Source organism: Uloborus diversus, unplaced genomic scaffold (genome assembly GCF_026930045.1).
Source record: "Uloborus diversus isolate 005 unplaced genomic scaffold, Udiv.v.3.1 scaffold_1238, whole genome shotgun sequence".
In the NCBI taxonomy this organism is placed as follows: Eukaryota; Metazoa; Arthropoda; class Arachnida; order Araneae; family Uloboridae; genus Uloborus; species Uloborus diversus.
Genome location: NW_026557919.1, coordinates 1 through 56,132, shown reverse-complemented (window position 1 = coordinate 56,132; position 56,132 = coordinate 1). Strand labels below are relative to the sequence as shown.

General features: G+C 34.4%; 1 long non-coding RNA gene across 1 annotated transcript; it reads left to right on the top strand.

Annotated features, from left to right (window-relative positions):
* Positions 1-39,578: 39,578 nt before the first annotated feature.
* LOC129232530 (uncharacterized) lies at positions 39,579-46,679 on the top strand. Its single transcript, XR_008581361.1, has 2 exons — positions 39,579-40,201; positions 46,532-46,679. It is a non-coding gene; the product is annotated as an uncharacterized LOC129232530 (long non-coding RNA).
* Positions 46,680-56,132: the final 9,453 nt, after the last annotated feature.

The window sequence follows — 56,132 nt, the reverse complement described above, 5'->3', positions numbered from 1 at the left end:
TTCTATCAAAAATAAAAATTGAAATCTTATAAATAATACCATTTTATGTTAAAATGTTCTCTTCTTTTTTATTCGGCAAAATATTTCATGCTAATGCAACTGATAAAGAGTACTACTTAATTTTATTCAGAAGCAAACAATTGCAGCGCACACAAGGATCTGATCTCTTCCCATAGCTCTTGCTTTTTTTACCGATTGATTATGGTTTTATGTATTTTGTACGATGAATAATTTCAAACAAAGGTAACAATAATTTCAATTCTGATAAGTGGAAAAATAAAATCCTCATGTTAAAAGATTTTTTGAAATATTGTGCAGGTTTCCTATAACCAATTACGAATTGCCTATGAGATGCAGAATGGTGATTATAAATGAATACATCATAATAACCATGTTTTTAAGTTTTTAAATTGCAAATTAAAATGAGATTCTATGAACTTGAATCCATTTTTTATGAGAAAAGTAAAAGATAGTTATGTTGCTTTCATGTTATCTATTTAGGTATATATTTCATTAAATAATGCTAATTATTTGTTCAAAAGTTTTTTTAAAAATTTTTTTTCATTCTCCGGGTATCGAAAAAATCAAGTCAATATGTTTGATGGCGTATTTGGGTATGATATGAGAATGAGGTTTTTGACCTTGGATCCTCCCTTTGCAAAATTCCTGTGTGCGCCACTGGAAGCAGAGCATTTGTTTTTACCCTTGAAAAAATAAACACAAGCTGAAACATAAATATTATTTATTAATTGACAAATTGACTAGTAAAACAGCACTTCAAATTTTTGTATTTCCTTTAAAATTAACTTAAAGAATTCAAAATTTTTTCAGTTGTACGTTTCTTGCAGAGCTGCTAACTGCTACGAAAAAATCATAGTTTCTATGACTTACAGCTTTAAACTACGACGCTACGAAAGTGGGTCCAAAAATTATGATTTTCTGTTTTTTAAATTTATAATACCAAGGACGCGGAAAAAAAAAAAAAATCATGAATTGCATCAAAACTAAATTGGTAAGTTCAGGAAATCAAACTTCTACACATGTGCTGCCAGTTTAGTTTTCATGCAGTTTATGGGTTCTTCGGCAAAAAAGCGGAAAAACTGCCAAAAAAAAACGTAAAGAATATAAAAGCATTTGGCCATTCCTTATTTCATCTTTAAAGACGGGTTATGCAAGATGTATTATTTGCAATAGCGATTTTCCAGTTGAACATGGTGGTCGTGATGATTGCCACAAGCATGTTACTTCAAAAAGATATGCCGACCGGGTGAAAGGTACATCTAATAATAAAAGTTTTATCATCTTAAAATATTCTGTATAAAATCTTTTATTCTGTGTTAATATTTTCTGTATCATACTTGAAATTTTTTAAGTATCATTATTTTCTTCTTTACATGCTTGACAATTCACCACTATTTAATCATAAAGCGGCGACCCCCCCCCCCCCCCCCGCAAAATGTTGCTGCAATTTTGGATTTTTAAAAGTTGGCCGCTCTGATTTCTTGCGTAAACATAAACCCTTGATAGACACATAAAAGGGATTTTACTATATCTGCTTAAACTTTTCACTTAAGTGCGTGTGTAAAAAAGCAAAGGAAAAAAGTTAGGAATCCACTATTATATTAGCTCCATATTAACAAGTACACACTAAAATATCAAAAAACCAATTAAATAAGCATTGTATCCAACTCTTTCACAGATGCTAATAGAAACATCACTTTTCTTTATGTTTGAAAACATTTTGCACAATTCTTTATGTTTACCATACACTTTATAAATGTAGGAAAATGTCTAAAAAATTATTCATTTTCAATGTATTGCTTCTTACGCTCGTACATAAGTAATGCACCCATTCTTTGAGTTATTAAAATGCACTAATTATTTGATAGATGTAAAAGGAAGTAATGTGGGATCCACACTAAAGCAAGTTAACTTTAAAGCAAGTTTTGTGAATAATGCCCAAAAATTACAATTTTTGAACAGATCCTGCAATGTCAGTAAAGGGTTTTATGTGTAATTTTTAATGTTTATGTTTTGAAATATAGTCACGTAATTTGTAACTAATGTTTAGGTTGTTACCTTGAATTCAAATGCTTTTTGTTTTTCAATTGAAGTTGAGACAACTCAAATATCTACAGTTTGACTGGAGTTTTCATTTAATTTTTTAGCTCTAATTATTAGGGCTCGACCGATGGCATTTTTTGGCCGATGGGCCGATGCCGATTGTTGGTCGATTGTTCAAAGATGGCCGATGGCCGATTGTTTTCCTTCAAATGGCCGATTGCCGATGGCCGATGCTTTTGGCCGATGGCAAAAAAAAAAAAAAAAGAAAAAAAAATCTAACAGAAATAAATTGATAAGATTGTCAAGGATTTAAAGGATCATTGATTCATTTCACTTGACTTCCTTTCTAGGAATAAGGAATTGTAATCCCCCCCCCCCAAAAAAAAATCAGATTTCGACCTAAATTTGTATTTTACTATCATCCAATTTAAACTTTACAAGTTTTTCCAGCGCATATGTACCTAGGAACATATAGATGACCAAAATATCCATTTTGAACGCCTCCTTAGTTAATTATCGCAAATTCTCTTGTGATGTCTTCATGAGCGTAAACTTACGTTACACAAAAACGTTATGAAATAGAAAGTTGAAAACTCATACATAAGTAGCATGATCTAAAAGTTCGAGGACAAGTTGTATAAAAATATCGTGAATAGTTCACATTACCGAAGTACATCTACAGTGGCTCCCAAAAGTGTTCGTACACTTTGAAATTTTGTAGTAAAACCAAAATAACGCAAAACTGAATTCGAATATGAAGACCATTTTTTTTACACTATTCCTATGCTATTCTGAATAAAACCCAGTAGTTTTTCTCAAAATATTGCCAAATTTTGTTTTTTAAATTTGTCAAAAAACGATGAGACAGAGAAAAAATATGCCACAAAAGTCATCGTACACTGAAATATTTTCGAATAAATTCATGATTAAAATTATTATATGTGGTTTTTTTTATTGTTTTTACATTGTAATGACACTGTAAAGTCATTTGCCTTTAATTTTTTGTTTATTTATTCCCTAAGCTTCTGCTTATTATTTTTAAATGGCAGGTATGCGCAGAAAACAACAAACACGATTCGAAATTTGATTTTTTTTCCTTCACAGTAGCCATAAATTGGTTTGAAATGTCTCTAAATTAGTTAATTTATACCATTCTATAGTGAAGTGCTTGATAAAATGCTTTAAAGACAAGAATCGGATCGAAAACAAGGTAACAAAAGGTCAACTGGCAAAGTTAACAAAGCGTGATCGGAGGTTTACAGTTAAAAAAATTATGAAAAATACACATTTGAGCGCTGAAAAAGTTTCTGCAGAATTGAATGAAACATTTTACGTTTAATTTTCAACTAAAATTGTTCGCCAAGTTCTCTGATTAGCTGGATTAAAGGGAACCCCTTCCCGCAGAAAATTTCTTGTTCGCGCGAAAAACAGTAAACTTACGCTTTCCGTCGTAAAATAAATCATAAATAAGCTCAAAACGTTTTGAAACAACGTCTTACTTATAGATGAAAATAAATTCAATATTTTGGGTTAAAATAGTGCATAATTGTCAACAGAAGAAAAAATGAGGAATTTAATCTTAAGAGCTTAACTGGATCAGTTAATCAGGACGGTGAAGGTGTTTTTTGTGTGAGGGTGCATAATAGCATCAGGACTTGGAAATTTGGAATTTTTTGATGAAATAATGAATCATGCTGTTCACTTAAATATTTCAAAAAACAATTTTAAACTATTAACCCAAAATTTGGTAATCAGAAACAACTTTGTTTTTTATCAAGTTAACGATAAGAAGCACACGTTCGAGTTTGGTGCCTCAAAATTTGTCCTTAAGCTTAGAAATTTCTCCTCAATCGCCAGATTTAAACTTAATGGAACATATTTGGAGATATTTGGTGGCTAGATTACGAAAATACACCATTGAAACGAAAAGCGAACTAGAAACAGTAAGACTCGTAGTGCGACTGAACACTTACTGAGAAATTGCACAAAAAAAGACAGAAAAAACAATGAAATCTCTTCTCAGACGTTTAAGAGCTGTTATTGTTACTGCATGATATTCTACTAATAAAAAGTTAGATTATCTACTAATTTTTTGATATTTTTTCCGAAGTGTACGAAGACTTCTGTAAAATAAAATTTCCGGCACTTTTTGGTTTTTGATTTTTAAAAAATTAAGTTTTTATGTTTTATTAAAAATTTTCGTGCAGTTTTGTTAAAAATAGATCAGATCTTATAATTAAATACCTATTCTGAATTATTAATTCTAACCAATGCCATAGGGGCCTATTTCATTGAAAGTCGTGGGTGTACGAACACTTTTGGGAGCCACTGTATCTACAAAATAGTCACCTTGAACGATTATACACTTCTGCCAACGTTCGTATAGCTTTTAGAAGGACTCCTGGACGTTTGTCGCAACCTCCTGTAAGGCCTCTTGCGCTGCTGCTTCAACTTCATCGTGGGGAAGAAGGCGACTTTCTTGTTGAGGATGCACGGTTCCATTGGTCAATACTCTGATATGACAAGCAAATAACATAACATTTCGTCGGACTTAGCTCCGTGTGATGTTTACCTGTTCCCGGCAAAAAAAAAAAACCTTTACATGGACACCGCTTTCTTCCGTCAGGAGAAGATAAAGCTGCATCACAGAAGGTAGCGAAAAATGGCTTCCAGGAGTGTTTCCAAAAGTTATATGAAAACTGGCGGAAGTACATAGTCCCTCAAAATGACCTTTTGAAGGTGGATGTGCTTCGGTAATGTGAACTATTCTGGGTAAGGTTTTATACAACTTGTTCCCCGAACTTTTGGATCGTACTACGTACAATCTGTATACGGTGTAGTAATGCTTCTACTTTTTTGTGTGCTGTATGATGGAAAACAAAGAACAACAGCCAAAAAAAAAAGGAAGAAAAACAAAGATATTGTTTAATAACCAATTGATTTTTTTTTTAATTGGACACATAACAAAGACTTCAGTAATATTGTAATATTGTATGATTTAGGTAAACTAAACATAGTTAAAAAACATCAAATTATGTTGCTTTATCATTCAAAAAAAAAAAAAAAAAAAAGAATAAAACTATGAAACCGTCTACAAATTACGCAATTAAGGTGGAAAGATTGCACGTCGACATTTTTTAATCATCAAATTAAACAAAAAAGGTAACAGATAAATTACAATATTAAATCATAATAGGAATATTTTTATGCTTATTTAAAATTTATGAATAGAAAAGTTTTCATAAATGTATAACAATGACATAAGTTTTGCGGAAAAAAGAAATAGCCATGAAAAGAGCGAGGTTCTTAAAACGCAGCTACAATAAACAAACTCAATATTTACACCAAGTTAATAACTGAATACATATACTACTTGATCTGATGTTTGCACACGTAATATTGAGCAATTTTATTGTTTAATCTTTTATGCAGCACTACAAACAAATTCAAATTAAATTTTTCAATTTAACAATAATTTTCTGAAATTTAAAAAATGGCATAGTAGAAAATCCTTGAAGCTTTTCTATAACATATTATTAAACATATGATGAAAACGAAAATAACTTATTCCTTGATTTTATATAAAGACATAAAAATAGTTACTTACAACAGAAAAAAAAAATCGATCGCTATTAATGATGCAAAAAAGATGACGCATTACAAAATATAGAGGAAATAAGTATAAGATATACGCAAGATGACATTTCTTGACCAAAATGAATAACCGCTAATTATTTAAGAAATGCTTGAAACGACGAGGATGGGTTAGGGGTGTCACCCTGTTTTTGGAGTAACTCACAACGTTAAACTTCGGCCGCAACTTCGACTTAATTTTTTTAGTACAGAACCGCTACCATCAACGTCTCGGAAGAGTTTCTGAATCTACTTCAGCACTTCTGAAGAAAAAATTAAAAAGTCCCTGTTTTCCGAGTTATGCCACCATTCAAAACGTCTTTAATCAATTTCTTACATGAATGCTCTAAATTCTTCCTAAACGATAGATAAAGCTTGAAAAAAATCTCTAATTTTATGAATGGTGTTAGTTTTAAACAACTCAGAAGTACAACTAGAGTTTAATTTCAGAAATTGAGGGAGTGGGAGGAGGGGCACGCAAGTGTTCTCGGAAATACAAAAAATAGTCGGAAAAAATAGAGTTCAAAATAATCATAAATATTGAGCAGAAAAACCCTTTTAAAACTTGCACCCGAGTTTGTTTTGACGTGCAGTGGCGGATTTAAAATATAGCGAATGTTGCAATTGCGCGAGAGGCACCATAACCATAGTGGCACCGTAGGAGTTAGAAAAATGCTTATGATAAATGTTTTACAACTTCTGTGATAGAGAAATAGGGCCCCAAAATATATTTCGATGGGCCCCAAACATGTAGCTCCGCCGAAGCGATACAGAAAAGACAGCATTACTGTGGTTCATATTACAAATATCGAAAAATTAAAAATAACCGTCGGTTCAACGGGAATCTAACAAAATGAAACAAAACCGGTTTCTGCATCTCATATTTGTTTTCATGGTCTCCAGTTCTGCAATATATCACTAAATTATCGTCAGTCTGAGACGCTATATTAATTTTGCTTTGAAATAAGTAATTAATAGCCACAAAAAAAATCGGTTAATAAGCTTTTTAGAACACCCGATCGAAAACAAAAAGCGAAGTGCACAACTGGAACGTGCGCACATCCCACATGCGAAAGTTTAGCCTTCTACAGCTTACCATTTTTAAGTTTTGACTTATGAGAGATACATACATACATCCAGCAGCAAGAAACAACGCAATAATTAACTTGTTTGGTACCTGAATGCAGTATTAAAAACTCTTTCAGGGGTGACTATAGAAATTCATACTGAAATTTAAGTAAACAATTTTGTTCGAAAACAATAATTCCCTTTACTTTGTATTAAAATGTAAAACAACAAAAGTCCTTTTTTTTTTTCAAAAACATCGGCCAATTCCATCGGCATTTCGATGTTTTTAAGGCCGATGGGCCGATGTTTCCTGCAAGTTAGCATCCGCCGCCGATGCGGATGCCGATGGCTAAATCGTTGAACCATCGGCGCCGATGCATCGGCCAGGCCGATGCATCGGTCGAGTCCTACTAATTATGATTTCACGTGAACACATTCAAAAATCACTAGAAAAAACTGATACAGAAAAAAACAAAAGTTTATTTTGCAAAATTTAAGTTTGTTTTCACTTATTTTCATTTGAATGTCTAAAAACTAAATTTTTTGTGACATTGTTTTCAGAAAATTTTTGTAAATTTTTTTTGTTTACTTTTTTTTTTTTTTTTTGCTTTTACTTTAAAAACAAATATTTTAATTTGTTTATTTTGTGTTTTTGTTGTTTATTTTATTTATTAACGTGCCTGGAGATAAAGTTTTTATGTTGTTAAATGCACTTTTTAGGTGCAGAAACATGCGAGTTGTTAAACTTGGATATCGATGTGCTTGGGTGTGGATGGCTGCGTTAATGTGCTGGATCAATGATCGGCTCTTTTGCGAAATTTGGTCAAAATTGAACTTTCCTTACTTGCATGGTGCATGGCATATCTTAATAGCTATTGCTGCTTACTCTGCCTGTGTTTTGTTTGCTTATTTTGATGCTTGTGAATCGGTACCAGAGCAGCTTCCTGTGATGAAATTCTGGCCATCAGACAGGTATGTGTGCTGAGTATTTACATGATTAAGTGTTTAGAATATTTGTTTATCTTAGAGATGTTTAATGTTAATGATTTCAAATATGTTGAGTTATAATATTCTATCATTAAATGATTATAATCAACGTTTAAAGCATTTTTATTGCAGATAATATTAAGCATAGAGAAGCAAAATAATTAAAATATGTTCCAAAATGTGTCTTTTTTTTCAAATCGCAATTTTTTTTAAGTTATTTTTTTTCCTGTTAGATTTTTATTATTAGATATATATATATATAGTTCTTTGGTGACTATATTATTTTTAAAATATAATTTTTGAATTGAATCGCAGCAAGCTGCTGTTGATAAAAGCTGTAATTGAGCTTCTTCAGCAGTGCAAAAAGTTCTGATTGTTTTTGTTCGTTCCTAGTTTTTGATGTCTGGTCTAATGTAAACTATATTTTTTGTACTGATAAAAGAAGCAACTTTGAAACAGCTACCTAAAAGGGTTTAGTTAGTCAAATGTTCATTACATTTTGTGTTTCATAAACTGTTAAAAAAAAGTTACTTAAGTTGAAGTTGAAGCATAAAACCATTAAACTTTATATTGCTGTTTAAAAGGTTAAAAAAAAATCCTTTTATAAGCTGCTTGAAAATTCTATTGAATTTTCAAAATTTCTTTCCCGAAAAAAACTGTCTTTTCCCTGGTACCCACTTAAACTGTGATGTTATATCCAAATAAACCAATTTCTGCAAAATTTCATGCAGTTAGGCTGATAACAGGAAATATCTTTTAAGTAATAAACCTTCTGTGTTGTGCTTCTGTAAATTATAGATTCCTCATATACATGACAGGAAACCTGGTTTTCTTATCAAAAATTTTGCAGAGATTCACCAGAAGCTGATAGATAAAATACATTATTAAATTGCACTGTAACTATGAACTACATGGGACGTTTTTAAAGTAAGGTCCGTTTTGAAATTAAAAAAGAACGAGTACAAATAGAGCGAAGAAATTTATTGTGCAAATATCTACCACCATTACGCTATATTTCGACATTACTCCCGTGATTTTCCCAGCATTTGTCACAGCTTTGTACAGTATTTTGTATACCTATTCATAGAAAATTGCCACCTGTGTAGTCAACCATGGGATGACATATTCTCTGAGATTATTGCTGTTGTGCAACAGACCATCTAGGAAAGATTTTAGATACCAAAACAAATGAAAATTGCTGCAAGCGAGGGGGGGGGGGGCAGACTAGAGAATGTTCAGAAACGTCCCAGCCAAAGCCCTGTAAGAGTCCTCATGGTTGACTACACAGGCGGCAACTTTGTACGAATAGGTATACAAAAACCTGTACCACAATATGACAAATGCTTGGAAAATCCCGTGTGCAATGTTGAAAAATAGTGTAAAAGGTGGTGGATTTTTGTGCAATAAATTTCTTTGCTCTCACTGTACTTGTTCTTTTTTTTATTTCAAAACAGACCTTACTTTAAAAACACGCCTCGTGCTTTTTAACCTGTTTGAATGTTAACAGATCTGCTTTAAGTATATTAAAAATGCATATTTTGACCTTACAAAGGGGAAACATTAATTGACACACTACCTGAAATGCAAAAGATATAACTATTTGAGGCTTAAGTTTATTTCAACAAGTGTATTTGCACTGTGCAGAATGTACTCAAGTTTTAGACTTTCCATTTTGTCATCGGGGGTGGATTTTTATGGAATGAAAGTAAAATAATTGTAACTTTCTGATTATGTTGCAAAAAGTTCATTGATTTCTACTACTGGTCTTTTTTTAATAGTCATAACCATAATTGTATTCTAAACTTGTACATTAATCTTTGTACATGTGTGCAACATATCATATTTTGCACATACTCTTTAAATGGATTTTCCTTCAAAATAGATGAAGTATAATTAAATTTCCAATTTTTGTTTACACTTCATTTTTAATATCACATTTTATAGCAATACTTTTTTTAAAATAGATTCTTTCTTTGTTTTTTTTTTTTTTTTTTTTTTGAGCAATCACAATTGCTTATTCTTCTCATTTGACCATTTTTGAGGTCCGTGCCTTTTTCAGCTTGGACCAGAAGCCTCTGCAGCACCACCGCTTACCATCATCTGCAGGCGGCGCGGCACGGCTGCTCCGGTCCTGAGCTATCCGCTTCTCCTGGTCGAGGCGTCCATGTCCTACACACAAGCACGCACACACGCCTACGTCCATACACACAGGTCTACGCACACACACAAGCCTACACACTTACACACACAATTATGCACACGTAACCGCGCAGGAGAAGAGACAGGCTTGGGGGGGGGGACAGGAGCTGTTTCTAGAAACTAACTCCAATGAGTAGGGTCCTGTCTCAGTTCGCGATTGCGAAAAACATAATTTGAATTCAAAATTTCAGAATTCAAATTAATTTTCTTTTTTTTTTATTTTGAAGTTAGATTTTTGGTTTAAATGGATGTTTTTTCGATTAACTGTTTGTCAATTGGTAAAGATGATATTTGCAAACAGCTATCCCAGTATAACAAAGCAAGTCTCTACCAGGGCAGCAACAAAAGAGAGAGAGAGAGAGAGAAGTTCACAACAGCACAAAAGTGGGCAAATGACGTACAATCTTCTGTTCACTTAGGGCAAGGTTTTGTGTTACTCCAGACCTTTTTTATTTTCTCATTTTTTATTTATTTTAAGCGTTGGAAGATGCTTACTTTGTTAGTTGTTTGCAAATCATGAAAACACCTGTTTGCAAATTGTATTTTTTTTTTTTTTTTTTTTCACCATTTGAGGCAGTGAGAAGCAAAGGGATGTAAGTAAAGATTTTCCAGTTTTGAGTAAAATGCGTTTAAAAATAAATTCCTAGGTAGGTTTCCATTGAAATTTTTTTCTAAATCATGTTGTAGAGCAGCACCTGTCAGGACTACCAGTACTATCTCTTGCTCCAAGACAGATAAGAGGTTCCCCTACTATTTAAATTGGTTATCTCCAAATTTTTTAATTTTGACACTTACATCCCTTTGAATCTCACTGCCTCACTTGTACTTTTAATTGCATTGTCATTTTACTTCTCATATTTTAGTACATGATTTTCACCTCATTGCCCACCATTAAAATGAAATCACATAACAATTGTATTTTTCTCTAATGATTTTTCTTCTTTCAGATTTGAACTAGGAGTTCCCTATATTGTTCTTCGAAATGCTCGCAAAGATTTTGAAAAGATCTGACTTTCCACTTTTTTACTTACGTTTTAATGGCAGTCTTTCATACCTTCTCAGCTTTTATTCACTTTTAATTGACATACATTTTTTTAAACGTAAATTGGAATTTCAGTAGTATTTATGAACTCAAGACTGTAGAGCTTATTGTTATTTACACTTAAAAACCAGGAAACCTGATAAGTTATGGAAGCATGTATCTGATCTATATAAAATACCATCTGGTATGGTATTTTGACAAAGTAGCTGACAGGTTCAGCTTTGTTGCTCATTTACATAACGAGTATTTACTAAAAAGAGGAACTGTGCCACAATGCTTTTATTGTTTTGTTTATATATATGTAACTATGTTATACTGTCATTTTTTTTTTCACCAACTGTGACTGTAATTAACATTGCTTCGCAATTGCTTTAACTACTGTTTTTGCTGACATGTATATTTGTATTGTAACGTATTTGTATAGAAACTATCTTTGGGTACCATAATAAAGCACTTATTTTTAATCTCTACATATAATTCTATTTTTTATACTTCCATTGCCTTTCATGATGTTTCAAGGTGGATTACTTCAATGCATGACTCAAACTACAATTGATTTTACGGTATTTTAATACTTCTCGACTGGTGATTTGAATTTATTTTATTACTTTTATTTTTCATTCAGGGTTCGTATGGGTCATGGAAATCCTGGAAAGTCATGGAAAAAAGATAAGCAAATTTCAGACCTGGAAAAGTCATGGAAAATTGAATTCATTCAAAGTCATGGAAATTCATTTGAAGTCATGTAAAAATGTCCTGGGCAAAGAGAAAGTAACAGTTGTTAAAGAAGCATTAAAAATCTTGAGTGATTTAGCAGTATTGCACATAAAAGCTATTAAAACTGAAAAATTGTATGATCTCAAAAACAAAACCAAATTTTGAAATCTCATTGCATCCACTTCTGTAACAGCCGCTCGTCTTTTTTCCCAATATGATTTTACTGATTGGACATCACTCATTTTGAATTTATCATTATTTCCAACACTTCTTTTATTTTATATTGTGTAGTAGTGAACTTGTATGTTCTTCATTTTGCCACGCCTACTCAAAAAACGCAGAGGGAGTCCGAGTTTTTTTTTTATCACTCTTAAAAACTTTATTATTAAATATATCAGAGTTTATATTAATTTGTTGAAGATTTTTGAAAACAAAGATCTTGAGTCAGGTGATAGAATGGAGAAATAGGGGAATTCTAATTACTCTAAAACAGTATGTGCCCAACATATGGCCCACTGCTATGTTCAGTGTCATGGATCAAGCACTATGTTCTGGAATGACAGAACCTATTTATATGCATTTGAAAATGCAAATAAGTAAACAAGTACATTTGAATCAGAAGATTTATTCACTATTGAATGTTTTTAAAAAAAATAAATATCTGGTTTAGAAACAGGAATTTAGTGGAGAATGTCGCTTTACTTTATAGAAGCAAAACACTCCTTGTCAAGTTATGTGGACGATTATATGAACTGTTGACACTAAATGGCATTTTTGAAGCGAATTTATTGAAACTTAGTTAATGACTCATTCAACCTTTGTCCCATTCATTATCATTCTGCCTGTTTACAGAAAAATTATTTAGACATTTTCGCATCATTATATTCCAATCACTGTATTTTCACTTTATTTAAATTTATATGATGAAGACAAGTAAAAATAGTTTAGTTTTGTTAGGTGTATACTAATATTTTTTCAACCACAAGTAAGTACTTTGATGAGGTAGTGGCATTCAAACAGAAGTTTTGCTAATGCTCATTTCCAAAAACTGGCAAGTTTGATATTAAATTGTACTATTTTCTTCATGTAACAAGGTCATGAAAATTTTTATGAAGTGATGAAAAAGTCCAGAAAAAGTCATGGAATTTTTTCATCCAAATAGAGTATGAACCCTGTTCATTACTCTTAAGTTATTTAGTAACCATTTGACATAAGTTAGAATCGACTGGATTCATGTTATCTCAAATGTTCTTATAACACAAGGATGGCTGACATTATGTTTAAAAGCAAGTTGAGTTTATACTTTGTTTTTGTATGAATTTCTAAAAAAAATATGCAACTACTTTCAAGGAGAATTTGTTATTCTTTGCATAATAAAACTTGGATCAAGATTAAGGGAAAAAAAACAATGATAAAGGGCATCCTTTAACGGTAGAGGGTATAGTTGACAAAGTAATTCTTCCAACTGACTGAATGTGACTCGTACTAAAGCTTTTTTTTAAAAAAAAACTTTCTTTTATATCTAATATACAGGGTGTTCCGTTCAGGGCTGCCCACGACGGTGGCAGAGCCGAAAAGGCGCCAAGCTCTACCGATCAAAAATGCTCAAAATGAAGGGGAAAAAAAACTCCAACCAAAAAAGTAAAATTGAATTCTTCATTACATCTAATGGCGGCGGTGAAATTATACTGCTCTTTGAAACAATTCATCTGTCTCGCTGAGAATATAAATGGAAAAACTATTGACTTGTTGTGTCTAAACATATTAATAAGTGCAATCTTTTACACTGAAAACAAAAGACTTTAATTAATGCATACATTAGCAATTTCCTTCTTAATGTAGAGCCGTGAATGCCATTTCGGTATGTCTGTATAGTACACAAGGTTGAGCAATGAGCATACGAGGTGCAAGAAATTTGCTCTTCCCCATTTTTATTCTTGTGGTGAACTATTTTGTATTATATAATTTGTGCAATTATAATCTTTGTCATTTTTGATTTACACTAATTCCTCTGCTTCGTGTCATCATACATAATAGAATACGGTAAGTACAATTGCATATTATTTAGATATGCGTAATATTTATAATTATATAGTAGACAATAATTTAGGTTAACTTTTTAGTTCCGAAAAGTAATGACTTGACCATAATTACTCGATTCTTCTCCTCCCTCCTTTTATTGAAAAACTATTTGTGTATTAAATTCAAAACAAAAACTTTGGAGAGACTATGTATTTGTTTTAAATATTAAACTCAGTGCTTTTGTGACGGTTCCGTATTTTAGATTTTTTGATTTTACCGTAAAAAATTTCACTTTCAGATATTAAGGCAGAATATCTTCTACTTTAATTTAGAAATCATTTCAGTACTCTATTGTCATGTTTTGACAGGCATAAAACTTAGAATAACTGTTTATTAATTAGTGATTAGAGAGATATTTACAGCGGCGTTAACTTTGATCTTTAAAACATTTCCTTTTTCCAAAAACGCATTAGCATATCAAAGGAAGGGTTCGTCAAACGGAGCCCATCCCAAAAAAAAACCCGCCCGTTTTTTTCCTGCAGGCATACTTGAAAAAACCTACTATCTTGGTGAAGTGGGTTTTTCTCAATTTTCTACATTTTGAAACACTTACTTCAGAAACAAAATAAATATTTATCATTACAAAGTTCAGAAATAGACATCTTGCTTTTTGGACATCAAATCTGTTGGTATCTTTTGTTATATCATATATTAGAAATTTAAGCTGCATAATAACCCTTTACCATTTTTTAAAAGTACTTATTAGACTGAAATAAGCAATAGTTATTCCAATCAAATTCTAAGATTTGCCTTTTTAAAAAAAATTTGGGGTAAAATGCTTTGATTAACTGAAACTGGCCATCTCTTTTTTTTAGCAGCTTCTTAATGCAAGGTTTCTAGGAGAAGTCATGCTTCAGAAGTCAATTTCGATCACTCCTCCCTTACATCCGCATTTACTCGAAATAACTTCGAGACATGAAGTAAAAACATACACTGTGTTCATAAATTAAAAATGTACAAATTGTGTTTCTTTTGATAAACTAAACGCCAAACGCATTTTCCCCCCTATTACATCAACAAAACCTCACCCCAGGTGTTAACTACATTTTGCTGGAACGTTACTGCATTAAGGTGCTCAAAAACATTTGTACGACAGCGCCGATGAGGCTTGGCACGAACCTGGCTAAAACTGCATAGGTTTTGATTGATTGTCAGCTGGGTGTCGCGGTGATTGGGCATAGGCTTCGTATTTCTTTGGTATCAGGTTTGAATCTGCAGTTGAAGGGTTCAGCCGGTGTGATTTTCAAGACAGTAAACCATCAGGGTCCTTGTCACATGATTGCTGCACAGGATGCCTTGAGCACCTGCTTGGCACACACGCTCTGAGACAAAAATAATGAGATTTTTTTTTCAAAAAGTATTGGTTTTCAAGAACGCATACATAAAAAACCACTGGAAACTTGACATATTTGTATGAAAACAATTTAATAATAAATTTAGTTAACTTTCCTTTTTATTCAGAAAACATTTTTCCTACCGTTTCGATATATAATCAAAATCCACGAAATTTGGCTCCCCCTTCCCACCTTTAACTCCCCCCCTCTCCCCTAGGGTCGGGGACTTTCAGTATGTTTCTTATTAATTACTTCTAACAAGTTTCTTACTGAAGAAGTGCTGGCTTTCTGCACTTCCTCAGTTCACTTTCATTAAAGAATGTCATTTATATAGAGCTAATTCATACTGCAGAAGTACGTATACATAATATACGTACTTCTGCAAATGTTCTTCCAATTTCTTGTTAAGAGGCTATCCATATATAAATGATGTTACACTTTTTAAAAATATTTTTGACCCCCTCTCCATTTGTCACAAAGTACTTTTCATATAAACTAATTTTCATAAACATACTCATATTAAAAAATGCGTGCTGTCACACTTCTTACTCTTTCCTTCCCCCTTGTCACAATTTCACCCCCCCCCCCTTAAACATCATTTGTGTTGGAGTAATCCCCAAAAACTTTTTATTGTCCATCAGGATTGTCGAATTCATTAAGGACAGAAGAAGTGTGCAATCCTTTTGAGTCAGTTTGAAATTTGTGAATGGCAAGTGTTCCACTTTTTGCCATGAAAGTGCATGTTTGAAAATTTTGTAACTTTTGATTGGTTGTATAAAATATAACAAAATAGCATATCAAATTGAAGGAAATTTAAAGCACTACAACTTTGTCCTTGACAATTTTCGTGAATACTGATCCTGAGAGGCATTAAGATTAAATGTTTGACAAAAAGAGAGAATTTTTCAGAAAATCATCGATTTTTCAAAACATATACCCATAAAATTATTGGAAATTTGACAAATATGTGTAGAAACAGTTTCATAGAAAGTTTATTTAAATTGAATTTTTATTTTAAACGAATTTTTTCTTCCGTTTCCGACGTTTTCTCGAAAAACACGAAAAATTTTTCTCTCTTAGCTCACCCCCTAGGATCGGGGACTTTTAGCATGTTTACTTACTAACTACCCCTAACAATATTCTGAAGTCAAAAATTATCGCATATTTCATGCACGCTACACCCCTCTTTTGAGCACTCATTAACTGGACTATATATTGTGTTAAAAAATTTAAAGTGAATAAGAACTGCAAATTTTAAAAAGTTAAAAAAAATCAAAAATATCTGAATTAAATTTTAAAAATCCGACTCTTAATTTTTTTTTAAATTAAAAAAAAAATCACGGATCCTGTTAAAATGTAATTTTAACATTTTTTCGACAAATAATGAAAGCATTTGAAATTGAGTAACCTTATTGTGTACGTAAGAAAATATGTTTATTATTTTTTAATAGTTAAAATGCTGTATTCATTCATTAAAACCGAAGTTCTTGATTAGAGAATAGCTCAACATGACTGGATGTTGAGGTTTGTTAATTGTTAAAAGGGTTTCAATTTGTTTTACATAAATATACCTATTATTTACTTAAGTAAAACTACTTTACTTCTATACTTTCCCTATCACTTGTATACCGCTTGAAAATTTAGTTCAAAATTATTCCCATATAATAAACTTTTTAGTTTTATCATGATTAGATTAAGAGTGGTTTTAATAATTTCTTATTATTCTTATGCTTACTGGTTACTGGAAGTAAGTTATTCGTTTTATATTTCCCTGTAAATAATTTAATATGCCATTTTCACTTAAAAAAGGAGCATGTTTTTAGAAAACAACTTAAAACGTTCATATGCAGTGTTTTTTAAGTAGGGCAAAGAAAGGAAACCATTATCATTGGTAACGTAAATCAGGGAAATTCGGTGAACTAAATTGGGGAAAAGTCACGGAATTTTCTTTCAGTTCCTGTCGCCAATCTCTGTTCAAAATGTTAAAAGTTTTTTACTGAGGCCGCAAACGCTTGTATTTCAAACAAATAAAAATACAGGAGAGAAATTTAAAATTTCACAACGGAAAACCAAAGCATTCAAATTGGTTTAAGAAAAACTGGTGGAGGGTTTTCCGCAACATTTTTATCCATAGTTTTTTTTAAACAATAAACAAAGATAGGGATGTAAGCAAGAAAGGGGAATGGAGGGCGATCTCTGAACCTTGGCCCTACGTTGAAGAGTTCCCGAACCCCTTTCCTTCCCCTATTGTCATCAAAGATGACCTACAGTTACGTATTTAGAACTTTCGAAAAGACTGCAGGCTAGTTCGCCTGTCTAAGGAGTACCCCTTCCCCGTTATTAAAAATCGTCGAAAATTTCATTTTTAGGACTTTGATTTGGATCAACTATGAGATCCCACAAACCATCTCCTCCCTGTAATATCGCGAATGACCGACTAAAATTTCGTTTTTATTGTTTCAATTTCGGAAAATTCTTCGAGGGAGAGCCCCCTACAATTGCGTTTTTGAAATTTCAATTGCAGAGAATTACCGAAGGAGAGCCTCCGAACCTCTCCTCTCACTGACCTAATCAAAGACCCCCCAAAACCTGCGTGTTAAAATCTAAGTTGGAACATAATGCGGGGGAGCGTACAACCCCCTTCTGTCCCTCCGACACTATTAAATTTAGTTTTAATTTTCATTTTAAGGGCTTCAATTAAAGGATTTGTTGCAAAAAAAAAAAAAAAACATTATGTTGTGGCCATCACTAAACTTTCTTCTATATCTTTTTTATAGTTTTGATTCCTCCCCATGCTTGACGAGAAAGCAATATTCCCAACAAAAACAAAATTAAACACGCCAAAATTTGGCGACCGTCCCAATTTCCGAATTATCGCAACAGCAAAGCAAAGAGAGAAAATTGAAAGTTATTTTAAAAGCCTTGCTTAAATTAATTACAAGCATTCCACCTTGAACTTTTTGCAAGAGCCTCTATTTCCCAGAAAGCCACCAAAGGAAACAAAGATTAATTTGAACCTCCTACAGCCATGCTCGAAAAAAGAAGACCCACAAACACTCAGACAAAAAGGCCTTGAGACGATTGAAAAGTTCTCCCAGGGTAACTTTGTGACTGTCTATACGGACGGCTCATCTGACATATCCCTCAACAAAGGAGGTGCTGGCATTCTCTTCCTCCTTCCAAGTGAAGATAAATTTACACATAAAATCAACACAGGCATAATTGCTTCTAACTTCACCAGCGAACTTCTTGCGATTAAGGAGGCACTCACTTTTTACATGACCAATCAAGAGATCTCAGTCCCAACTGATGGATTGGCAATCTTCTCTGACTCAAAAGCGGCCTTAGAAGCAATCAAAAACGGAGCAACCAACATCACCTCTGCCATAAATGCCCTACTCGAAAACTTGCACGGCGCAATGGAAAATCCTGCATGCTGCAATGGATACCGGCACACGTGAATATTGAAGGGAATGAGTGTGCGGATTCCCTAGCAAAAGAAGGCAGAAACATTGGCAAACCTTGCACCACCATCACGCTAGCAGACTCAAATGCTGTCGCAAAACATAGACTTCTGCCACATACCTTTAAGAAGCCCCTCATCACCGACTTTGATTGCCCCAGAATCCTAACATCTACAATTGCAAGATTAAGAACAAACCACTATAAAGGGATGAAAATTCTTCCCGACAAAACGAGAACTTATATTCCCTGCAAGAACTGCACCGATGCCCAACTGACTCCGGATCACATTCTTGAGTGCCCGACCCTTATCCCACATGTTCTGCAGCTGGGTATGGTGCCACTGGCTTCAGAACTTCGAGAGGTTCTCTACAGCACAGATGCGTTGCAGCTAGCGGACGCAGTCTTGAAGACACACGGAGCCATTTAATTGTCCATGGACACGACAAAAAAAAAAAAAAAATTAATTACAAACACTTATTTGTTAGCAAAGCCAAGACAGCAATAGTTAAAAGGTTATCGTGATTTTCTGGTCATTTTCCAACAATTAAAATCACGTGTAATACGCAGACGACAGTCTATTCGCAACTCCACCAAACTATTAGGACTCGACCGATGCATCGGCCTGGCCGATGCATCGGCGCCGATGGTTCAACAATTTAGCCATCGGCATCGGCATCGGCGGCCGATGCTAACTTGCAGGAAACATCGGCCCATCGGCCTTAAAAAACATCGAAAAGCCGATGGAATTGGCCGATGTTTTTGAAAAAAAAAAGATCTTTGTTGTTTTGCTTTTTAATACAACGTAAAGGGAGTTATTGTTTTCATATAAAATTTTTTACTTAAATTTCAGTATGAATTTCTATTTCAGTCACCCCTGAAAGAGTTATTAATACTGCATTTAGGTACCAAACAAGTTAATTATTGCGTTGTTTCTTGCGGCTGGATGTACGTATGTATCTCTCATAAGTCATAACTCAAAAATGGTAAGCTGTAGAAGGCTAAATTTTCGCATGTGGGGTGTGCGTACGTTCCAGTTGTGCACTTTCCTTTTTGTTTTCGATCGGGTGTTCTAAAAAGCCTATTTACTCATTTTTTGTGGCTATTAATTACTTATTTCAATGGAAAACTAATATAGCGTCTCAGATTGACGATCATTTGGTGATATATTGCCAAATTGGAGACCATGGAAACAAATATGACATGGCGAAACCGGTTTTGTTTCATTTTGTTAGATTCCCGCTGAACCGACGGTAATTTTTAATTTTTGGATATTTGTAATATAAATCACAAAAATGCAGTCTTTTCTGTATCACTTCGGCGGAACTACAAGTTTGGGGCCCGTCGAAATACATTTTGGGGCCCTATTTCTCTATCACAGAAGTTATAGAACATTTATCATAAGCATTTTCCTAACTCCTATACGGTGCCCCTATACCTACGCCTTTGGGGCCTCTCGCGCAATTGCAACATTTGCTAAATTTCGCTACTGCACGTCAAAACAATCTCGGGTGCAAGTTTTAAAAGGGTTTTTCTGCTCAATGTTTATGCTAATTTTGAACTCTATTTTTTACGACTATTTTTTGTATTTCCGAGAACACTTGCGTGCCCCTCCTCCCACTCCCTTAATTTCTGAAATTAAACTCTAGTTGTACTTCTTAGTTGTTTAAAATTAACACCCTTCATAAAATTAGAGATTTTTTTTTTTCAAGTTTTATCTATTGTTTAGGAAGAATTTAGAGTATTAATGCAAGAAATTGATTAAAGACGTTTTGAAAAGTGACATAATTCGGAAATCAAAGGGACTTACGAATTTTTTCTTCAGAAGTGCTGAAGTAGATTCAGAAACTCTTCCGAGGCGTTGGTGGTAGCGGTTCTGTACTAAAAAAATGAGGCCGAAGTTGGGACCGAAGTTTAATGTTGTGAGTTACTCCAAAATCAGAGGGTGACCCCCCCCCCTAACCCACCCTCGTCGTTTCAAGTATTTCTTAAATATTAAGCGATTATTTATTTTGGTCAAGAAATGTCCTTTTGCGTATTTCTTATACTTGTTTCACCTATATTTCGTAATGCGCCATCTTTTTAGCGATCGATATTTTTTTCTGTTGTAAGTAACTATTTTTATGTATTTATATAAAATCAATGAATAAGTTATTTTTGTGTTCATCATATTTTTAATAATATGTTATAGAAAAGTTTCAAGGATTTTCTATTATGCAATTTTTTAAATTTCAGAAAATTATTGATAAATTGAAAAATTTAATTTGAACTTGTTTGTAGTGCTTCATAAAAGATTAAACAATCAAATTGTTCAATATTACGTGTGCAAACATCAGATCAAGTAGCATATGTATTCCGTTATTAACTTGGTGTAAATATTGAGTTTATTTATTGTAGCTGCGTTTTAAGAACCTCGCTCTTTTCATGGCTATTTCTTTTTCCGCAAAATTTATGTCACTGTTATAGCTTTTATGAAAAATGCAAACTTTTCTATTCATAAATTTTAAACAAGTATAAAAATATTCCTATAATGATTTAATATTGTAATTTATCTGCTACCTTTTTTGTTTAATTTGATGACTAAAAAATGTCTACGTGCAATCTTTCCACTTTAATTCCGCAATTTGTTGACGGTTTCATAGTTTTATTCTTTTTTTTTTTTTTGAATGGTTAAAAAAAAATAATTTAATGTTTTCTAACTATGTTTAGTGAACCTAATCCATACATTATTAAAATATTACTGAAATCTTAGTTATATGGTCAATTAAAAGAAAGAAATCAATTGGTTATAGATTGTGCGTAGTACGATCCAAAAGTTCGGGGGACAAGCTGTATAAAACCTTACCCAGGATAGTTTACATTACCGAAACACATCCACCTTCAAAAGGTCACCTTGAGGGACTATGTACTACTTCTGCCAGTGTTCGTATAACTTTTGGAAACACTCCTGGAAGCCATTTTTTGCTACCTTCTGTGATGCAGCTTTATCTTCTCCTGACGGAAGAAAGCGGCGTCCATGCAAATGTTTTTTTGCTGGGAACAGGTAAAAGTCACACGGAGCTAAGTCCGACGAAACGTTATGTTATCTGTTTGTCATATCAGAGTATTGACCAATCGAACCGTGCATCCTCAACATGAAAATCGCCTTCTTCCCCACGATGAAATTAAAGCATCAACGCAAGAGACCTTACAGGAGGTTGCGATAAATGTCTTCCAGGAGTCCTTCTAAAAGCTATACGAACGTTGGCTAAAGTGCATAGTCGTTCAAGGTGACTTTTGTAGATAGATGTACTTCGGTAATGTGAACCATTCAGGGTAAGTTTTTATACAACTTGTCCTCGAACTTTTTGACACATACTACGTACGTATGAGGTTTCAACTTACTATTTCATAGCGTTTTTCAGTGACGCAAGTTTACGCGCATGAAGACATCACAAGAGAATTTGCGATAATTAACTACACACACAGAGAGACACACGCCTACGTGTATGCACAGGTCTACGCACACTCAAGCCTACACATGCATGCGCGCCTACACACACACACAGCTATACACACGTAACCGCCCGGGAGAAGGGGCAGGTTTGGGGGACAGGAGCAGTTTCTAGAAACAATAACTCCAATGAGTAGGGTCCTGTCGCAACTCGTGATTGCGAAAAACATAATTTGAATTAAAAATATCAGAATTCAAATTATTTTTTTTTTTACTTTTTTTTTTTGCCATCGGCCTACGGCATCGGCCATCGGCCATCGGCAATCGGCCTTTTGGGGAAAAACAATCGGCCATCGGCCATCGGCCATCTTTGAACAATCGGCCAACAATCGGCATCGGCCCATCGGCCAAAAAATGCCATCGGTCGAGCCCTACAAACTATAGGGGGCACTGCAGCCACCGTCTAATGGCGGATGAAAAAGGTAAAACAAACGCACGCCGTAGCGTAGAAAATGCTAATAAGTCTAGTAATTTTTGTTTGTATGCATGACACATTTGTTTTATTCTTTTTAAATTAATTTTTAAAGTCTTGTGGATACTCTGGTCCATGTAGAAAGAAATGAGAATTCAAGAAGCATTACTAAACGAACCGCGGCGTTCTATGATCAACGGGTTACCGCAGCGGTTACCATTCTAAGCAGTTGATTGGTTGATTGGAGCACGTGATCGTTAGCTGTCACGTGATTAACTAACCGGTTGCTCCCGGTCGTGCTCGTCGAACGCACTCAATGATTCCTTGCAGGTTCTGCAGAAAAGTCGAACTCAGAACCACTAGACGTTAAATCCCGGTTATCACAAATTTGCCATTTCAACTGCGCTTGCGCGCGGACTTAGCTAGGGACTCTAGCTTTTTGGGCTTTCTGATTCCGTGTTGCTTGTTTATATTTAGGCTGATCTAGAGTCCCAAAAAATTAATGAATGTGATCAGAATATTTTCACAGAGATTTCGTGATATATTATATGAAGCTACGGATATGAACAACTGATAATCTTTATAATATAAAGAGAAAAATGGCGCTTCAATATTTATTGGTTTGGAAATATTTATTTAACATAAACGTGAAACACGTTGCTTACTTCAAAAATGATTGGAATATGAGTACAAAAATCCGTCTTTTGCGATATTTTACGTTAGGCTAAACAGTTTAGTATTATACAGTTTTATTTAGGTTGAGGGTCCGGGTTTGTATTTAAAGTGATGCTGCAATTCTGGTGCGTTCTTGTGAGGTTAAAACTTTGCTGTTATTTTTGTTCCTTTTCATCTTTTTTTGTTGAAAATAATCTTCTTTGAGGTACTACATATTTTTTTGACGGCGAATTTGATTTAGGAAACGATCCTTTAGCAGTGTTTTCAATCATCGAAGGGAGCATTGCGTTGATGGATGATGATGCGAATCCATTAATAATTAAGACGCAAAACTCAATCTTTACCGATTCCTAAAAACTAAATCAGAGAAAGCTTTGCGATTTCTAATTTTATCTGTTGCCATCTCATATTTATTAACAAATTTAAAATGTAATTAATTTTAGCAAGACGTTTGAAATCAGTAAGTCCGCGCGCAATCGTTATGTTTGCTATCGAAAAATTTGCTTCTAATTGAGCAAAATACAGTTTCTCATTAAAAAGGAGAAAAATTAGGCATTTTCATACCAATCCTATCAACGCTAATCTCTACTTTGGATTCAGTCATTTTACTACTAGTAACCAAGACAAACAAAATGTAAAATCAAATTGGTTGTCCGCATTTAGTCCTGTAATAGGTCACCACTGTCGCGGGGTCCAATTGACCGCGAACATGAGAACATATGAAGAATACTTGAATGCAAAATAAAACTCTTTTATTTACAACTAGCAGTACCCGCACAGCGATGCCCGTGCTAAAAATTTAATGGAAGTCCGTTGAATAAAAAAAACTGACGCCCCCTCCCCTTCTGATGTGAAATGATCGTTTTTCTTTGTATAAAATGCGTACACACCTTTTCAAAAAAAAAAACTATTTAAGTTTCTTTGGAATTTAAAACTTTTCGTCAAATCATTAAATTAGATTTACAGTTACTTTAAAACTCTATTTAGCTAGTGAAGCGGTTTTTACTGCAATTTAAAATATTTCGCCAAATAAAAAAAAAAAAAAAAGACATCAAATAATATCTTTCAAATGTAAAAATAATTCCGCAGCTCTATTCGCAACTCCAACGAACTATAGGGGGCACTGAAGTCACTGTCTAATGGCGGAATTGAAAACTAAAACAAACGCACATGGTAACGAAGAAAATGCTAAAAGTGTTGTGATTTTTGTTCGTACGTATGATTTTTTCGCTTTATTCTTTTTAAATTAATTTTCAAAGTCTTGTGGATATTCTGGCCCACGTAGAAAGAAATAAGAATTCAAGAAGCATTACTAAACGTCAAAGATTAATGCAAACTACGTAGTTCGTAGTTCTAAGCAGCTAATTCCACGATGTTGAATTCGATATTTATCAATTCTTGATAAAACTAAATAATAATTGTAGCCTGACAAGAATAACAATTAATGCTAGAAAATTCAATGTGACATTACAAATTGTTATCGAAAGAAGATGATACTTTTTTGCCTTGCTTGGCTAGCGCTTATTTTTTTTTTTCCATTTGTAGCTGAGTTATTTCTCTCGAATTCCCGAATCGGTTCATTTAAAAATTTTCTGTTTCGATTTTTCTAATTTCTGAGTTACGATTTAATTGTGTCACGTTATGCAAATCATCAACAAAATTCTCACGGATATATGGTGGTAGTTTTCTTTTCAGTTGATTGACCATTATTTCTTTTCACTTATCGAATTCTGTAATCTTACTACCATTTTATTCCACTCATGATAAAAATTAAAAATGGTTTAACTAAAAACGCGAAATCTCGCCAAGGCTACTTTGCTCGCACTATACAAAAACTATAACCCTAAACAAATTTGGCGAAACCTTTCAGCTGAGAATAAAAGGAATAAAGTAAATTCTTTCTCGGTTATTCATTTTGTTCTACGATAATATATTCAAGAAAATATTTTGCATACTGTCCCTTCCAACTAAATGCTGCTGTAAAATATGGTAAAGTTAATTAATTTAAGATTTAAAAAAACCCCATATTCTTACAAATTCATACAAAACAATAAAATTTTTTACCTTGTATAACGTTATCCAAGTTTGTTAATCCAGTATTTTCGCTTTCACCAATTATTAAGGAAATAATGAAAACTAACATTATTTTGAGAAGCTCGAGAATACTACTAAGGGACGAATTAATTTCTGTAGCTGAAAGCAAACTAAGACACATCGATTGCGTTAATAAATACTCAGAACAAACTGCCTGTGTTTATTTATTTATTTTTGAAGAGGGTTTAGAATATAAAACAGTTATACATTCTTTATTGCGTATATATAGTCAGGGGTACCGCGATGGTAGGTCACAGCAACCGCCCAGAAAATCCTTATTCGGCCAATTTTGTTTGATTCAGCAAATTTGAAGACAAAATTGCAATGTCGGAATTTTTCAAATGCTCAAATATTTTTTCTCCTCAGATGTACTTGTGTTCATACTTGAATTTAATCTGCGGCAAAAATTGGAGTTCTATTTGATAAATTGAGAATTTCTAACTTCCTAAAAAATATCTTTGGAGTTCCCATGTGTATAGTTATTTTATGTATCATATTTCGGTGAATAACTGACGCACTCCCTTTCGACACGCAAATCAAACATATTCTAAGAGTAAAAAATATCTTACTTGAATTATGTTTAACAGTCAAAATGACGAGCTTCGTAATGCCCCCCCCCCCACCCCCTCCAATAGCAAATAGTTCAAGTTGTTTTTTATTTTAAAAATAAGATATGGAAGCAGACTGCTTCTGTAAAACCGAAATGTTTCTTTTTCTTTCTTATTTTTTTAAGTTAGGACAAAATTAAAACAGACAAAATCAAAAGCCTAATTTTGAAATAAATGACAAAACGAGCGTTATAAACACGCAAATAGTAAAATATGTGTTTTAGGAAACAAAAGAGCACTTTTCGCTGCAAAAAATTATGATCTTCGGCACGTAAAAAACTCGTAAACAAACCTAATAAATGCACAATTAGAATGAAATTGTAAGCATGTGATCACGTTGTGACGGATTTCTAATGTACCAAAGATTACAACTTTTTACATCGATAAAGTGAGTCCTAATTAACTTCCAAAGACGCATCTGAAACCCCCCCCCTTTTTTTTCTTTTTGGTACGTGTGCCTTGTGCATAAATTACATCGAAGTTATCATTTTTTTCGTTGATCTTCATATTATTGAAGTTATTTTATTGAACGATTTCTCGATAGATTTTACTTATCTCACTAAGTAAATTTTAATTTACGTTATTAAAAGTGCTAACTCAGTTCCTTTCGAATACGAAAGAATTTTCTTTAAAATTTTGAAGGCACAGGAAGTCATTTAAATTTATTACATTTTCAGTGTTTTTTTTAAAACTTCGCCTTGTTTTCCGTTTTTTACTATTATTTAGCTTATTATCTGGTATTTATCTATGTATTATTCTGCAGTTTCAATAACAGAAAACATGTCGTTGAGGTGTACTTTACTTTAAAAACATTCCTCTAAGGAACCGTAGCATCCAATTGAAACGCATCACTTCGATAAATAACATGGTTTTCGGGGCAAAGCTTGATAAAAAATGTATTAAGGTTTTGAAATATATGCCTTTTTTTTTTTTTTTTGCTGATGGATAGAAAATAAAAGATTTGCTAGTTAACCTGGTATCGTTTTCAATTAAAAAAGATTGTGTGAATATATTTTTTGCAACAATATAATTTTAGTAGATGTATGTGATATGTGACACGCCGTAAATGTTTCAGCACATTTTTTTTTTCAACATCATACAAGGCAAAAATGAACTATCATTATAATTACTGTCGTATTGCGTACTATAATTTTTGTACTATCTCTGAGTTATAAGTAGAATATTATTTCGTGCATACATTGTCAACTTTATTAATTAATTTATTTATTGAATTTTCTTTCTTTCTTTCTTTATTTATTTTTTGAACTCATTAATCTTGTTTAATTGTTCATTCTTTACTTGTGCAGAATTTTTATTCTAGACTGCACCTAATATGTGATAATTGAAAAAACATGCATGAATATATACGTATGTAGTTGAATTTCATTGAATGCCTTTTCTTTGCTTGAACAATTAGAGCGTAGCCACGGATATCTACGATTTTCAACAAAGCAAATAGAGGAACCAGTATTTGACCTCTAGAACTACTGTTGAAGGACGAATGTTTACTATGTTAGGATAGGGCACGAAGTGTTGAAAATCAAGTCCAACCGCACGTGTTTATGGGTGGACAATGAATGATTTGACCCCACTTGTATTCAGTGGGGAATCAATTTCCACTCAAAGGCGTTTGCTTCCAATATAGAAAGGCTTCTTGCTAATGCCAGCTGCTTTACAATTTACATGCTTGATTGCACCAGAGTTGCTCCATAGTAGTGAATTTTGAAAATCAACTATTTTTTGAACTAGAGATTTTTTCGAAAGTTCACGCATAACGTTAAACTTTTGACACATGTGAATGAAAATTACATATTTTAAATGATGCTACACAAATATATATTACATGCATCAACTTTTACAAAGCCCATTAGTAAAATGCGAATAAGTTTTCGTGGAGAAGGAAAGGAACGGATATCTACGATTTTCAACAAAGCAAATAGAGGAACCAGTATTTGACCTCTAGAACTACTGTTGAAGGACGAATGTTTACTATGTTAGGATAGGGCACGAAGTGTTGAAAATCAAGTCCAACCGCACGTGTTTATGGGTGGATAATGAATGATTTGACCCCACTTGTATTCAGTGGGGAATCAATTTCCACTCAAAGGCGTTTGCTTCCAATATAGAAAGGCTTCTTGCTAATGCCAGCTGCTTTACAATTTACATGCTTGATTGCACCAGAGTTGCTCCATAGTAGTGAATTTTGAAAATCAACTATTTTTTGAACTAGAGATTTTTTCGAAAGTTCACGCATAACGTTAAACTTTTGACACATGTGAATGAAAATTACATATTTTAAATGATGCTACACAAATATATATTACATGCATTAACTTTTACAAAGCCCATTAGTAAAATGCGAATAAGTTTTCGTGGAGAAGGAAAGGAAAAATTTATTATGAGGTTCCTCAATAAAATCTAAATCATGTATGCACTTCATGTAGTTACTTCGCAAATAAAGTAAGCTATAAAGTTGTGAACATAGTTCAGTCTTTACCAAATAAAATCATGCAGATAAATTCACCTGTGTTGTGGGAGGAAGGGGGGGGGGACGTGTCCCTGGCCTTACTCCCCCCTGCCCCTCTTTGCCATCATTAAAAATACAAAGATATTATAAAGAGACGTAGGGACGTTTTCCTGACGATACGGATAACGATAACAAAACTTCAACCCCTCCCTCCCACCTTGTGAATTCCTGATATCCCCTGTATAAACAACAGTACCAGAATCTACCGTACTGTATGCTGCAAAGACGAAGGTCAGCGAGAGTCACCCGTAAATATTATTTCTTTTACAAAATGGTTTTCGTCTTTGGTTTTCATAAGGAAATTTTGCGAGAACTATCGATCGGTTGAGAGTGATCTGTAAAGTAATTTAAAGAAAAAAAAAAGCTTAGTGTGTGAATATGAAAATCAATAAAAAACTGAATTAAACATAGTATATTGTGTTGGAAACGAAATGATTTCCCAGACAATCAATGTAAAAACCGTGTTCTGGCACCGATTCACACTTTGTACCTATGCGTATAATATACATGTGTGTGTGTTGCGAGGGCCCGATTAATATATTGAGAAGCCCTAGGCCAATCCCCTTTTTCAGGGCCCCCAGTAGTCAATCGTTACAATTTTTGCCATTTGGTGCCCTCAAGGGAGAGCCCTAGGACACATCCGAGTTTGCTTATTCAATGATCAGGCCCTGTGTGTTACAGTACCATACAGTGACTTTTGCAGAAACTAGGCAGATTCATGATTCCCCTCCCCACACTCACACTGAATAGTGAAGTAACAAAATAGTTTGTTAGTTTCTTACTTATGCACAGGGTCTGACTAATCCGGGTGCCAGGTCGTTAGAGTGAAATAAAACAAATTTTTTGTCGACCATATGCATCTGAACAAGAAACTAGATTGCACTGAACTTTCCTATAAAATCTAAGAGAAAATGTCGGGCGCCTAAGTATTTTGCCTAGCTCTTAAGATTTTATGATTTTCGTCGGTCTCTGATTATATATGTATCTTGCTTTAGTGCGATAGAAAATTAATTGATTTTTTTAGAACTTAAGCTACTCATTTGTTACCCTTCAAATTTTGGCACACTGGTGAAAGAAAACGGAGAGGCTGACGTCATCATTACCTGTGAAACCAGGGACACGTATTTTTCCACTAAAATTATCTGTAGTTCGTTCGCAAATATTTAACTCAAGCCCTAAACACCTAGGCCCAAGCGTAGGTCCCCTCGAAGTTTATGGCCCTCATTTATTTTCAAAATAATATTTTATGTAACGGAAGATAAATGGAGAACAAAATGCAACAAGGATATTATTGGTTTCTTGTTTAGAGCTTATGTAAAATATGCCCTTTAAATGCAAAAACTAATAAGGTAAAGGCGCCAAGTAGGACCACTTTATGGTTCATTGCCTTTTATTATTTTTATTATACACGTTAAGTTCATTAGTCCAATTCCTTGTTGCGTCGAAGTTTAATAAAATAACTAAGAAAAAAGCAGCCATTTTTTTTTCTTTTCACGTATTTTTCAGTCATTTGTGGTTTTAATTACACATTTGTATAATGAACTATATTGAAGCAAAAATTAAAATTACATTTCAGAGTTGTACGGAGCACTTTTTGTTGCATTCATTCCGGATATCTTTACAACTTTTGCCATAGATTTTCTAATTGAATTTAGAAGTAGGAACACAAATTAAGTGAAAATCAAAGAAACAAAAATGAGTATAAACGTAAATGTGTATTTATAGGTTCTTATAATACATACCAAAATACAAGAACTGCTTAAAATATTTTAATGATGATTGGAACGATTGTGTGTTGTGTAGAGGAGGCAGGATCTGGCCCTCCGGGTCTAGGACTTTACTATGACTTAATCGAGCTCTGGTTTATCGCTTTCAACTATCCTTAATTGCCTTTGAAGCTCAGAAAACATTAGAATTTCGCTCAGAACTTGAGAAATTACAAAGAATAAGTACATTGGCCAAGAAATACCAGCGGATAACTTTATCATATAAACGTAATCAACAGAAACGTCAAAATGCAACTATTTTTCATAACGACCATATTAGTATTAACAGCAACTAGTATTAGTTGCTTGATAAGGCAACTTTTTGATGAACATCTTTTGTCGGATTTTGAAGCAGAAACACGGGCTCTTTTTACCGGCAAAGGCTATATTGTCATTGTATTATTCAGTTTACTCGATGATAATGGAAAGTTTTAGACTCGGAATTACAAGAATAATATGGTAAAAATTAACGTGATTACGATACTGTACTTTTGTAGAATCCAAACTTTGTTTATAGATGCGTTTCTTATTTCGACGATTTTTTGCTTAAATATTCACATTCTACAGCATTTCTTTTTTTCCCCTGTAAGAGATCCTTTTCGCATCTAATTGATTTGGTTTTTTCTTTCATCTTATTTTTTATTTGTTTATCCCTTCTTCATGATATTTTATTTAAAAAACGATCGTAAATTCTATTAGAATGATAAAACTTGTAGGCTCTACTTTTTTTCTTATATTTTGAAAATAAAACGTCTTTTTTTTTTTTTTGTAGTAGGCAAAATATTATTATGGAACAAATTAGTCAAAGCAATCTATTTAGTTATTGCTGTATGTTGAAACTATAAACTTAATTAATATTAAAATATTAAGACATATGATCTCAAAATAGATATAGATAATTGTAAATTTTTCAGAAGTACGAAAACAAGCGAAATATCGTAAGATAAAAAGCCACTGTCGTTCCCAGAAAATGCATTTCTTTCCTTTTCAGATCATAGAATACCGCTGAAGTGGTGACACTCCCAAGTGATCCACCCTTTTGACACTAAACCCTTTTCATCCTGAACCGGCGAATTCCAAAGAGGGGAACGAACACTGCGAGCTCTGCAGTGAAGCCCTCTGCCCCTAGTCTAGGAGCTCGGGTTCCACGGTTTGGGCCACTGCTTCAGTTTCCGAGATATCTCGGGTTCCACGTTTTACTGGATAAGACTGGGATGGCTGGTAAATACAATGTAAACACGCAGTTTTGAAAGTTTTTAGGCTGGATATTTAAAGTCATCTGCTTGAGAAATGAGGAGCGACATTATTTTATGCATATTCTTGCGTGTAACTGGATGAGATAGAATGTGTGAAATATTTTTGGAGAAAGAAAAGTTGGAATTATAGTGCAATGGAAAGAGCTGGTTAGAGGACAGTTGAATATGTAATGTTCAGGAGTTCCAGGTTGACTGCATACACATAATGGTGAGCTAATTAACTTAAATCTGTGTAGATACGCTGGAAATGGTCCATGTGCACTTAGAAATTGTACTTCTACTGGATGTTTGCAGCGTTGTTTTAGTTTTACTTTTGGCAGGAAATCATGAACTCTCCGACCAGTTTCTGCAGTGTCCCAGTTTTCCTGCCAATTTTGAAGAAGTTCAGACCAGAGGAGATATTTGAGGAAAGATTTTGGCAACGGAATTTTATAGACGAATGGATGTGTAAGACTCATTGCTGCGGTTTTAGCTAAAAAGTCGGCTCGTTCATCGCCGAAGTGTCCCATATGAGCTCTAATCCAGTTTAGTTTTATATTTGGGTTTTCTCTGTAGAGAGTTTGAACGTCTCTGACCAACTTTGAGGTATGCATTGGATCCAATATCGCTTTGAGAGAAGACATTCTATCTGAGAATATTGTAGTGCTCGAGATAATATTTTTTGATGCGATATAGTGTAAAGCGTGAAAAATGGAGAAAAGTTCAGCTTGAAAAACTGAATTATTTACAGTTAGTTTGGCTGACCAATCGTAGACAACCTGATTATTGGAGATGTGGGTGAATAATGATGCTGTTCTATCACATATTTTCGAACCGTCCGTGAAAATTCCTGTATGAAGTATTGAAACATTAGGTTCTTCTAGACTAATATACGGAATTGCACACTGTAATTTTGGATGTTCTGTCCATTTTTGGCTGGCTTCTTCAAAGCTATTAGATGAGAAAGTATTATTTGGTGATATTTGAATTGTGGTTTTCCTGATAAATATGTTTCCCAAAGCTAATTTTCGATGAATTGTAAGAGCAATTGGTGGAATACCCGCAAGAACATGCAAAGTGGTATGAGCTGATGTGTTATATGCTCCTAAGACAACAAGGAGGAAATGACGTTGAATAGTTCCTATTTTCTTCAGATCTTTCTGCTTCAAAAATTGACCCCATACTGCAACTCCATAAAGAATTGAAGGCTCTATTACTGTTTGGTATAGCAATCTGCGTAGTTGGATATTTGCTCCACAAGATTTTCCAGAGATGCATTGTAGCTTACTCAGAAGAAGAATTGATTTTTTATGGATTTTTTCCAAGTGTGCTGAGCAACTGAGCTTTTTATCCAGCCTGACTCCAAGATAATCAATTTCTTTGTACCTTTCGATGAAATTGTCGCCAAGTTTTATGATGAGCTGTCGAACGTAGTTTCTAGGTTTAGAAAGAAATAGGGATTTTGTTTTCTCTGGATAAGCTTGTAACTGGTTTTCTTGGAGCCAATCATGCAATCTTCTAAGTGCTTCATTGGCTGAGGACTCGAGTTCATTCCGAGTTGAGGCTGACACTACAAAGATGATGTCATCTGCAAATGCTTGTATATGGACGTTTTCAGGCCATGAAATGTCAAGTAGTGGTGCTAAAACGAGGTTCCAAAGTTCTGGGCCACTACAAGACCCTTGCGGACATCCTTTGGATGGGGTTGCGTTCACCAAAGGGGAACCTGAAAAGATAGTAATATTTCTTCCTGATAAAAAACTCTTGTATAATTCATAAACACCACTTTCGCACTTTGAACGAAGGAGTTGCTGCAATATCGATGTCCATGTTATATTGTCAAAGGCTCCAATTACATCGATTGAAATCAAAAGGGTCAGCCCAGGCCCGTGTCCAGGATTTCGTAAAGAGAGGGGTTTTTGCAGGCCTCCCAGGTCAAAATTCATGCTATTACTAGCAACAGAAATATGCTAGCTTTTGCTATTTTTTGCTTTGTCTGCTAGTTATTCATGCTATGATATGCTTTTTTATGCTAGCAAGCATCACATGCTATTCAGCTAGCATACTCAGTAATAGCATGGCAAGCTATCTACAAGCATCATATGCTTATTTGCTGTTCAAGCTTGTTCAAAAGCATGTAGTGCTACGTAGCTTAATAAGCTATTTTAAGCTTTTTTATGCTAGCAAGTATCACATGCTATTCAGCTAGCATACGCAGTAATAGCATAGCAAGCTATCTACAAGCATCATATGCTTATTTGCTGTTCAAGCTTGTTCAAAAGCATGTAGTGCTACGCAGCTTAATAAGCTATTTTAAGCTTTTTTATGCTAGCAAGCATCACATGCTATTCAGCTAGCATACACAGTAATAGCATGGCAAGCTATCTACAAGCATCATATGCTTATTTGCTGTTCAAGCTTGTTCAAAAGCATGTAGTGCTATGTAGCTTAATAAGCTATTTTAAGCTTTTTTATGCTAGCAAGCATCACATACTATTCAGCTAGCATACACAGAAATAGCATAGCAAGCTGTCTACAGGCATCATTTGCTTATTTGTTGTTCGAGCTTGTTCAAAAGCATTTAGTGCTACGTAGCTTAATAAGCTTTTATGCTACACATACACACACTTATGCCTGCACACAGACACAAACACATATGCCTACATACACACACGCGCGCGTACACACACAGCACTGCATACGCAACACGCACACATTTGCATACACACACACACGCACCCACACACATGCGCCTACACAAACGCACACGCGCATTCATACACACACACGCTGGTGATTGCGAAAAACATAATTTGAATTCAAGATGCCAAAAATTCATTTTTTTTTTTTTTTTGCCCTTCCTGAGGGATTTTTTTTTTTTTTTTTTTTTTTTTTTGCGCTCTATTATATGCCTTCATGTATGCGCCTTCATTTTTTTATGCACCCTCAAACCTGTGTGCCTTCTGTATTAAGGTTGGCGGGGGACCCAAATAGTGTTACTTTTAAATAAATTCATAAGGCCTCGCTGATTGCCTGCTCAAACAGTAGACTTGTCATTCAGGGGTCAACTGCCCCACACTCCTTGACTACGGGAAATTAATGTATCTACATATAATTTAGCGTATTTTTTGCTATTTCTGGTGTAATTTCCATCAAGTACCATACTTTTTGCACCCACCACCCTGAAAAATTCGAAATGACCTCCTATAAGGCAGATGCTTATCCCCAGTTTCTTTCTCGACCCCGATGTAATACTATTGCATAGTTTATGAAAGCAATGGACAGTTCCCAGTCCTCTGATATTTGTTAAGCATTAAAACTTTAATAATGAACATAATTGCATAGAAAAACAAAAATGCATTTAAATGAGCGTCCCAATTGTAGGGACTCTAGTGCTAATAATTTTGACGAGAAAAATTAAAAAAAAATGAATATAACTCATGGAAAGTGAACTGTCAAAGTGTTTTTTTTCATTGGTTTGTTATTTTCACACATTTATAGAACAGCGTTTCAACGTATACAAGCAGAGATTTTTTTAATGAAATTACGCAAGCGCAAAGTGCAAAAATTGTGTACCTTTCATGGCGGGAAATTTGGAAAAGCAAACTGTGATTGGCAACGGCAACATTCCGAGCCGCACCACAGCAACCAGCATGTTTATTTTGTGCACAGGAGGAAATTTGCGCTGAGATAAGTATTCTTTTAAACCTGTTTTTGAAATTTAACTTAATATTGTAATACTTGTTTGTGCTTGTAATTGTTTTTTATGCAAACTCAAGTATCTTATCAAACTATTTTACGTTGTAAGCAAAGCATTGTAGCAAAAATGTTTGTTTCCTTGAGTTCGGACAATCTAACGAGTTGTTTTGTTTCATCTTGTAGTACGGCGCTATTTACTGAAAAGTGTCACTATTTTACTGAAAAGTGTCGATGCTATTTTTTTTTAAATCATATTTTGGATCAGAAAGTTATTGTAATCCATAACGTAGTTATGTAAGCTGCCTTTACTTAATATAGGCATTAGAGTCCTATATTGGATATTCAATCACGTTGCTAGAAATTTCTTTTTTAGTTTTTCGTTTTTAAATTCATTAAAAATCTTGATTTTATTTTATGATTAAAACAAATTAAAGCAAGATTAAGATGCATCAGTTCATCAGCAGCATCAGTACAACTTTATAACAAGTATAAGGTTAGACTCTTAAAAGTTTTAGATTAGCTTTAGTTAGAAACTTCTATATATGTTTACTTCATGTATAATAATTTACCAGTAATTTTGAAATTTAACTTCTGAACATATTTTTGCTTCGTCGTAGACCAAAAATCAACAGCTTAAAATTGAAATTTATCCAGGACAGAATTAACTTTTGTCAAGATGCTTCTTAGTTAGGATTCACTGAATAGTTGGTTAATCTTTCAATATACTGCATATTTGGCAGACAAACAGAATATTTGGTTTGATTGAATACTTTAATAATTCAGTGACGCAATGCGTAGCAAATTTATTTTCAACACTTAGTAAACATATTTTTTCATATAATGAATGAAAGTTTTAACGTAGTTAAAAATTAGTTTGAGTTGTTGCCGTCTAATACTGTCAAACCTGGTTTATAAGAAAGCACTTAAAATTAATTTCTGCTTGGACAAACTGCATTTGAGATCCCTAATCCCGGTCCTACTGTTGATGATTTTCCAAATAAGATGATCTGCTTTAAACAATATGGTTTTAAAGGTCCCTCTGATATTGTTTTAACGAGTTTCAAATGTGCTATCATATTCAAAACAATTTTAACGTAAGAGAAAACACTCAGGTGGTAATTTCAAATTTTATTATTTTCAATTTTTCGTAATTTTTATGACATGTCTATATCTGAGAGTCAGAACAAGGTAACTCACAATATCGTGAGGAGACAGCTAAAATGGTTGTCAAAGATGGAATGCACCTGGTAAGTAATTACAAAGTTTTTTTTAGAATTATATTCACATGACTCGATACAGAATAAGATTCTACATGACAATACACTAATAAACTGAAAATCACAGTTTTTGGACTTATGTCAGTATTATAGCTCTGAGCTACAGATATTTTAATTAATCTTACTTTTTCAAATTCAATTAACTATGAAACAGTAAGCAGAAAAGAAAAAAAAAACTTGGATAATATGGAATATACATAATTATGTACAGTCGGCTAGCAACTTTGTTTTGTATTTGTATGTAAGGTAATTGCAAGATCCTTTATTTATAATGTAACATACTACCATGATTATATTAGCTACATCAAATATTATTCGAAAAGAATTGCAGATAAATATAAACCATTAGTCCTTTACTAGAACAGTTTTTTTTTTAATTTATAATTGCACTAAATATAGATGCATTTAGGATGTTAAATGAAAATTAATTTTTATTTCATAAAAAAGGAAAAATAGATTAACCTTCCTTACATTAAATTGGTATAAAATACAAATGTTGAAATCACAAAATAAATAATATTAGATATTGGGTAAAATATGTTATTCGGTGCACCTATGCTTTTTAGTACGGACAAACTGAGATTTGGCACTTGCACATTATAGTGAATCATAAGGAAAGGGGTAAGGAAAATAAAAATTTGTATTGTTGATATTTAGATATGCAGTAACCATTTAAAATATGTAAGTACTGTAGGGCAATTCCACCGTTACGGACGTAACAATCACAGACTTTAAACACTCATAATTTCAATTTGGTTTCATAAAAAGCTACAATTTTTTTCTCTGTTGTATAGTTGGGTGTTATTAATGCTATCAAAAATTTGGGTGCAGATTGCTTTATTAGAAAAAGTAACAAAAATCAAAAACTGCCTGTTACGGACGTAACTCAGAAAACAGCAAAATGTATACATTGTCATACAATTGCCAATATTCCTGTGAATTATTCAGTGATTTCTAAAATTTTCTTTGAAATAGTTGTTCTAGAGATTTTAAGCTTTCTAAAACCATTAAGTTTTCATGGATACTGTTTGTAAAATTTATGATAGAAATTTATATATTTGTTACGGACGTAACAAAAAAATGTTACGGACGTAACATGTCTGATATACTAATTGCACAAAGCAAATAAAAGCTTATGTATACTAATAATTTTTGTTAAGAGAGTGCATTGGTCTAGATTAACACATTATTTTGACCATTTAAGTTACACTTTAATAGTTTTTAAAGATTTGGGGAGGTATGGAGCAGCCCCTGTCCATATACCAAACCACCATGTAAATAAATATAAAATATAAATTGGTGCATCATAAAAAGTGAAATTATCCAAGGGGAAATTAAGCAAAACAAAAGTGGAATTATTCAGTTACAAATAAATTTTTCAAATTTTTAACATGAACATGGAGGGAGAGCGGGGGGGAGGGGGGTCTTCTACAAGGAAGAACTTTTACAGTTTAAGAATTTTCGATGATTTTCTCTATCTCTCAACAAATATATTAACTGCCAAATTTCTTTTAAAGTTCAACGGTTGCCTTTGATTTCTATCGCTTTTTAATAGAATTGGCACGTTTTTGCCAAAGGTGGAAAAAAAACTGTCGAAACTGACATCGGAAAAATGCATTTTGGCCAACATTTGCCTAAGTAATCTTAATCTTGCTTTAAAACTAAATTTGTCTTATCTGAGGATCAGATGTAGCTAGTTTAATATTTAGTATTTTTAACTCTAATCTAATTATGCTTTTTAATTTAAGTTTTAAAACTATAAAATATTCAACGCATCAATGAAACAGTATTCTAAATATTATTTTTTTGTGGAGAGTAAATAACAATAAAAAGTAACTCAGTAACTGGTTTAAACTATTAAACAGGACAAATTCTTATCTCTAAGTTAGTTTTTAAATAAGAAATAATATTAATTTGGCTATGCTTTCAGAATGATAGAAGTTTGAAGAGAAAAACTATAATTAATATCTGTAATATAAATTAAAAAAAAAAAACTTTATTGATAAAAATTACGCACAAAATGCTTTGGATTTCATCGTGTTAAATGATCAAGGAATTTTCACAAAAATCTACTGGGAGAACACTATTTTTTTTTTGTGTCATAGTGCATTGATGGAGCAAAGTTTAAGAAATTAAGGAACCCTCTAGAATATTTTAATGCATGTTATTAAGCATTAATTGCTAATCTAGAATTATTAACACCAATTGAATTAGGATTTGGAGGACAAAAAAAATCTTACATTGAGAGGAACATTTCAGAGCAACAGTAGGATATCTTGTCTTATTCCTAGGATTAGAAGTCTTAATGTTGCTCTGAGGCGACGATGTGTATTTCAATAATTTTAAAAAATGAAATAAAATATCTACTAATATTTATAACATTTTGAAAATCACAGTATCAGAAGTTCTGTTATATCATATTACATGTCATACCCAATATTTTCATTGCCTATCCTGTATTTTTTTTCTTTTTAATTGAAAATATACATGTGTTACGGACGTAACGTACTGCTTTTTGTTACGTCCGTAACAAAACGTTGTTCATTAATGTTACGTCTGTAACGCCATTTTTTTAAAAACTAAAGAAATTCTAATGTTTTAAACTATGGTAAACAATTACTCTAATGAATTGCTAAAAGGACAAAAAAGGATTTCTTTTAATTTTGATTTTTTAGGAAGCAACAACAACTTTTGCTAAATTTTTGTTACGGACGTAACATTGAACTTCATTTTTTAAAAATTTTAGTTGCCTAATTTCATTTTGTAAAAAAATAAATGCGTGTTATTATAGTATTATGTTAATAATTTAAGCTGTACTGCAATTAATTTTGTTTATTTTTATTTTGCTATTAGAAATAAGCGTTCGAAAATGGGGTATTTTTTTCTGATTGTTTTGAAGACCCGACTATCATACTTCCAACTAGGAAAAAAATTTATTATTTAATTTTTATTAAAAAAGCAATGCAATATTCTGAATATACACATTGCAAGCTTTACAATAATGTATAATATAGCAAAATAACTGCAATATGAAATTTTGACCTACTGGTTTCACTTTTGATGGAATTGCGCTGTACACAAGTAAAATACTGTATTAAAATTGAAAATTTAGTTCTTTCAGTCAACCAGTTTTCTGCCAAAATGGAATGTTTCAATGACTTAATGGTTTGAGTTTTATAAGTTACGAAACATGTTAAGATTTTTTTTCTTAGTAACTACTTAATTTAAAGATTAATCATTTTGACTTTTAAAGGGTAGCTATTTCCTAAATTTTCCTTAGCAATTCTTGACAGTTTTCGTGCGTAATTTTTTAAAAAGACTAGCTAGGCTTTGTGTTGAATTTTAAAAATAATGAATATTCTAAAATAACACACAAGTTATTAAAAATATATATTTAGTAAGATCTTTTAATTTAGGAAATAAAACTTTCAAGAAAATATAATTACACGGAATTAGTATTAATGCTCTACTCAAGCTATACATTGTATTATTTATCTTTTAAATAGTAATGAACAAAGTTTTAATGAACAAAATCATCGGGTTACTGCATACACGTGTTTTGGAGTTACAGGAACTCTTTTTCAATGTAAAGTGGTGAGCTTTTGTATGTAAAGACCCAAAACACGGGTATGCAGTTGTCTGCTATTTTTGTGCATTAAAACGTTGTTCATTACTATTTACTTCCCTGCACAAAGGTAGTTATTTCTTATTTATCTTTTAGTTTAAAGCAACTTTTTTTTGCAGCCTTTAAGAACAAAATAAGATGCCTTCTTTGCACTAAGATTTTCAAGTAGGAGAGTGGAATTGCAAGTCCTTTCTCATCACAGGTAAGTGATATTAGTTTTGAAAATATCAGTAGGGGAATGTGGGGCAAAGTAAAATTGTGAAATATTTACCCTGTTTTTAGTACAATATATCTAGTAATATTTTAAAATACATTTAGGCTTCTCGAGTCAGAAAAAGTTATCTCTGAAGGTCAAAGCGTAAGCTAATAAATACAAGCAGTTTTGAGAAATTGGTACTCATTTGGTAATATTTTGTTGTACAGTCAACCTTCGTTTATCGTGGTCAATTCGCTCCAGACTTTACTGCAATAACTGAATTTCCGCGAAGTAGGATTTATTTATAAACCAAATGTTTTTTTCCTAATTAGAGTGCATAAAACCAACTTACGACAATTTAAATAGGTTTTAACATAGTTAGAGCCCCCTAAATATGAAACAGCTCTCTTAATCCCCATCACATTTTCATTACTTTGTTAAAACTAAGCTACACGCACAATATGCAGTTCTTAAACATTACTACTAATCTGTGAAAACAGCTCAACTTGTTCGATGATGAATATGTGCCCCCGTTCTTCCTCTTTACTTATCCTCATTAAAGGTATTATATATACAACTTAAAAAGCTTGTACATTGTGAACACTATATAGAAATGTATGTATTTATCCCCTAACAATACAATGATTTATACTTTCCAGTTAGTGTTGAACGGTTAAAATGAGATAGCGATTCCCTACACTTTCTTCGCCAATTTTGTACCTTCACTCCCTTAACTAGTCCAACTATAGCCCCTCAGAAGAGCTTATCTTACTAAAAGGACATACTTTGTTATTCTTTAGTGGGAAAAAATTTACATTGCATAAAAAAGGATTATTACTATATTTGAAAAAAAAAAAACCCCAGAAAAAATCGCAATGTAGTGAAGCCCCGAAAGTCGAAGCGCAAAGTAGCAAGGGATGACTGTAACTCAAAAATTATTTTTGTAATTTTAAAATGAAATAGTTTTTATTATTAACATTTTTAGTACTACTTGAGGCCTATCAGTGCAGTTTTTACTCAATTATTACTAAGCTTAGTTTTATTTTAAATGTTTTTTCCAATTAATCATGTGCATGCGAGGTAAAGTAGAATAGTTTATTCCATGTACTTATTCATTTCTTTTATCACTTGTATATTAATTTACAAATAAATTCATATGCATTCCTTTGCATAAAAATTCACTACTTTAATCATTCATTTACATATTGACTTATTAAAGCATTATTTTATTTGCTCGTTTATTGTTTCGCATGTATTAATCAACTTTAACCCCGCCTCCCTCTGCCGCACCACCGTCGACCAGCCGCCTCACGGTGCTGCTCCTCTAGCGAAAACCGTCTCCAGGTTGCGTCCATATCTTACACACACACGCCTACACACACTCATGCCTGCACACTGACACAAACACACATGCCTATATACACACACACACACGAACGCCTACACACACACACACATGCGGGTACACACACAACACGCGCACACACATGCGTGCATACATACACACACACCCACCCACACACATGAGTCCACACAAACACACGCATACACTCTCGTGATTGCAAAAAACATAATTTAAATTCAAGATGCCAAAAATTCAAATTACTATAATTTTTTTGTTTATTCTTTCACTATCTCTTTATTAATTTATTAATTATTTTAGTTAATCATTTATTTAACCCAAAATGGTGTTGATAATCAGATAGAAAATATTTCAGACAAAAAATATTTTATTTTTCACTTTGCCCCTTGATAAAAAAAAAGGGGGGGGATTCTTTATGTGCTGTAATTTTTGAAACAAATTTCCAATTTGCAACAAGTAAGTGATTTTAACTCTTACACTTTGCCCCACATTCCCGTACTTCAAACTTAAGACACCACTTATTGTATGATGGTTTGCAAAAAAATTTGTCAAGTGTGACTAGATAGCCTTAATATTCCAAAGCAAACAAATGAAATTGTTTGCTCACCGAACATACATACTACAAAATTAATTGCTTCCAGTTCATCAACCACATCTCTGTTGTCAAGCTTAAGCTGCAGTGAATTAGTTATTGTTTTATGGCATTTGTATTGTAACAAGTTGGTGTTGTTCGAATTCTCGTAAATTCCCCTTTTTTCTAAAAAGAAAAAGCTATGTTTTGATACAATTTTCTAGGGATTTACCAAACACCTCAGTGTGCTGAATACTGATAATAATATAATACAGCCGGACCTCCATATATCCAAGTATGAACTTACGAAGAAAAGATTCCATTTATAGAAATTTAGAAGCTTAATTTTATTAGAATTACTACTAAAACATTAAAGTTCAATCTAATTTTTCTGGAAAAACTACATTACTCATTTATTTGTGAATTATATTACATAAAAGTTAATGATTTAAAAAAGAAAAACAATAAGAAACTTTCTTTTTTTATTGTTTTTAAATAAACAGTATTCCAGACATTGGATAAAATCATCATAGCTGTATTCCTTAAAAAGAAAAGAAAAAATTTATGAATAGCCAATTTTACCAACAGTTCACCAAAGAAATGTTTGCATTTATTGAATCCTCTACTTCATTAGAAATATTTTTCGAAAATTGAAGTCCAGAACCTGTAGTCAGAGACACCTCCAACATTTCATTTTTGATTAAATTCAAAAAACTGCATTTTTATCCCTTCCCCTTCTGTTTTGCAAGGAGTTATGGCTTTTTCAAATACTTAACTATTTCTGTGTCCATTAAGAGGTTTTTTTTCTGCAAAATTTTAATATCTCTTAAGCAAATTTGAATCTTTCCAGTGTGTTCAAGTTAAACTTGAGATTTCCTACTGTAAAATTAAATAGTTTTTTCATTTGAATCAATGCATCAAGTTGTAAAGTAAAATGCAGTTGTACTTTACTAATCAAAATCATATATTTTTTTAAAGTTAAAATTTTTAAAATGTTTTTTTGGTTTAAGTGGGTTTTTTTTCCATTCCCTTTCAAAAATTGCATTCATATTTTTTTTTAAATTAGAGGGAAGGAGAGAATCCCATCCAATCAAATCAACTCTAACTACCCCCCCCCTCTTTGTTCCCTTTATATAAAATCAACTCTAACTACCCCCCCCCCCTCTTTGTTCCCTTTATATACATGCGTGCGTGTGTGTGTGTGTGTGGAAAAACTAACCCAACTGTCATGAGTATTTCCTGTTTCATTCATTGACAAAAAATGTTTCATTCAAATGTTTAGAGTGGTATTAGTTTTGCAAAATGTATTTTAAAAACTAGCAAATTTGCCACTAAATATAAGTTTTTTTTTTCTTTCCAGGAATCAGGACTTCTAATCAGAAAAATAGCTCTTTTAGTCCTTTTTTTAATTTTAACTTTCTCCTTTTATTTCTAACTAGCAGTACCCGCACCGCGATGCCCGTGCTAAAAATTTAATGGAAATCCAATGAATAAAAAAAAATTTACGCCTGCTCTCCCTCTGATGTAAAATGATAATTTTTCTTTGTATAAAATGCGTACACACCATTTCAAAGAAAAAAAAACCTATTAAAGTTTCTTTGGAACTTAAAACTTTTTGTCAAATCATTAAATTATATTTACAGATACTTTAAAACTCTATTTAGCAAGTGAAGCGTTTTTTTTTTTTGCAATTTAAAACATTTCGCAAAATAAACAAAATAAGACATCAAATAATATCTTTCAAATGTAAAAACTACCAAAATATCACGAAACAGGCAATGACTTCGTTCAAATGTTGACGAGTAGAAGCAATTTTCACCTCTATCATACCTTAACGGGCAACTTTCTAGCTTAGATATAAAAATTGATACAATTAAAGCTAAAAAAAATGCAGAAGTTGGCGCCTGCAACTTTCTGATATTTAGTCAGAGCCTGAACTCATTCTTTGGGCTTCTTACCCTTGGAAAGGATAAGATTTGAAAACTTTCTGTTGGTTGGTGTCGACATGTGCGTGGTGTACACGTGATGTGTGAAGGGTTAAACCCCACGTAGATATTTTGCGAAACTGATTGATCGTCACTGCATTTTATTTAACTATTAACAAGTGCTGTGATACTTAGTAGTATTGTATTTTCTTTAAAAATTTTTCAATTATACTTCAAGAATATAATATTTGCCATTATACTTTTTTAAAATTTACTTCAAGATATCATGTTAGGTATTCAACTTCTCTTAATAGCCAACTTAATGTAATAATATATTTTAATACTAGTTGAAATTTGTATGTTTCCCACCAGTACAGTTTTAGTTCAATAACTTTTGTGGCATTTTTCTTCATTTGTATAATATTTTTCCAACTTGCATGTCTGTCTGGAGGGGCACATTTAAATGGTAGTTTATGTACAGGTAAGGACTTATGACCAAACCCAATCCTCCACGTTAATTCTGCCTCCTTTGGTGCATACTAGGTGAGTCAACTCTCTTGGGCAAAACTTTAAGGCAGGTCAGATGGGAGGGTAAAGAGTAAGAATCTTATTCAACATATGGTCACAAGTGCAATGCTGACGCGCTACATGCACACAGAGCTAGAAACTGATGGATGCAAAAGGAGTCTCAAGTTTATTACACAAAGAAAATTTTACGTAAGAGTTTTGATTTTAAAAAAAGGTTTAGAGCCAGGCCGTGATCTATAAATTTTGAGGCCCCCTGCAAAAAATCAGCAGGACCCCTAACCGCCTACTGGTTTTCTGTGCCATTAGGGGCTGCTGGCACTTTTAGTGCCCCTCCACCCTTGTGGGATCTGCAAGTAGTTAGAAGTTACGACCTGTAGTATCTAAAATGTGCTGTCCCAACAAAAGAGCAGCAATAATAAAAGTTTATTCAAAATGGCTTGTTAGTGCGATATTAAGTGCTTTGTTATTGCCACACATGTATTACAGCTATAGGCTATAAATTTCAGCCAACTACTTTAAACCTTTCTTGAAAGCTAAAGTGTTGTGTAAAATCTTCTTTATGTAATGTGTGTGTGTGTGAATTTTACCGGTTTTGCTTCCATCAGTTTTTCCAGCTTTGTGTGGATACAGCTCATCAGCCTTGTGCGACCATAGCTTCCTACGTGATTCATGCTTTTTATCCTCCCCTCTGTACCCCTTAAAGTTTTGCTCGAGAGTTTCGACTCACCCTGCATGTATAAATTTTTGGGTGTATTTGGAAGTTTAAACTCAAATAAGGTGTGGGTTTATTTAATAACCTTGCAGTCAGTGTGATAACCATATTATGATAATGTCCTCATGAAATTTGTTCATTTTATAGCATCTCTGTAATATTATATTGGGTTTAGTATTTACTTTGTGTGAAATTTCAAAGATATTTTACATCCACATTCAAAGCATATTAATACATATATTTTTGTACCTAAAAGTAGATAAAAGGCTTAAGTGATCCTAAAAGAAACCTTTAAATTCAAGTCATGAAATTTTTGGTGTGAAACATTGTATGCAGGGTCTATACACTATTCAATTTTCGGGCCCCTTCCAAAATTTAATTCTGTATCTGCCCCCTGCTGACATATCCAGGGCATGTAAAATTTTCGGTGTGGCATGAATCTTTGTAGTTTTTGATCAAAAATTTCTTTAAAAACTTGATTATTTCATATTTTATTGAAAAGTTACTGTAGCTCAAAATCGATTGCAAATGGTACCGCTAAAATCATATTTGGACAAATAAAAATCATTAGTCATCATATAAAGCTGTTAAATTATTTTTTTGTCTGATTAATGCTATACGACACATTCAAATGTTTTTATTCATATACAAAAGTAAAACCTGGGTATGTATAAATTTAATTCCAGCATGTATAAACATGCCTGGCTGGGCATGTAAAATTGTTAATGCTTTTCTAGCCCTGCATTTCAAGTTCTTGGTGTTCTGAGAAAATACGCCAGTTGTCTTAGAGTGATTTTTTACCATTTTAGGCTATTTTGTGTGTACACTTTTGTTCAAAGGTAGTGAAAAGCACTTATTTTTGCAGGTTGTAGATTTCACAAAAGGAAGATATTGTGATTTTGCCAATTTCATTTGAACAGAACCAAAAGTTGATCATATACAAACAGTTGAAATACGTCCAAAACTTAAATCTTTGGATTATGACTGGCTAGCAAAAATTAATGCCTTGCAGAAAATTCTAAGTTCTCGCTAAGATGTGAAGTTAATGCTCATTTTGTTTATGGGCTATAAATATTGTAACTTCTTTTAAGTTGCACTATATATGATGTGGGTTCAAAATATGTCTCACTGCAGTGTAATGTTCTGCATTAGTTTGAGGCGTTTCAAAGTGCTACGTTAGAAATCCTTTATTGCTTTATTTTATTTGTTTTGTTATTTGTTCATTTTTTTTTTTTAGAGCAAAATGAGAAAATATCTACTGAAAAGAGGGAAGGACTCCTCTGGAATTGAGACCGAGATGAAGAGAAGGAACAAATATTTATCCGATAAAATTCAGAATCTGCGTTACAATAAAGTTTAATTGAATAAATTTGATTTTAAGTGTTCTTTGTACTTTTATTTTCCTATTTATTGCATGCCATTTTTATTTAGCGCTGGAGAGGTTAGTAATTTATTATATAAGTCTGAAATGAATTTTATAATAACCTCGGTGAAAGACACTTGTTTAATGCTATAAAAGTGAAAAATTAAACCAACAGTGGGTGGTAAGAAGGTAGCTGGAGTAGCAGAAATTAAAGCAAGACAAAAGGTAGAAATCAAGCTAGAAAAGCAACAGATGGTAGAAACTATGGTAGACTAGCAACAAATAAAAGCAGTGTGTGCTAGAAATCTTGCTATAAAAGCAAAAAATAAAAGCAGCATGTGCTAGAAATCTTGCTTTGCAAGCAGGAGAAAAAAGCAACGTATGCTAGAAATCTTGCTACAAAAGTCAAAAAATAAAAGCAACGTATGCTAGAAATCTTGCTAGAAAAGCAAAAATAAAAAGCAACAGATGCTAGAAATCTTGCTAGTCTAGCTTAAAAATAAAGCAACAGATGCTAGAAATCTTGCTAGAAAAGCAAAAAATAAAAAGCAACAGATGCTAGAAATCTTGCTACAAAAGAAAAAATAAAAAGCAACAGATGCTAGAAATCTTGCTATAAAAGCAAAAAAATAAAAGCAACATATGCTAGAAATCTTGCTACAAAAGCAAAAATAAAAAGCAACAGATGCTAGAAATCTTGCTAGACTAGCTTATAAATAAAGCACCCTGTGGTAGAAATCTTGCTAGAAAAGCAAACAATAAAAGCAACACAAGCTAGAATTGGTATGCTTTAAAGCATGAAAAGTGTTCCAAAACACTGCATGGCATGCTAGTAAGTTTGCTAGAAAAAGCAAAGATTTTTGCTAGTTTATGCTAGTTTTTCTTGCTAGAAATTAGCATGTGATGCTATAAAGCAAACAATTTCTAGCATGAATTTTGACCTGGGTACTTACCTACCTACCTACATACATACCTACCTTCCTACCTACCTACCTATCTACCTACATACATACATACCTACGTACCTACCTACCTACATACATACATACATACATACCTACGTACCCACCTACATATATCCTACCTACCTACCTATCTACCTACATACATACATACATACATACCTACGTACCTACCTACCTACCTACATACATAAATACATACATACATACATACATACATACATACCTACGTACCAACCTACCTGCATGCATGCCTGCCTGCCTGCCTACTTGCCTACCTACCTAACTACCTACCTACATACATACATACATACATACATACCTACGTACCTACCTACCTACCTACATACATACATACCTACGTACCAACCTACCTGCATGCATGCCTGCCTGCCTGCCTGCCTACTTGCCTACCTACCTACCTATCTACCTACATACATACATACATACATACATACCTACGTACCTACCTACCTACATACATACATACATACATACCTACGTACCGACCTACCTGCATGCCTGCCTGCCTGCCTACCTACCTACCTACCTACCTACCTACCTACGTACCTACCTACATACATACATACATACATACCTACGTACCTACCTACCTACCTACATACATAAATACATACATACATACATACATACATACCAACCTACCTGCATGCATGCCTGCCTGCCTGCCTACTTGCCTACCTTCCTACCTACCTAACTACCTACCTACATACATACATACATACATACCTACGTACCTACCTACCTACCTACATACATACATACCTACGTACCAACCTACCTGCATGCATGCCTGCCTGCCTGCCTGCCTGCCTACTTGCCTACCTACCTACCTATCTACCTACATACATACATACATACATACCTACGTACCTACCTACCTACATACATACATACATACATACATACCTACGTACCGACCTACCTGCATGCCTGCCTGCCTGCCTACCTACCTACCTACCTACCTACCTACCTACGTACCTACCTACCTACATACATACATACATACATACCTACGTACCAACCTACCTGCATGCATGCCTGCCTGCCTGCCTGCCTACCTACTTACCTACCTACCTACATACATACCTACCTTCCTACCTACCTACCTATCTACCTACATACATACATACATACATACCTACGTACCAACCTACCTGCATGCATGCCTGCCTGCCTGCCTGCCTACTTACCTACCTACCTACATACATACCTACCTTCCTCCCTACCTACCTATCTACCTACATACAAACATACCTACGTACCTACCTACTTACCTACATACATACATACATACATACATACCTACGTACCTACCTACCTGCATGCATGCCTGCCTGCCTGCCTGTCTGCCTACCTACCTACCTACATACATACATACATACATACCTACGTACCTTCCTACCTGCATGCTTGCCTGCCTACCTACCTGATTACCTACCTACCTACCTATCTACATACATACATACATAAATACATACATACATACCTACGTACCTACCTACCTACATACATACATACATACATACCTACCTACGTACCAACCTACCTGCATGCATGCCTGCCTGCCTACCTACCTACATACATACATACAGACATACATACCTATGTACCAACCTACCTGCATGCATGCCTGCCTCACAGCCTGCCTGCCTGCCTACCTACCTACTTACCTACCTACCTACCTACATACATACATACATACATACCTACATGCCTACATACCAACGTACCCACCTACATACCTACCTACATACATACATACATACGTACATACATACGTACATACCTACCTACATACATACGTACATACATACGTACATACCTAACTACATACATACATACCTACAGACATACATACCTACAGACATACCTACCTACCTATGTACCTACATACATACATACCTACATACAAACATACCTACACACCTACCTACTTACCTACATACATACATACATACATACATACATACGTATCTACCTACCTACATACATACTTAAATACATACATACCTACGTACCAACCTACCTGCCTGCCTGCCTACCTACCTACCTACCTACCTACCTACCTACATACATACATACATACCAACCTACCTGCATGCATGCCTGCCTGCCTACCTACCTACCTACCTACCTAACTACCTACATACATACATACATACATACCTACCTACTTACCTACCTACCTACCTACCTACCTACCTACCTACCTACCTACCTACCTACTGTATGTATGTATGTATGTATACATACATACATACATACATACATACCTACGTACCAACCTACCTGCCTGCCTGACTACCTACCTACCTACCTACCTACCTACTTACTTACCTACCTATCTACCTACCTACCTACATACATACATACATACATACCTAGGTACCAACCTACCTGCATGCACGCCTGCCTCACAGCCTGCCTGCCTGCCTACCTACCTACCAACCTACCTACCTACCTACATACATACATACATACCTACATACCTACCTACTTACCTACCTACCTACCTACTGTATGTATGTATGTATACATACATACATACATTCATACCTACGTTCCAACCTACATGCATGCATGCCTGCCTCACAGCCTGCCTGCCTGCCTACCTACCTACCTACCAACCTACCTACCTACCTACATACATACATACATACCTACATACCTACCTACTTACCTACCTACATACCTACCTACTTACCTACCTACATACCTACCTACCTACATACATACATACATATCTACCGACTTACATACATACATACATATATACATACCTACCTACCTACATACCTACCTACCTACATACATACATACATACACACATACATACGTACCAACCTACCTGCATGCATGCCTGCCTGCCTGCCTACCTACCTACCTACCTACCTACCTACCTACATACATACATACATACATACATACATACCTACGTACCAACCTACCTGCATGCATGCCTGCCTGCCTACCTACCTACCTACCTACCTACATACATACATACATACATACATACATACCTACGTACCTACGTACCTACCTACATACATACATACATACATACATACATACATACCTACGTACCTACCTACCTACATACATACATACATACATACATACCTACGTACCAATATACCTGCATGCATGCCTGCCTGCCTGCGTACCTACCTACCTACATACATACATACATACATACATACATACCTACGTACCTACCTACCTACGTACATACATACATACATACATACATACATACCTACGTACCAATCTACATGCCTGCCTGCCTGCCTGCCTGCCTACCTACCTACCTACCTACCTACTTACATACATACATACATACATACATACCTACGTACCTACATACCTACCTACCTACATACATACATACATACATACATACCTATGTACCAACCTACCTGCCTGCCTGCCTGCCTGCCTGCCTGAATACCTACCTACCTACCTACATACATACATACATACATACATACATACGTACCTACGTACCTACCTACCTACATACATACATACATACCTACGTACCTACCTACCTACCTACATACATACATACATACATACATACATACATACCTACGTACCTACCTACCTACCTACATACATACATACATACATACCTACGTACCTACCTACCTACCTACTTACATACATACATACATACATACATACCTACGTACCAATCTACCTGCAGGCATGCCTGCCCGCCTACCTACCTACCTACCTACATACATACATACATACATACATACATACCTACGTACCAATCTACCTGCATGCATGCCTGCCCGCCTACCTACCTACCTACCTACCTACATACATACATACATGCATACATACCTGCGTACCTACCCACCTACCTACATACATACATAACTACGTACCTACCTACCTACCTACATACATACATACATACATACATACATACCTACGTACCAATCTACCTGCATGCATGCCTGCCTGCCTACCTACCTACCTACCTACCTACATACATACATACATACCTACGTACCTACATACATACATACATACATACATACATATATACCAACCTACCTACATACCTACCTACCTAAATACCTACCTACCTACCTACATACAAACATACATACATACCTACGTACCTACCTACCTACATACATACATACATACATACCTACGTACCTACCTACCTACATACATACATACATACATACCTACATACCTACCTACCTACATACATACATACATACATACATACATACCTACATACCAACCTGCCTGCCTGCCTACCTACCTACCTACCTACCTACCTACTTACATACATACATACATACATACATACATACATACCAACCTGCCTGCCTGCCTACCTACCTACCTACCTACTTACATACATACATACATACCTACGTACCTACCTACATTCATACATACATACATACCTACGTACCTACCTACCTACATACATACATACATACCTACGTACCAACATACCTGCCTGCCTGCCTACCTACCTACCTACCTGCATACATACATACATACCTACGTACCTACCTACCTACATACATACATACATACATACATATATACCAACCTACCTACATACCTACCTACCTACATACCTACCTACCTACCTACCTACATACATACACACATATATACATTCTTGCCTGCCTTTCTGCCTACCTACCTACCTACCTACATACATACATACATACATACCTACGTACCTACCTACCTACATACATACATACATACATACCTACGTACCTACCTACCTACATACATACATACATACATACATACATACCTACCTACCTACCTACTTACATACATACCTACGTACCTACCTACCTAATTACATACATACATACATACATACATACCTACGTACCTACCTACCTACATACATACATACCTACGTACCCACCTACATGCCTGCCTGCCTGCATGCCTGCCTGCCTGCCTTCCTACCTACCTACCTACCTACCTACTTACATACATACATACATACATACCTACGTACCTACATACCTACATACATACATACATACCTACGTACCAACCTACCTGCCTGCCTGCCTGCCTGCCTGCCTGCCTTCCTACCTACCTACCTACCTACCTACTTACATACATACATACATACATACCTACGTACCTACATACCTACATACATACATACATACCTACGTACCAACCTACCTGCCTGCCTGCCTGCCTGCCTACCTACCTACCTACCTACTTACCTACATACATACATACATATATACCTACGTACCTACCTACATACATACATACATACCTACGTACCTACCTACCTACCTACCTACCTACATACATACATACATACATACATACATACCTACGTACCTACCTACCTACATACATACATACATACATACATACCTACGTACCTACCTACCTACATACATACATACATACCTACATACCTACCTACTTACCTACCTACCTACCTACCTACTGTATGTATGTATGTATACATACATACATACATTCATACCTACGTACCAACCTACATGCATGCATGCCTGCCTCACAGCCTGCCTGCCTGCCTACCTACCTACCTACCAACCTACCTACATACCTACCTACTTACCTACCTACATACCTACCGACTTACCTACCTACATACCTACCTACCTACATACATACATACATATCTACCTACCTACATACCTACATACATACATACATACATACATACATACATACCTACGTACCAACCTACCTGCATGCATGCCTGCCTGCCTGCCTACCTACCTACCTACCTACATACATACATACATACATACATACATACATACATACATACCTACGTACCTACCTACCTACATACATACATACATACATACATACATACCTGCGTACCTACCCACCTACCTACATACATACATAACTACGTACCTACCTACCTACCTACATACATACATACATACATACATACATACCTACGTACCAATCTACCTGCATGCATGCCTGCCTGCCTACCTACCTACCTACCTACCTACATACATACATACATACCTACGTACCTACATACATACATACATACATACATACATATATACCAACCTACCTACATACCTACCTACCTAAATACCTACCTACCTACCTACATACAAACATACATACATACCTACGTACCTACCTACCTACATACATACATACATACATACCTACGTACCTACCTACCTACATACATACATACATACATACCTACATACCTACCTACCTACATACATACATACATACATACATACATACCTACATACCAACCTGCCTGCCTGCCTACCTACCTACCTACCTACCTACCTACTTACATACATACATACATACATACATACCTACATACCAACCTGCCTGCCTGCCTACCTACCTACCTACCTACTTACATACATACATACATACCTACGTACCTACCTACATTCATACATACATACATACCTACGTACCTACCTACCTACATACATACATACATACCTACGTACCAACATACCTGCCTGCCTGCCTACCTACCTACCTACCTACATACATACATACATACATACATATATACCAACCTACCTACATACCTACCTACCTACATACCTACCTACCTACCTACCTACATACATACACACATATATACATTCTTGCCTGCCTTTCTGCCTACCTACCTACCTACCTACATACATACATACATACATACATACCTACGTAATTACCTACCTACATACATACATACATACATACCTACGTACCTACCTACCTACATACATACATACATACATACATACATACCTACCTACCTACCTACTTACATACATACCTACGTACCTACCTACCTAATTACATACATACATACATACATACATACCTACGTACCTACCTACCTACATACATACATACCTACGTACCCACCTACCTGCCTGCCTGCCTGCATGCCTGCCTGCCTGCCTTCCTACCTACCTACCTACCTACCTACTTACATACATACATACATACATACCTACGTACCTACATACCTACATACATACATACATACCTACGTACCAACCTACCTGCCTGCCTGCCTGCCTGCCTGCCTGCCTTCCTACCTACCTACCTACCTACCTACTTACATACATACATACATACATACCTACGTACCTACATACCTACATACATACATACATACCTACGTACCAACCTACCTGCCTGCCTGCCTGCCTGCCTGCCTGCCTACCTACCTACCTACCTACTTACCTACATACATACATACATATATACCTACGTACCTACCTACATACATACATACATACCTACGTACCTACCTACCTACCTACCTACATACATACATACATACATACATACATACATACATACCTACGTACCTACCTACCTACATACATACATACATACATACCTACGTACCTACCTACCTACATACATACATACATACCTACATACCTACCTACTTACCTACCTACCTACCTACCTACTGTATGTATGTATGTATACATACATACATACATTCATACCTACGTACCAACCTACATGCATGCATGCCTGCCTCACAGCCTGCCTGCCTGCCTACCTACCTACCTACCAACCTACCTACATACCTACCTACTTACCTACCTACATACCTACCGACTTACCTACCTACATACCTACCTACCTACATACATACATACATATCTACCTACCTACATACCTACATACATACATACATACATACATACATACATACCTACGTACCAACCTACCTGCATGCATGCCTGCCTGCCTGCCTACCTACCTACCTACCTACATACATACATACATACATACATACATACATACATACCTACGTACCTACCTACCTACATACATACATACATACATACATACCTACGTACCAACCTACCTGCATGCCTGCCTGCCTGCCTGACTACCTACCTACCTACCTACCTACCTACCTATCTACCTACCTACCTACATACATACATACATACATACATACCTACGTACCTACCTACCTACATACATACATACATACATACATACCTACGTACCAACCTACCTGCATGCATGCCTGCCTGCCTGCGTACCTACCTACCTACATACATACATACATACATACATACATACCTACGTACCTACCTACCTACCTACATACATACATACATACATACATACATACATACCTACGTACCAATCTACATGCCTGCCTGCCTGCCTGCCTGCCTACCTACCTACCTACCTACCTACCTATCTACCTACCTACCTACATACATACATACATACATACATACCTACGTACCTACCTACCTACATACATACATACATACATACATACCTACGTACCAACCTACCTGCATGCATGCCTGCCTGCCTGCGTACCTACCTACCTACATACATACATACATACATACATACATACCTACGTACCTACCTACCTACCTACATACATACATACATACATACATACCAACCTGCCTGCCTGCCTACCTACCTACCTACCTACTTACATA